The sequence below is a fragment of the Bufo gargarizans genome, chromosome 3 (genome assembly GCF_014858855.1).
Source record: "Bufo gargarizans isolate SCDJY-AF-19 chromosome 3, ASM1485885v1, whole genome shotgun sequence".
NCBI lineage: Eukaryota > Metazoa > Chordata > Amphibia > Anura > Bufonidae > Bufo > Bufo gargarizans.
In genome coordinates, this window is record NC_058082.1 from 370019873 (window position 1) to 370091961 (window position 72089).

Sequence of the window (72089 nt, forward strand, 5' to 3'; positions counted from 1 at the left end):
CAGGACAGGGGTTGGAAGAAAGGCTCGTTTTAGAGATAGGTGCAGGTCCCAGTAGTAGAACTCACATTTACCAGATATTTATAGATTATCCTGGGATTGCCACTAATGCCTGAATGTGAGAGATGAAAATACTTATTTAAAGGGGTTTTCTGAGACTTTTCTACTGATGACCTATCCTCAGAATGGGAGTCCAACACCTGGGAACTCTGCTGATCAGTTGTTTCAAAAGGCACTAGTGCTCACAGTATCACCACAGACTTCTCTCGGCTCACCATTGTATCGCATCTGTGCTTGGTATCATGCTCAGCCCCATTCACTTCTATGGGGCTGAACTGTGCCTAGGGCCATGTGGCTGATGAACATGACATCACATGGTCTAGGGAAAGCTGTGAGAAAGCCGCAGAACCACTGCCTTCTCAAACAGCTGATCAGTGGGGGTCCCAGGTGTTAGACCCCAACCATATAGATTCTGATAACCTATCTGGAGAATAGGTCATCATTAAAGAAAGTCTTGGAAAAACTCCTTTAAGGCAGTGATCCATTAGGTATAATATTACTATTCTTGAAGATATTAAAAGGGTTGTCCCTTGAAAAAAATTCTACAGTTTTCAAAACAGCACCTGCATCTGAATACATTTGTAACAGTGTACAATGAAAAATTTGGTATGGCTGCTGAGCTATTCAATTACATCTATCTGCATATCGCCACCTGCTGTTTGCTTTTTTCCTAATTTCTCTGTCCACCTTGCTGAGATGGATGCACACGCTCAGCTCCATCCTTTAACTGCCACCAGCTGCAGCAGACAGGACATGTCCCCTCAGAAAACACATTCCCTGAGCTGGCAGCTTGAAATAAATCTAGCAGAGCAATTGGAGCAATGAATGGGGCCATCTATGGATCCATGTACCGGGCTGGTTCTAGCTTTGTTAGAAAGAGACTGCCATGTATTATATGATGTCTGATTTTCATTTTCAGTAAAACTGTCATCAGATAGAATGTGGCCCAATATTTTTCTGTCGGATTCTGACAAAAAACACTTATACGGAGGAGTAAAGAGGTGTACAGTAAGCCCATAGATTTAGATTATGGGCTTTCTATTATGGCTTTGTTTACACCACTGTATGCTCTGCTACAGTATATGTGCATGAGGCCTTATAGTAACTCTTCTTTCTGTTAGACGTACCACCTTTGAATTTGATATTTCTATATTTTAAAAAGTGTTTAACCTCACTTTGTTTCCTTATACTTTGTACAATTTGCTTTTTAACATTATTAAAATGGAAGTATCTAAATTTAAAGAGGAAATTTCAAATATCAAATATTGACCAGTAGCGATAAATCAAAATAGGAATATGATTGAGATCATTTCATTTTATGCATTATTGTTATCATTTTAAAAACTCCAAAGTATAAAAATAATATATTTTCTTTGTGTTATATTTTCAGCCTTCAGCTATTCAGACCTTTTACTCAGGTTGTGCTTACAAATTATACAGGTTATCGGATCCTGCGAGTGTGCTTGGTAGGAATGTGCAAACATTTCCAATAATTTAGCTGCGGGTAAAACATAAGTAATAGCTGATAAGGTATCATACCTGTGTATTAATGGAATGTATGCAGTGCTGTACACCCTCTATTGTGGCAGGATGTAGAAATTCACAAAGCAGAAGCACATTTATCTGAAGTCCATGATTTGAAGAACACTTCAATACAGATAACAATTTTTGATGTAGTGGAAAAGCTCAAGTTGTGTTGAGGTGAAACACCCATATCTGCTTTTTAGACACAAGCAATCCATTGCTCTGTTCGAATTTTGCAGGGAAGTGTTTAAGAAAGTGCTATAATTTACAAAACATAATGTTAATTGCATTGGACAATATGGTGGGATAAGCCACAGAGAAGGATCACGATTCGGATTCAGGAGTGGTTGCCATAAGATAGCCACTTCCATACCGTCCATTTGATGCTCCACCCAAATCCAAAGGAGAAGCATTTTCTGGGCCCAAGTATGAGCGATGGGTTGGCATTGGAGATGGGGCCTCACTAGGCACTTTACTCAGGATAAAGCGAGTTTCGTCATTATCTTCCAAATTGGAGATATCTTTCATCATACGACCTTTCTTGTAGGACACTAACAATCTATTGGAGCCATCGGGTATCAGTTGAAATTGCCAGAGAATGAAGACGAGAGGCACTGGTAGGATTGCTAATATTATGAGACAAATCAATAATGACAAAGCCCATGGGGGATACAACAGATATTGTTCTTCAGCCTGGAAAGAAAAATAGTATGGTGATATTATACCCCAGAGCCAATCCATTGCAGTAGAAAAACCTACTATAATAACCAGGCAAGCAGAAATCATTGCTTAATGTGCCTCCAGCCAAAAATATGACTTGACTGAATCCTGTGCAGTAAATATATATATTATAGCATACTCGTCTGTTTTCTGCCTGTCTCATGACTTTAATGACACAAACATAGAACGCTTTTATCCAGATGACTGGTTAATTAGATTTGTGCTGAAGTCTTTTAATTAAGGCTGAGTTCACATTGCTGTTTAGCTTTCCATTCTTCTGATCCGTCAGTATCAGTTATGATCAGTTTGTGTCTGTTCCGTCAGAGATCAGTTATTTTTAAAGGGAAAAAAGGTCCTGCATGCTGATACTTTTTCCTCTGAATAAACACTAATAGAGAAGTATATGTAACCTATTGTACAAACTCCCAAAAATCAATAAATGCCAACAATAAAAGGGCAAAACGGAGATTAAACATAACTTTTACTTATGCTGGGGAAAATGATTACACTGCACCAAAAAGTCATACAAAACACAAAATCAAGCGAATCATGTACTGGATAGTCACCCAGATTGTAGCAAAACCAGGAGGTATCACAGGGCCCAATAAATACAATAGAGAGAGAAAAATTTGAATGATCTCACCAATTTCTACATAAGAAGACTAGTGTTGATCACGAATATTCAAATTGCGAATTTTAATCGCGAATATTTCGAATATCGCAAAATATATTCGTAATTGCGAATATTCAATTTTTGTGAAAATACCAGTTCATGCGAATTTTTATGCGAAAAATTTGCATGCGAATTTTCGCAATCAATAAAATAATGCCTGGAGATCATGCATTCGCGAATATATGGCAAATATTCGCCCAAATATTTGCGAAATGTCGCGAATTCAAATATTGCCCCTGCCGCTCATCACTAAAGAAGACAAGAGCCACCTGCCCGTATACCTGTTCCGTATCCAAGAGTATAAGAGCCACCCGTTTGTATGCCTGCATCGTATCCATGGAAGCACATCGGGGCCAGGGCCGTCTTTAATATTGATTGGACCCTGGGCAAGAATTTACTTGGGCCCCCTGGATCCCGCCTTCCCACACCCTAAAAAAAAGCTAAAATCTTATACTTACCTGTGTCCTTTCACTGGCGCTCACTAGCTGCTGGTACGGCGAGGGATGGTGCAACGCAGACGCGCACACCTCACCGCATCCTGGCACAGGCGGGCGTGATGACATCATCACGCCTGCCTGCACTGGGATTTCACTACCAAATAGACCTCAGGCCTGTAGCCTATGACAAGTCTTGTCGCCATCTGCAAATCTTAAGGCGCATTGACGACCATTTTGGTCGCCATCTGGAGCGCTGTTTTGCATCAGTGACATGAATACTCTCCACATGTTGGTAAGGCTGATTAGTCAGCCTGCATTTGTGGGAGGGGCGGAGGCTCTTCATATACGAGCCACACCCTCACTCACAGGTGTGTGTTTTCAGGTGCACAGCTGCCGCTGGGTGTCATTAGCACACTAGCTTCTCTGGTGGTAGGAGTCTTTCTTTGCAGCATGGAGCTTGTTATTTTGCTCTCTGCTACCGTAGCATGCACGCGTCATACTACGTAAGTAGGATGGGCCGGGGCCGTCTCTCCAGGCCGGTCGGATCCGACTTTGCTAGCGAACGGGAGGCTTCACCTCAGAATCTGCTACCTCAGGTTTGCTCGTTTGGGCCTAAATACTTCCATTTGCTTTTCATTTTTGTTTGTTGGTAATAAGAGTTGGTTCCTATAAATCTTACAAGTTTCACTTTGCTTCGTTCGTCTCGTATGAAAAGTTTCTTTACAGCAATCCGGCTGAAGTAAGAGTTACCCGGGCTGCACCTGACGTCATGTTTGGAGATCGGACGCAGCGTTTATTGTTTAGGCTTTTTGCTGTAGCTGTTCCTTGCCATGTGTCTCCCCCCGCTACCACCATCTTTAAACTTCATGTATTTCACTTTCGTAAGCCGTGTACCGGGGTGGGCTCCCCAGGATACAGCAAAGTCACAGACATGGAAGCAACACTGACACCAGCTTTATATGCAAGAATATAAACTTTACTTTGGAAACAGTATTAATACAAGTACAAACAGTATGAGTAATACCCCAGGCCCACAGTCACCGTCCCTGTCCGAGGGACAGGCCTAGCCTGCTGGCGTACACAGCAGAGCCTACAAGTCGCACTGTGCCGCTATAGAAGACACACCTAACCGGTGGCAGATGCAGCAGAGCCTGCAAGTCAATTACTGCGCTGCAGTCCTGTACAGTAAGGCCTAACAAAGCTATAACCCTATCTAACTAGCGCATACAAGGCCTAGGCTAGTCTCTGTTACTTTAGGCGCCAAACAGTAAAGTACAATTGGTAATCAGGTGTACTGACCTGCGTCCGTTCTGGGCCCTAGGATGCCGCTTACCCGGGATGGCCACCAAGCTCTCAGCAACCGTGCGGCCTTGCTTGATGCTAAGGTTTTCTGTCCATACACTGGAACTGGTCTTCCTGGGACAACCTCTCTTTCAAAGCGCTGGATCCTGACAGGGGACAGCAGATACTCTCCTTCCTTTGAGTGTCCATTCACTGCCAGACATCTGCAAGCCAGGATGGAATCGGATTCAGCCCCTCACAGCACAATCCTTCCATCATGTCAGATCAACACTTACTGGTTCACCCAGAAGCATGCTGACTGTGCTGCAAAACAGTGGCCTCTAGTGGCCGGAATGCCAAATGACAGCTCCAGTACAATTTAAACATAAATATACAGGCAGAGCTTATCCACAATCTCATACTTTCATGCTCCGCTGTTATCCTGAGCGGCATTTAAACTTTCGGCTTTTATTTCATGTCTTATGCTGCATCCGCACGTCTTCACTGTACTGCACTTTTCTACTCTTGGTTCGTATTCACTCAGATTGGTCTCACATTCAAGCTGCGCTCACCTGTTGGCTGTTACATCTCATTCCGTCCCCAGCTGACAGCCGGATCCGTATTACATGCCTGTTATTACATGTTGTATACTCGGCTTACAGCTATTGCTGCTACTGTTACTCCGTTTTCATGCTCTGGAGGCACCACCCTGGTGTTCCCACCTTGCTCCACTCACAACCAGAGCTGCGTTTATACCAATTTTCATGCTCTGCTTATACCCAAAGTTGTGTTAACACTTCTACTGCTACACCAGGTTGTATACCCCACTCACCAAAGCCGCTTTCCATGTCTGCGGTCACATCAAGTTAATATTCCGTTCACATCCAAAGCTGCGTCCGCATGTCTGCTTTTCACATCTTGTCCTATACTCCTTTCACTACTAGAGCTGCGTCCACATGTCTGCTTTCGCATCACGTCAATACTCTGATCACTTTCAGGTTGCATTTATACGTCTGCTTTATACCATGCTTTTCATGCGCTACCCATACTCAAAGCTGCGCCTATACCATGTTTTTAGGTACCACTCACATCCAAAGCTGCATTCTCCTGTTTATTGCTACATCATGGTTTTGCTCAATCTCACCGGGGCAGTCTGCACCCACCGCTCTGGTACCTCTCTCCTGACAAACATAACTGCGTTCTTTTCAGGCTTACGTTCCCTTCCTCGGTGGTCTGTCACATTCCATAGGCCTAGTTTCTGTTTAATCCTGGTTCGTAATCACTCAGACTGGTCTCCTTTTACTTCTGGTTCGTATTCACTCAGATTGGTCTCCTGCCCCAGTTCACCAAACAGCTCCTCAACGGAGGTCAGTGGGCCGATAGGAGTACGTTTCCTGCTATGTTTGCACAAGCTGTTCATTAGTTTGTCACGATAAGAGACTTCTCTTAGCGAACTTGCAATGCCCCAGGCATTTCATGTTTACGTTTATGGTTCGCGGTGGTTAGTGTTTTATGTATGCACGTGCTTCGGATTACTAATGTCTATATTTTTAACGTCTGTTGGCAGTCATGTTCCTTAGGCCACCTTCTAGCCAATCCAATCATTCAAGTCGCTTCATATGCCATCAGGTCCGGCTTACGTTTTAATTACTTATCGTCACCGCAACGTCATCCCTCTGGCTTTGGGGGCCCTATGACCGATCCGGCCTCATGGCTCCAGGGGCCCCTTGACCGCTTTTCATGTTTTGTTTGTTAAGGGTACGACATGGTTGTAGGCTGGTTAGTGTCCCAGGTTTCTGTTGGAGGTTAGGCAAGTCCATGTCTTTGTCTTTCTAGGTTATCGAGTCCCGGTTGCTTACTAAACCCGTTGGGTTTAGGCCCAATATTTTCCCCAGCCGTCCTTAATTCTAAGGTTCGCATCCCAGCGGCTGCCCGGCCCCATGGGCCCCTGGTGGTTGCTTCAGCCCCATGGCTTCAGGGGTCTGACCAATGGTTGTCTGTCCACCTGTGCAGCTATGCTTTTGAATGACTCATATCTTTACCTGCTTGCCAGCTTATGTTATTAATTTTAGTTAATGTCCGTTATTATCTCCATTTTCTGTCACGTTTCCCTTCGTCTTTTCAGGTCATGCAGTTGAACTATTGGGGTCACCTTCCACGTCGGTCAGGTCTCGTTCCTAACGATATTTCGCCTCGCATGTTATTCAGGCCACGTAGTTTATCTTGGGTATCGCCTGCCACATCGGTCAGGCTCATGGTTTAATTCACGTGCACCTCATTCATGTCACTTTTCATAGTTATAATTCTTTAAAAAAAAAAACAAAAAAAAAACTTGGCCCCATTGCTTCGGGGGCCCGACGACCTGCTTCGGCCCCATGGCTTCGGGGGCCCGACGACCTGCTTCGGCCCCATGGCTTCGGGGGCCCGACGACTGTTTTCAAACCTGCTGGGCTGATTGCCTGGTTGGTTGTCCATCTATGCATCAAGGCTGATTTGGCCCCTATGTATCGCACACATACCTGCTTCCCTAATTTCCTGATAATCCATGTTGATCGCTCCATGTTGATCCATGGCTTCGGGGGCCCGACGACTGCTTCGGCCCCATGGCTTCGGGGGCCCGACGACTGCTTCGGCCCCATGGCTTTGGGGGCCCGACGACTGCTTCGGCCCCATGGCTTCGGGGGCCCGACTGACTGCTTCGGCCCCATGGCTTCGGGGGCCCGACTACCTGCTTTGGCCCCATGGCTTCGGGGGCCCGACTACCTGCTTTGGCCCCATGGCTTCGGGGGCCCGACTACCTGCTTTGGCCCCATGGCTTCGGGGGCCCGACTACCTGCTTTGGCCCCATGGCTTCGGGGGTCCGACGACCTGCTTCGGCCCCATGGCTTCGGGGGCCCGGCGACCTGCTTCGGCCCCATGGCTTCGGGGGCCCGACGACCTGCTTCAGCCCCATGGCTTCGGGGGCCCGACGACCTGCTTCGGCCCCATGGCTTCGGGGGCCCGACGACCTGCTTCGGCCCCATGGCTTCGGGGGCCCGACGACTGTTTTCAAACCTGCTGGGCTGATTGCCTGGTTGGTTGTCCATCTGTGCATCAAGGCTGATTTGGCCCCTATGTATCGCACACATACCTGCTTCCCTAATTTCCTAATAATCCATGTTGATCGCTCCATGTTGATCCATGGCTTCGGGGGCCCGACGACCTGCTTCGGCCCCATGGCTTCGGGGGCCCGACGACCTGCTTCGGCCCCATGGCTTCGGGGGCCCGACTACCTGCTTCGGCCCCATGGCTGCGGGGGCCCGACGACCTGCTTCGGCCCCATGGCTTCGGGGGCCCGACGACCTGCTTCGGCCCCATGGCTTCGGGGGCCCGACGACCTGCTTCGGCCCCATGGCTTCGGGGGCCCGACGACCTGCTTCGGCCCCATGGCTTCGGGGGCCCGACTACCTGCTTCGGCCCCATGGCTTCGGGGGCCCGACTACCTGCTTCGGCCCCATGGCTTCGGGGGCCCGACTACCTGCTTCGGCCCCATGGCTTCGGGGGCCCGACGACTGTTTTCAAACCTGCTGGGCTCATTGCCTGGTTGGTTGTCCATCTGTGCATCTAGGCTGATTTGGCCCCTATGTATCGCATACATACCTGCTTCCCTAATTTCCTAATAATCCATGTTGATCGCTCATTTTACGTTTTGACCGCAAATTGGTCCGGTTCGCCCTACAGCATTATTGTCATGTCTTACGCAGATATTTAGTCTTTCTTTAATTGTTCATGCTTTCGTTCAGGTCCTGCCAGAGGAAGAACAAGTAGGGCAATTCGCTCTAGCATTTCAGTCTCTGATCGTAGTCGATCATATCTTGTCAACCAGGTCCCCGCGCAAAGTCTTTGCCTTTTTACCACGACCAGGAATTCATTTTCGCCAGTAGCTTCATTGCATTGCATTCCCTCACTCATGGGAGGGCATAGACAGAATCTTGTATATTATCGCTTCATAGCTTCTTGCCCCACTAACCTCCGACTCCCTACAACCACGGTGAATCGGATTTTGGACAAGGTCCAGCATTTTCTCACGGTAGAAGATTCAGATAGTAGGTCGGTCTTCACGTCTCAAGCGTTAAAACAATTCTCAGGGGCGCACAGTAGAACAAAGCGCGGATAGCTGTTGTCTGGGTAACTATTCAAGGATTCTCTTCCTATCTACATGGTTCTTTTTGGCCCTCATTCCTGCATAGTCTAGGCAGTTAGGCTTTGGTCCCACGATCTCCTGACACTAGGGCATTGCCAGTACTCGCACTAGAACCAAACTTTACAAGTTTCAGTTGGTTTTATGATCCATTTCACAACGTATTCTCGGTCCTCCATTCGGCTTTGGTGCAGTATCCGCAATATTGAGCATCATGTCTCTGGCCTTGTCATCCACAAGATGGGTTGTAGGTTTCCTACTGGTCTTGCCTCACATACCCTGAATGTTCGCTCCAGATCCCGGATGCCTTGCAGTTGGCTTGGGGATTAGTTTGTACATGCCATTCAAATTCCTTTTCTATCCTACTTGGCTTGGTTTTTGCCCACTTATAGGCCTACCCACGATCATGGCTTAGGGCACACAACAAGCCATTTAGTCAGGTCAGCTAAAACACGCCTAGCTGGGTTAGGTTGTTCCTGTTGTTTTCTCCCTAGGGTTCTTCGGATACCTCTTGGCCGTAGCCATGACCACAAGTTGGTAAGGCTGATTAGTCAGCCTGCATTTGTGGGAGGGGCGGAGGCTCTTCATATACGAGCCACACCCTCACTCACAGGTGTGTGTTTTCAGGTGCCCCACCCTCCCTCCCTTATCTTCTCATTTCCACAGGGTATGCCCACTTATAGGCCTACCCACGATCATGGCTTAGGGCACACAACAAGCCATTTAGTCAGGTCAGCTAAAACACGCCTAGCTGGGTTAGGTTGTTCCTGTTGTTTTCTCCCTAGGGTTCTTCGGATACCTCTTGGCCGTAGCCATGACCACAAATAATGATATAGTACATCAGTGACATAACTGCTCGCCACATATAATGTTATATTACATCAGTGACATCACCGCTCTCCACATATAAGTGATATATTATATCAGTGACATCACCGCTGTCCTCATATAGGCGATATATTACATCAGTGACATCACCGCTCTCTACATATATGTGGAGAGCGGTGATGTCACTAAAGTAATATATTACTTACCGGTATATGTGGACAGCAGTGATGTCACTGATGTAATATATTACTTATGTGGACAGCGGTGATGTCACTGATGTAATATATTACTTATATGTGGAGAGTGGTGATGTCACTGATGTAATATATTACTTATATGAGGACAGCAGTGATGTCACTGATGTAATATATTACTTATATGTGGAGAGTGGTGATGTCACTGATGTAATATATTACTTATATGTGGAGAGTGGTGATGTCACTGATGTAATATATTACTTATATGAGGACAGCAGTGATGTCACTGATGTAATATATTACTTATATGTGGAGAGTGGTGATGTCACTGATGTAATATATCACTAATAAGTAATATATTACATCAATAACATCACCGCTATCCACATATAGGTGATATATTACATCTGTGACATCACCGCTCTCCACATATAAGAGGCATATTACAGCACTGACATTATCCCTCTATATGATGTTACAGACTACAGTTCGCTCTATTGTATGACACGCACACACACAGGGACAGACACACACACACACAATGGGACGGACAGTCACACACACACACAAAGGATGGACAGTCACACACACACACAAAGGGACGGACAGTCACACACACAAAGGGACGGACAGTCACACACACACACAAAGGGACGGACACACACACACAGGGACGGACACACACACACACAAAGGGACGGATACACACACAGTCACACACACACGCAGGGACGGACAGTCACACACACACACAGGGACAGAGTCACACACACACACAGGGACAGACAGTCACACACACACACAGGGACGGACAGTCACACACACACAGGGACGGACAGTCACACACACACAAAGGGACGGACAGTCACACACACAAAGGGACGGACAGTCACACACACACACAAAGGGACGGACACACACACACAGGGACGGACACACACACACACAAAGGGACGGATACACACACAGTCACACACACACGCAGGGACGGACAGTCACACACACACACAGGGACAGAGTCACACACACAGGGACAGACAGTCACACACACACACAGGGACGGACAGTCACACACACACAGGGACGGACAGTCACACACACAGGGACGGACACACACACATACACACAGGGACGGACACACACACATACATGCAATAAATATGATCACCACACGGCTCCTGCCTGTCTGCTTTGCTATGCCAGGCTTTAAAAGAGTGGGCACAAGACAGTGGACACAGGGCACAATATGTATGCGAGCACAGCTGAGCGAGTGCAGGGCAAGGGCCCGCATACACATCGCCCCTCCTGCCTGTCATACCGCATACACATCGCCCCCTCCTAAAGGTAACTGATGTGCTGGGGGGAGGGAAATATGATTGGTGGCACTGGCACACCCAACATCAGCAGCAAGGAGTTAAAGTCCAACCCTTAATGGTCCCCAAAATCCCTGGGGGGGGGTTGATGTAGTAGCAGGAAAGCACACACTGTCCCCCTGTCCCCTATGAGCCCCCCCATGGCACATTTCTCCCACTCAATCATGGGCCTTTGGCAGATGGGATCCATCCAGATGTTATCTTTGTACAAAATTGTACTTTGTACTACCAAATACCTGTAAGTTGCTTGGCTGGCTCAGGCTGTGTCTGTTGTGGCTGCTGGCTGGCGCACGGGCTTGCTCCGCCTCCTTCTTCTCTCTGCCTGTGCGGCAGCTGCGTCACGCTCCAGCAGCCACTGGTCCGCTCTGTTAAAGAGACAGGCAGGCCAGGCAGCAGAGCGGAGCGCAGAGCGGCTGCGGGCCCCGCTCCCTCCTCACTCAGTCTCTTTCTATAGTCCAGATCGTGAATCCGTGCTGTTAGATGGCCGGCGGGCGGCAGCGGCAACAAAATATAGTAGTAAGCACAGCCCGCCCGCACACCCCAAAGGCCGGCCCTGTGCGCAGCGCACAGCTCCCATGCCCAGCTGCAATATTCGGCAGCTAAGGCTAAAAAGTCTTGTTGGTCACCGAGTGCTGCTTGGGCCCCCCAGGAGCAAATGGGCCCGGGGTAGTTGCCCCTTTTGCCCCGCAGTAAAGACGGCCCTGATCGGGGCACCATATGAACTTCGAGAATCTCTCCAACAGTCATTGGAATTTGTTGTTTGACCTACATCCTTTGAAGCCCACCAGGCGTCTAGATTGGTGAGATCACTCAAAATGTTCTCTTTCTCTATTGTATTTAATGGGCCCTGTGATACCTCCTGATTTTGCTACAATCTGGGTGACTATCCAGTACATGATTCACTTGATTTTGTGTTTTGTATGTCTTTTTGGTGCAGTGTAATCATTTTACCCAGCATAAGTAAAAGTTAAGTTTTATTTCCCTTTTGCCCTTTATTGGGGGTTATTGTTGGCATTTATTACTTTTTCTTCTGGCAAAAATAACATGAGCTCTAACGGAACTAACACAAACTGATCATAACTCATGCTAAAAAATAAATAAATAAAAAATAAAATAAAAAAGATGGATCAGTTATTTTTAACTACAAACGGATGCTAACTGAGCACAACTAATGCTAAAATTAAAGGACCCGTTTTTTTTTTTTCTTCTGTTCTGGCGGATCAGAAGAAGGCAAAGTTAAACAGTGAAGTGAACCTGGCTTAGGGTACTTCCACACTAGTGTTTTTGTTTTCCGGTATTGAGCTCAATACCGGAAAAAAACTGATCAGTTTTAACCTAATGCATTCTGAATGGAGAGCATTCTGTTCAGGATGCATCAGTTGCATGTGTTCTCTCCGGCCAAAAATACGGAACACTTGCCAGATTGCTGGATCCGGCATGAATTTACATTGAAGTGTATTAGTGCCAGATCCAGTATTAAGTGTTCCGCCAAAATGGATCCAGCTTTCCGGTCTGCGCATGCGCAGACCTTTAAAAATGCAAATCATTTTGATACCAGATCCGTTTTTCCGGATGACACCGGAGAGACGGATTCGGTATTTCAATGCATTTGTCAGATGGATCTGCATCCGGATCCGTCTGACAAATGCCATCAGAACTGCCTGCCGGAATCCTCTGCCGCAAGTGTGAAAGTACCCTTACATTATTACCTGGCAATCAATAAATGATTGCGTTCACTGACAGCAAGCAGGCATCTTTAGAACATTGCCCCTGTGGCCAACTATGTGTTTTATTGCACACATACAGACTAATAAGTGCAAAGCCATTTTTTTCCACTTACACACCGCTGTCTTGGGGGCTGGTTGTTAAAATCCCAAACAGACCACAACATAAGTTGCTGGCTAAATTCTGTCCTTCTGCCAGTCCTGTGTTGGGGAGAATTTTTGTTTGGGCCTGTACTAGATGAGAGAAGGCCTTGGATAGGAATAAAAAAAGGTTTTCCTCTACCAGGGGGAAAAGGTAATTCCTTGGAAAAGGGATGATGTTTTTTTTTTTTCTTTACCAGATGCCAGCTCTTTGTGGTGGGGAGCCCGTGAAGAGTCTGGGAGACTGGGACAGCCACACTATTGGTCTCACTTTTTCAAATAACTGAAAGCGGTCCTGTATGCCTTGATATTCAAGGACTCCTTGTCCTCCAGGGCAGGAATGTAAGAGTATATTTTGACAATGCGATCACAGTAGCCTACTTCAATGAACAAGGGGGTACAAGAGTTCCAGGTCTCATGTCTGTCTCCCATCAAATTTTCAAGATAGTGGAAGATTCTCCATTATCCCTTTCAGCGGTACATCTCAAAGGGACAGACAATGTAAAGACCGTTTTTCTCAGTCAACGCGGTCTTTATCAGGGAGAATGAATTCTGAGTCAGAAGGTATTTGAACAGGTGACAGCTCTCTGGGGTGTTCCGGAGGTAGATCTTTTTGCCATCAGGGCAGACAGGAGAGTAAAAATATTTTCCCTCTCCCCCAGAGATCTTCCATCTTTACCTTTGTCAAATCCTGGAGGCAGGGCCCTCTTTATGCCTTTTACCCCTTACAATTACTCAGTAAGATCAGGGTAGAAAGAGCCATAGTGATCATAATTTCCCCATTCTGGCCAAGGAGCGTTTGGTTCTTGTGGCTCCTCAGGATGTCTGTTGCGCCTCTTTGGATCCTGCCAGAGTCTCAAGATCTGCTGAGTAAGGGTCCAATTTTGCATCCGGAAGTAAAGAACCTACATCTGACTGCTTGGCCATTGAGAGGCAGTCTAAAGAATTTCCACACTGTTAGCTAGTCGTAAGAAGGTCACGTCTATTATATATCTCAGGATCTGGAGGGTCTTTTGTAAATTTGCCAATAAACCGATGGATGCATTAGCAGATGCTGATATTCCTTTTTGCAAAAAGGGTGGAATAAGCTGAAGGTCCAGGTGTCAGCCTTGAATGCTGGTTAGCAGAGCACCCATGAGTCAAAAGGTTTATTAGAGCAAATTCTAGGTTAGCACCAGTGCAAAAGAGCACTCCCTCCCAGGGATCTGAACTTGGTTCTTTCGGCTCTCCCCTCTGAGCCTTTGAGCATTGCATAAAATTTGTTTGAAGATGATTTCCATGGAAGATGATTTCCATGACTCAGGTGTTTCTAAGTGTGTCATTTCTTCTAAATGAGATTAAAAATCTCTGAACAGTTAACTACTGCAGGACTGGATCATTTTGCAATAAATGCCAATTCTTAAATATGGCATTTCGGATCACCCTAAATGCTGGACTACACTGATGAGCAAAAGGGTAAAATGTTGTAAACTTTTGAATTTCAGGCTCCATATCTCACCATCCACTCCAGCTTGGAACGCAAGACTTCTACCATTGTATAGACAATCATCTTGGCTATATCATACATAAATTGGCATTGCAGCTATTTAGCATATGATTAGTTAAGCAGATTCTTGTCTGCAACTGCATTGTTATTGTTTTGCTCCTAAAGTTCTAAATTTTTATTTTTATCTTTTGTTAATCCATCTTTGGCTTTCAACACTGCCTGAATCCTTCTGGGCCTGCTCTCGATCAGATTAAAGCATGTCTCGACCAAAATATGTTCCCAGGTCTCTGCTACACGTTCCCAATGTGCAATGTTGGTGCACACTGGCTGACCTACTTAGGAACAAATAGAGCTTTTTCTTCAACTCTACCTACAAGTGTTTGATTGCGTTGAGGTCTGGGACTGTGGGGGCCAATACAGCATCTCTACTTAATTTTCATTGAACCAATTCTTCACCAATCTCAACGTACGTATGCTTCGGGTCATTGTCCTGCTGGAACACTATGTCATCCTTTTCATGCACATAGTACTCGAGTGTACAAAAGTAATTAGTCTTGTAGGATAAAGATCAACATTGAGACCACCATCGATCCTTGTCAAGTATCCAACATCTTTAGCTGTGAAACAACCACTTATCAGACTTTTTCCAACGAACTTGACAGTTTATTCAATTTCTCCTTCTATTAGCATCCTTTTCCCTTGTTTTTTCCAGACCCATTTGCACTCATCAGAGCCCGGTCTACTGACTTTCGTCTCATCGCTCGAAATCGCCCGTTTCCAATTTTCTACTGTCCGCACTATTATGACGATATTGAATTCAAGGCTTCTTTTTCCGGCCACCATTCCAGACTTGTGTAATGCGGGTCACACGGTGCTTGCATAGACATCTGTGATCTCACTATCACAAAGAATACGGGCCACCTCCACTGCCATGTCGTGCCAGAATTGACAGACCTTGCGATGAGCTGACTTGATATTTTTTCTGGGCGTCCTCCTATTGGCTTTGGAATGGATGGACAGACTTCATTTTGTATTCTTCCAACTGTCATGGCGCTCACATAATGCAGTTAGGGAATTTTCTTGGCTGAGATACTGCTACGGATGAGCTAGATCAGGGGTGCACAACCTGTGGCCCGGGTGCCACATGCGGCCCTTGATACCATTTTGTGCAGCCCCCAACCATCTGGTAACAGACATGTATGCCTATGTCTTGTGGCTGCTCACATGCATTTTTCATGTATTCTCCCATTAGATGGGAGTCCTGGAGGTATAACTAGACATTTATGATATATAACTGTGTGTACAATACGCAATAAATACAGTATTTCACTTGTTAATACCCCTTTAACTTTTATTTTCGGCCCTTGTTATTCCTTCAGTCTGACTATGTGGTCCCCACCCAGAAAACGTTGTGCACCCCTGATCTAGATGATGCAGTTTCTTTTTTCTTGGGAAATTTTCTTCATGACTGCTCTGTGATTAGAACCAGTGACCTTTTACTTGCGAATCAACTTAATAACACACTGACAATTAGGGAATGTCAGAACAGGTTGGAACAATTAGAAACACTGTTCCACCACCAGGAGCAAAACAGTAACATTGTACTTACATAACAAGAATCTGCATAACTAATCATATGCTAAATAGCTGCAAGTCCAATTTATATATGAGATAGCCAAGATGATTGTCTATAACATGATAGGAGTCTCATGTTCCAAGATGTAGTCAAAGTCAAAAGTTCAAAACATTGTTGCCCTTTAGCTCATCAGTGTATATTTAAAGGAAAAAGCAAACCTTTTGTGTGCTTGATTTGGTTATCAATTCAGTATGGGACAAATTACATCCATTATTAAAGGGGTTATCCCATCTTAGACAATGGGGGCATATCGCAAGGAGAATACAAGGAGAACGGAGCAGAGAAAGTTGAGGAGGGCGCACTGCGCACGCGCAGCCGCCCTCCGTTCATTTCTATGGCCCCATAGAAATGAATGGGAGCGTTGGCCGCGCATGTGCAGTGCGCTCCCATTCACTTCAATGGGAGAGGCGGGGAGCTGTGCCTGGTGGTGGTCGGACCCTGGTAAACCCGGGGTCCTCCAGCCACAACTCTCCCCGGCTCCGTTCCAGAGGTGGGACCCGCACCTATCAGACAATGGGGGCATATCCTTGCGATATGCCCCCATTGTCTAAGATGGGATAACCCCTTTAATTTATCAGGGTAACCATGTTGTACCAAGTGTAACTTTAAAACAAGGGCTTGTCTATTATAATCCTCATCTCTTTTATTGATCCTCCTTAATCTTGGGACTTCTTGCACAGTTAAAGACACCCTAGTCAGGAGTAGCTATATGGAAACTAAGAATAAAGACTGGCTCTCATATGTGATTCCAAGGGTTAATTATAAGTATGGGAATTGTTCATTTTGTTCTTATAACCTGCACAGAACCAACCGAAACCCTTGGAGGGATACAGCATAGGGGGCGACGGTTTATTCACTGCCGCACCAAGTTTGTTATGGACATGATAACTTGCCCATGTGGACGTTTTTACCTAGTTAAAACAATTAGATGTCTTTTTGACCGCATATGGGAACATTTTAATTCAGTCAGGATGGGAAAAGGATCACCCAGCCTGATTGAACATATAAGACAGGCAAATGGAGCTGACCCCGCGGTGTTGTGGTTTGAAGGGTTTCTACCACCACATTTTGACCTAATTAGCTGTCAGACACTAGTGATCTGCTAGTGTCTGCTGTACTTAACCATGCTATTGTAATCCCTTTCTCTGCAGCGGTTACCCTAAAAAACGAACTTTTATTGCTATGCAAATGAGCCTCTAGGTGCTATGGGGGCGTCTTTTCAGCACCTAGAGGCTCCATCTACTCACCATGTCTGCCGCCCAGCTCGTCCCTCCAGCCCGCCCATCCCTAGATTGACAGCCTCCATCGCGGCTGAATTCTCGCGCCTGCGCCGTGTGCATCTGTATTCGGCGCAGGCTCAGTGACTGTCAGACCGCTCATTGCGCCTGCGCATCTCCACTGCACCTGCGCATCTCCACTGCTTGAGGCTGGGCGTCGTCTGTTCCTAGGAGCACTCTGACGTCATCGGCGCAGGCGCAGTGGAGATGCGGGCGCAGTGAGCAGTCCGACAGTCACTGCGCCTGCGCCGAATACAGACGCACACGGCGCAGGCACGAGAATTCGGCCGCAATGGAGGCTGTCATTCTAGAGATGGGCGGGCTGGAGGGACGAGCTGGGCGGCAGACATGGTGAGTAGACGGAGCCTCTAGGTGCTGAAAAGACGCCCCCATAGCACCTAGAGGTTCATTTGCATAGCAATAAAAGTTCGTTTTTTAGGGTAACCGCTGCAGAGAAAGGGATTACAATAGCATGGTTAAGTACAGCAGACACTAGCAGATCACTAGTGTCTGACAGCTAAATAGGTCAAAATGTGGTGGTAGAAACTCTTTAAAGGAACAGAAGTTGTTCATACTTTGTGTTGAAGGGGTGATCATCACAAAACTTTACTTCAAAGAGAAGCTGGTTGGATTATTTGTTCCAATACTTTAGGAGCACTATGGCTAAGTGTTTTTCTGTGATTATATGTTTACACATATGATGTTAATTGATGTTTGACATCAGATATGTGGGTGTATTTTAGTAATCCTCACACCTCTGAGTTCATAGGCCCATAAAGGCGCATTGTCGCAAAATGGCCGTTACCTGTATCGCATCTCTTGTACCTTTGTTTACCCAATTTTAATGGACCAGCAAAGATATGGATGTTTTACAGTAGTGAGAGCCATAGTATTTATCTACTTTTGGACTTATATGGTGGACATACTTAACTTACCAGTTGTCTGATCCAAGCACTGTATCCCGGCGGGCTGAATGCTAGTTGAATTACACTAACCAAAAGCAGAATTGCCATAAAAATTGGGGAAACATACTTCCATGTATAAAAGTAGTAGGCGTATGGACGAAATCCAAGCATCTCTGTAAGCTCCTGCATGAATCTGGAAATGCACAGAGAAATGGTGTGACCAAACAAAGTAAGTCTCACTCCTGAACAAAGCAAAATGAATACAAGGGACTGTCCAGGATTAGAGAAAAGGATGGGCTTTTTTTTTCCAAAACCAGCACCACTCGTCTATGGGTGATGTATATTTTCCAGCTTGGACTTATTCAAATAAAAATGTTACTGAAAAAAAAAGACCCTTTTTTGTAATCCTTGTCAATCCTTTTAACATGGATATGCACAAATGATAATGTTCATATTTAGATTATAAAGAACCAGTTACAGTAACAGTCTAAAGTCAGCTAAATCCACACAACACAAAACACAGCAAATAACAACCAGAATGAGAGGTCAGTGGTTTGCACACTGTGGGTGGTTCCAGAACTAGAACACAAAGCATATGAAGGTATACTTTAAAAAACTACTGCAAAGGAAAATCTGATTATTTTATTCATAGCATGTGGCCCATGATGCTCTACTGAGCAACCTCCTATTATTTAATATGACCCCTATTCCAGAAACTAGCATAAAAAAACTCACAGACCCGTGGGTCTGCAACTTTTTGAACCTCATTGCTCCTAAATTCAGGTTCATGTGATGTTTGTACGCCGACCCTTACCACTTTTGGAAAAAGTAAAGTGGTGGCGGGCAGTTTACTGCTGTAAATGGTGACTAAAAACTACTCTAGCTAGGAGGTGGAGTAGATCTCAGGCTAAGTGCTCAGACTGCCAGAGGATACACCTAATTTATGACAAGATTTATGCCTCATGATAAATTAAGCAGGCCCAGTCACATACTGTACCCTGCAACTGTAATCAATATGTCCCTGACCATAAAAGTATCACAGAATGATATACTCATTTATATGGGTTATCCAAGAATAAGACAGACCTCCCAGAGTGGCCCAACCCGCGGTGGAGATTATACTTATAAGGTCCCTGGGGCTGGGTTTGGTGTCTGACGCTCCGAGAGACTGTTCCTCTCCCTGGCGCGCTGAAATCAACATCCATCAACAAAGGGACATTTGATTGCTGCAGACAATCAAAGGCCGCAGCTGTGACCTGTGACTGGATACAGCTGTCACATATCCCCCCCATCAACGGATGTTGATTTTAGCGTTGAAGGGAGAGGAAGAGCTGGTCTGGGACTTTCAGATACCGAACCCAGTGGCAGGAATCAGGTAAGTATGATCTCCATCACAGGTCGGCCACTCTGGGAGGTCTTTCTAACTCTTGGATAACCCCTTTAAAATTTAATTGCAGTTCTTAAAAATGCTACAACCGGTCAATGTGGTCCTTGGACCAAATAACACTGTGCACCCATGCTCTTAATGAACTAGAATGCGATCCAGATTCTAGATTGCCACAGGCAATGCACCTATTTTCCTTTCCACTAGTTTTCAAAAATACACCCCAGTGTGTGCAATCCATACAGCCAACTACAGGTTGTAAAACTGAAATAAGAATACATTTTTAGCACAAGATTAACAGGTATTTGGAGACAGACAGGGGTATAACACATTGTTGAATTGGTCTTCAAGACAGTTCTCTTTTTTCACTAATTGCTTTCCACGTAAGATAGTATTGACACAAGTCCTTTAGTCTAAAAATGTATTCATGAAGCAGAATTGAGCACTGTTACGGTTTTCACATTTTATAGTGAGGCCAGATTATATAAACAGTATTGACAGTGCTAAGAACAAAGCATTTTTGCATTCGTTGCTTTTTGTATACATACAATAGGTCCTGCAAAAGGAAGACAGGTCATAAAGAACCTACTTGAAGAGAGAAGGTTTGGGTTAGAGGTGTTTGACAGACAGGGAGTGGGAGGATTCTTACTTCTTTGTGCCATACACCCAAGCTACTGCAATGTTTTCCAGGATAACCACAATGGTGAGTGGTAGTGTGGCAGAGTAATCATCAAACATGTTGACGAAATAATTTCCAGAACGCTGAACAAAGATCAAGCCCAGCAGGAAGGCAAGGATGCAACAGCTGACTACAATTATTAGCAGAAAGAAAAAATATACAGTGAAATGATGTGCATGGAACATGAATGTAACAGTATCAACATGCAAGTCACACATGCAACCCACAGTGGATCGGGACAGTTCAGCTGTCAGCAGAACTTCCTCATTCTGGATCCACATGGTTTTTCTGTAAAAGTAAATCAATTGAGTCTGACATTCGTAAACATGCTAAGCCAAAGGTCTGCACTCCACAGACTGAAGCATATACATAGTCCTCTAGATAGCGGAGAAGCTATGCCATGACTAAATACACCAGCAGATGAACTGAAATTCGGGATCATATGACTGTAATATCTATTATTAAAAATGTGCATCAAGGAACTCTGTATTGGCAGTCAATGATTCTGTCCCTCCTCGTATACAGAAATATATTTTATGGTCTGGTTGGTGAACATGCTAATATGGCAGTCACACAGGCATTGTTCAAAGAGGGAAACTTGGTACACACGTCTGTTTGAAATAAGGTACAGTAGGTGGTCATCACCTCCCATTAGTTCATCTCTACTGGTTGTTTAGTGTTTCAGTGTTAATACGAGTCTGCTTAGCTGTAATTCTACCACACAGGAAAGGAATAAAAAATCGAGAAAATAATAGATTGATATAATAATATATTGTAAAATTAACAATAACTGCCCTATGAGAAAAACATTAGCACTTACAATGATAGCAAACAAGCAGATATGCCTATTTTAATACAATTTCTATACATATTTATTATTTCTATACAAGATTAACTAAATTATACATTTATATACCTGAAGGACCTCAAAAATGTAAGACATCTAGTACTGCATTTTAAGTCAATGTTAAAAAGGTCCTCCAAGGCTGGGTACCTGAAGGGATCGGCGACAGTGCAAAGGTAATAAAAAATAAATAAAAAAAATAACATCACACAGCTTTTAGAAATACAGCTTTCTAGCTGGATAAAAATCTGGACTGTTCAGGGAACCCTGCATTTTGTTCACCATAAGGAACCAGTCATAATGTACAAATTCCAGGAAGGATATCACACATAGGGGTTCTAGATACAGTGGACACATACCCTGTATAGGTTGCTGCCACTCTTTTATTTAAAGTACATTTCTTAATAATATATTCCTCCTGTTCATGTTCTGAGGAATATTACATATTTTAAATTATTCGTTAACACCATTTTATTATTGGTCATCTGTGTTTCAATGTCACATTAAATGGCATCCAAGAAGAGCCTGGCTGACTTTCTTAAAAGAAATACAGTAATATCGACAATTTATTTGTACTACACCTCTGTGATGGGACATTGATCCAGGGAATTATTTGGATTCCCATATTTAGAGCTGGGAAGAATTTTCTTTAATATGGGTAATTGGCAACTACTTATGGGTGTTTTTGCCTTCTTCTGGATCAACAAAGTAGGATTATAGGTCAGACTTGATAGATCAACTATGTAACTGCTTGCTATGTCCTGGTCATTGCCATTTGTGTATGAGACCATTCACTTAAAAACATGTAGGCAACTTCTGCTGGTTGGAACCATAAAATACTGAACATTCTACCACAGCAGTTCACTCTGGAAATAAATGTAATTTGTCCACTTTCCTGGGGTAAATTTAGAGGATGTTGTTATTTTATCAGAAATGGACTAGGTTATCTGCTATGCATACAGCACGATTTAACAATAAAAGATGATCCACTGAGAATGGTGGATTGTGAGAGATCTTTCTGTCTTTGAATCCATACTACAACCACACTCTTCAGCCAATGCTATGCATTACTTCGCAAGCTGTAGCTTCAAGATAAACCATTAAGGTACAGCCACTCCTTCAGGTTTTTTTGTACAGTTTTTGAAGCCAAACTAGGATTAGAGACGCAGTATTTGTAGTATCTGTCTTTAAAACTTTCTCTCCATAAATGATTGATTTTGGCTCTGAAAACTGCATCACAAAATATGAGAATATTGCAGTGCCCTTATGTCAAGGAGGCAGTCTCTGTATGTACAGTAAGAGAGGAAAGGCTGTCAATCACTGATAGGACCACCTCGTTGACTTCAAAGCCCAGAATGAGCAGAAATATAAATCTATAAATTACAGATTTTACTGAATCTGTTCCCACAAAACTATGTATCAATCTACCCAGCTCCTCCTGCTCTATAACATGCTGCCTGTAGCTCAAACACCATGTTCAGAATGACAGGTTCCTTTTAAAGCAGGGATGCTCAACCTGCGGCCCTCCAGCTGTTGAAAAACTACAACTCCCACCTTGCCCTTCTGTAGGCTGTTGGCTGTAGGCTGTCCGGGAATGATGGGAGTTGTAGTTTTGCAACAGCTGGAGGGCCGCAGGTTGAGCATGCCTGCTTTAAAGGGTTTCTATGACCAGAATTAACCCTATTAAACTAGCTGACATTAGCGATGTGCTAATGTCAGCTGAACCTAACTAGCCTATTCCTACTTTTAACTATGCGCCCGTTACTCAAGAAATAACAAGATTTTTGTGAACTCACCTGTAAAATCTCTTTCTCGTTGAGTTCATTGGGGGACACAGGATCATGGTATAGCTTGCTGCTGCCACTAGGAGCTGACATTAGGCTAAAAAGTGTTACCTCCTCTACCGGCTATACCCTCTCCAGCCAGGAGAGAGCATATCAGTTTGTGCCCAAGTAGTAGGAGAGGAGAACAAAACATAACGAAAAAACACTAGAAACAATTAATGCCGGATGGGCCGAACCAAACTTAGGAAACACCCCCCCCCCCCCCCCGGCAAACCAACCGCTATCACTGGCAGCTATAACATGTGGGTGGGTGCTGTGTCCCCCAATGAACTCAGCGAGAAAGAGATTTTACAGGTGAGCCTTGCCCCGGGCGCGGTAAGCCTCAGCAATTGGCAACTGGATCCACCTGTCAATCGTAACCTTGGAGGCCGCCAGACTTTGACGAGGACATTCCGGATTAACGAACAGAGAGTCCGTCCGGCGGAAAGTCCTCGAGACAGATAAGTAAATCCTTAGGGCTCTAACCACGTGGAGAGGCGCTCCCTCGGATGCGAAGCAGATGGACCGAATGACGGAAGAACGATTAATTCGTTGTCGTGGAAGGCAAAGACTACCTTCGGTTGAAAAGAGGGCATGTGACGGAGCACTGCCTTGTCTTGATGCAGAATAAGTAAGGGTTCTTTAGAGGACAGTGCTGCCAACTCTGAAACACGCCTGATGGAAGTGATGGCCACCAGGAAAGCCACCTTCCAGGAGAGAATACAGAGTGGCACTGTGTCCAAAGGCTCAAACGGAGCCGACTGGAGGCAGCCAAGCACCAAGTTCAAGTCCCATGTGGGCAAGGAGGGATGGTGTGGGTCACCCCCTGTAGGAATGTCTTAACCGGAGCCTTTAGAGCTGAAACCTGACCCTTCAGGCAACTGAGGGCAAGGCCCAAATCCAGCCGCGATTGCAGAAAGGAGAGAAAGACAAGAAGCTCAAAAAGGACTTCCAGGTCCGGTAGTAGATCCTGGACGACATCAGCTTCCTGGCCTTAATCATGGTGCGGATTACTCTGTCAGAGAAAACATGTTGCTTCAGAATGCTGGCTTCAACAGCCACACCATCAAATGTAGCGACTCTAAATGCTGGTGGAAGACAGGACCCTGAGAGAGAAGATCGGGTCTGAGCCAAAGACGCCACGAAGTGTCTCCCATGAGACAAACGACGTCTGTGTACTACGCATGACGTGGGGCAGTCCAGAGCGATGAGGACCATCTGGATGCCCTCCATCTTGATAAGACTCGAGGCAGGAGGGGGAGAGGCGGAAACACGTACACCAGAGAGAACCCGTCCCATGGTGCCACAAGTGCGTCTACCGCGTGTGCCCTTGGATCTCTTGTTCGAGAGAAGAAGACGGGGAGCTTGTGGTTGAGTCCGGAAGCCATCAAGTCCACCTCTGGTTGACCCCACCTGAGGCAGATCTCTTGAAACACCTCTGGGTGTAGAGACCATTCCCCCGAGTCCACAGTCGTCCGGCTGACTAAATCCGCTGTCCAGTTTTCCACTCCCCGAATGTAGACTGCCGACAGAGCTGACTCCGCCATAACTGCTTGACTGTGAGTTCCTCCTTGATGATTGATATAGGCCACTGCCGTGGCATTGTCGAACTGTACCCTGATCAGCCGGCCCAGGAGTAGAGGGGTCCAATGGAGAAGGGACAGATGAATGTCCCGGAGGTCCAATATGTTGATGGGAAGTTTGGACTCCGACCGAGACCACATCCCTTGGACCGTCCTGGGTGGGAAGACTCCGCCCCAGCCTTGGAGGCTGGCATCGGATGTGATAACCGTCCATGAGATCGGAAGAAAGGATTTTCCTGACTCCAGGGTTGGGGTTGAAAGCCACCACCTGTGTGCCGACTGCACCTTTGGGGGTAAAACTATGCGACGGTCCAGGGACTCCGGCGACTTGTCCCAAAGGGACAAGATTGCCCGCTGAAGTGACCGAGTGTGAAATTGGGCAAACAGAACCGCTTTGAAAAAAGCAACCATTGCCCCCAGGACCTTCATGCAGAACCGGATTGACGGGGTCTTGCGCTGAAGTAGAAGACGGATAGACCAATGAAGAGCCAGCTTCTTGTCCCGAGGCAGGCGCACCACTGCCGTGTCGAGGACCATACCTAAAAAGGTGATCCGTCTGGCAGGACTAAATGAAGACTTTTGGAAGTTCACCAACCACCCAAACCACACCATGGTATCCAGGGTGATACGCAGGTTGTCCTCGTTTAGCCCAAAGGACGCCGCTTTGACCAGGATGTCATCCAGATACTGTATCAGGGCGATTCCCCATGGTCCGAAGAAGTGCCAGGAGAGGATCGAGAACCTTTGTAAAGACTCGCAGCGCCGTCGCCAGGCCAAAGGGAAGGGCGACAAACTGATAGTGGTGGGGGCCCACTGCAAAGCAGAGGTACCGGAAATGTGCCAGGGCAATTGGGACGTGCAAGTACGCGTCCCGAATGTCTATGGAAGAGAGGAATTCGCCCCGTTCCAGAGAAGCAATCACGGAGCGAAGGGACTCCATTTTGAAGTGTTGCACCCGGAGAAACTCGTTCAGAAACTTGAGGTCCAGAACCGGGTGAACTAACCACTCTTTTTTGGGGATGACAAACATGTTGGAATAGAAACCTGTGAATTGTTCCGGGAAAAGAACCAGGGCAATCACACCTCGCGTGAGGAGAGATTTAATCGCCTCGAAAAAGGCTGCCACCCAAACTGGATCCCTGGGAAGAAACCATGTGGAGGAGGGGATGTGAACTCGATTTTGTAACCCAAGGTTACGATCTCCAGCACCCATACGTCGGAGATGTGGGCCCGCCACACTTCCTGAAAAAGGAGTAGGCGACTCCTGGGTGGGGGGCGCCTCTTCATGCGGAGGGCTGCTTGCCGGACGAAGGACTGGCGGGCTGCGTTCATGGGCGCCTGGATGGTCGAGGCCTGAAGAATGGCTTTTTGCACTGGTCCTGCGTGGAGGATCTGGGAGGAGCTGCAGCTGCCGCCTGGCGCGTGTTAGTGAAGCGACAAAAGGACTGAGTCCAGGCATTAGTCTGCCTAACGGGAAAAACGTGTCTGAATTTGCCCTGTGGGAGGTGGGTACTTTTACCACCCATGGCCTCGGAGATGATTTTATCCAACCGGGCCTCAAACAACTAGGAGCCAGCAAACGGAAGGCTTGTAAGGGACCGCTTTGATGAGGAGTCCGCTGCCAAAACTTACAGCCAGAGCTTGCGTCTCAAGGTATTCGCCAGAGCCGATGAGCGGGCAACCAGAGACCCTGTGTCTAAGGATGCTTCGCAGAGGTACTTCCCTGCTTGTGAGATCTGTAGAGCCAAGGACTGGAGTTCAGGGAGTGGAACATCCGCCGCCATGTCCTGTTAGACGGAGTGCCCACTCTGAAACCGCCTTAGCCACCCAAGCGGAGGCCGGCCGGTAGTCACTTTCAGAGCTCGAAACAAGACCGAGGGTTAAAGTTTGGGGCGCCGGCCGGAACGGTAAGGCGGGCCCCAGAAAGCCAGGAGGGTGCCCTACCAGGGGATCAGTATTACCCATGTCCCCCATTGAACACCAAAAGAGGGTCTGAAATCTCGGCCAAAGGAAAGGAAATGGATGGGGGAGAGGGGGGATGGAGGATGCAGATAATACTCACCTAATCCCGAGTACTCACCCCATCTTTATCCTCTTCTCTTCACCCCTCCTCCGAGTTCCAGCAGGGTCACCTCTTCAGCAGCTGGCCCCCGAAGTGGCAGGAGACTGGTATGGCGTGGGGTCTTGCCGGATCTAGATGACCCTTAGGCTGGCAGGCTGGGAGGTCTGCCTCCTACGACACTAAGCTAAAAACTGATATGCTCTCTCCTGGCTGGAGGGGGTAGAGCCGGTGGAGGAGGAGCTAACACTTTTTAGCCTAGTGTCTCCTCCTAGTGGCAGCAGCAAGCTATACCAACGGTCCTGTGTCTGCCAATAATACGAGCGAGAAACTTGTATTATATGCTAATTACGTTGCCCCTGCTCCTAGAGGCTCCTTTCTCCCACCTCTGGCCACACCCTGCTACACCAGATTGACAGGGCCAGGCAGCGTTGACCTCCAACTGCCGGCCCTGTGCGCTGGGGAAAACTTACACTGTTCAGTATTCAGCGCAGGCACAGTGAGGAGTAGTAGCAGTAGGAGACCAACGCTGCCTGGCACTGTCAATATAGTGTAGCAAGGTGTGGCCAGAAGTGGGAGAACAGAGCCTCTAGGAGCAGGGGCAATGCCCTGCCTGCTCTTAGAGACTAATTAGCATATTATAAAAGTTATATTTCTGGAGTAAGGGGGGGAGGGGAGGCATAGATAAAAGTAGGAATAGACTAGTTAGGTTCAGCTGACATTAGCACATCGCTAATGTCAGCTAGCTTAATAGGGGTCATTCTGGTGACAGAAACCGTTTAAAGGACACTCTTACATCTTTAATGAGTTAGTTAATTCTCTATCAGTTCCTTTAGATATTTTATACACACTTGTTTTTCAGTAAGTCTTTTCTATGCACAGATAGAGAAAATGAGCTGACTCAATATCACTTACCTGTCAAAACTTCTTTTCGGACTTTAAAAGTGTCAATAAGAGGAGTAGTAATACCAGACATAGTGCCAATCATACTTCCTAGACCAAGGTTAATTAGCATTAAGAAAAACATGACGGACCAAAAAGGAGAAGCTGGAAAGTGAGTCATTGCCTCTGTGAATGCAATGAAAGCCAATCCGGTTCCTTGTACTGCCTGCAAACGCATAAAATCACAATTTAGGTTGCTCAGGGTGCACATTCTTTACTAATTTGACAAAACACATTTCTATCTTAATGTCCCATATGCCCTTTTAGGTTGTATAATTGTCATGGAGTGAAGACCACAGTGTGGTCGCCTCCTCTACAGATGCAGCAAACTCTAACTTGACATTCTCAATTCCACATAAAAATTTTGACTGTATGGTCCAAACATATGAAAAAAATGCCATGTCGTCTCACCATTCCATAAAACATCATTGAGTCACATGTAATATATAAATACCTGATCTAGTTCATCCTCTAGTAAACAGGCGTCCAGATGGAGATCTTGAAAACCATCTTCTTTTACCTTTTTAATGACTTCATACATGTCTGCATAATCTGCAGTTGTCAAGTGAGAAAAGTTCACATGCTGTGGTATAAGGAAATGGCTCAGAATGCCAGAATTCAAGTAGCCAAGAATCTTTTCTGCATTTCTAAGAAGCAAAAAAATATCGCATGAAACCGACCAATGACACATTATCGAAGGTTTCTAGTTTTATGTAAATTAAGCTTAAAGGGGTTGTCTCAAGAAGGCAACCCCTATGCATATGACCTATTAGGGTATAAGGACATCAAAGAGCAAAGTCCCTTACCGGGGATCCTCCTCTATGAGCCGGAATGGTGAGCAACTCCATAGAAGTGGCTCCCATTCTGGTGGACTCAAGACATCCTTGTATGTCCATTCATGTGGCTGAACCCAACCAGTAAATACTTATCCCCTATACTGTGGATACAAGATACATTTATATCTTGGGACAACCCTTTAAGCTTTATTTACTTCAAAATGAAAAACATCTGTTAATATGCAGTCCTGTTTTTCCAATTGTGAAAAACTAGTGAACTATCTGGGACCTTTGCTCAACCAAAACAAGGCAAACAGTTTCAGTTAGTGTCAGTTTTTTCAACTACCATGGAAGTTTTTAAATATGGTGCCATGAGGTGGCACATGATGGCAGCCTGACATAAGGAGCAGGCTTGTGGTATGCCTTTCTCTTCATTCCATTATCTCCTCAATCAGGTGATACACGATGAATATTTCACTAGCTTGCTCCTTTTACATTCCTAAGCCAGAACTGCTGCAATGGACGTGGTAAAAGGAAAATTCCTGGCTGCACAGATCAAACTGGGCCATAAATGTGTTCTTTTTTCACTCATGAAACACAAGTAATGTCTATGGGGTCAAGAAAAATATGGGGACTGAAAAAACATTAGCAGCCCCAAATAGTGTTTGGGCATAAAATATGTCATAAATCGCTCATGTATCACTAAGGCCCAGTGCTTAGCACTGTTGTCCTGCATCACTATGGCTATGGGTACAAATCCATCTAGGGCAACATCTTCATACAGCTTGCACCTTTTATTCATGTTTGTGTTGGAACTATAATTCTCCAGTGTGTATATATTTATCTTGCGAATATATTTCCCTTTATAATTTCTTCCACTTTACAAAGTTATTTCAACAGCTCTCAAGGCCCCCATACACATTAGACAATTGTCAGATGAACTTGTCAGTTTCGGCTGGGCCATTGAACTCTCTAATGTTTATGGGGGGCCTCCTGACAGATAATGTTCAGGGAGGGAGTGTCGGGAAAGCCTTTCTTGCCAATGAAAACACATACCCGTATTTTTCGCACCATAAGACGCATCCCACCCCAAAAGTGTGGGGGGGGGGGGGGGGGAATCTCCCTGCGTCTTATGATGTGAATACTAATGAGTGCTTCCATTATGGAAGCACTCAATAGTACCAGAGGACCAGGAAGCAGTGAAGGCTCAGTACTCACCTCTTCCTGGTCCTCGGCTGTGAAGGCTGCGCACAGCGCGAGGGCACTCTGTGACCTCACACTGTGCGCACCAGTTCACAGCACATCCGGCAGCAGGAGAAAGAAGATTGCGGGTGGGTAGGAGCGGCGGCGTCCAGGAGCAGGAGAGGTAAGTGTTTTTTTTTGTTTTGTGTTCTGCAACTGAAGAGAGGCATGGGGGCTGAAATATGGCAAACATGGCAATGGAGGCTGATATGAGGGCTGATATAATGGCTGAAATATGGCAAACATGGCAATGGAGGCTGATATAGGGGCTTAAATATGGCCATGGGGGTTGATATAATGGCTGAAATATGGCAAACATGGCAATGGAGGCTGATATGGGGCCTTATATATGGCCATGGGTGCTGATATAAGGGCTGAAATATGGAAATGGAGGCTGAAATATGGCAATGGGGGTTGAAATATGGTAATGGGGGCTGAAATATGGCAATGTTGGCTGATATGGGGGCTGATGAGAGGAATGTGGGCTCATGAGAGGCATTGGGCTTTTATCTGATGTCTGATTGGGGGTCATTCACATTGGGGTCTGAGCTGAGGTCTGATTGGGAGTCTAATCTGAGGTCTTATTAACATTGGTGGTCTGATTGAGGCTGTCATCTGAGGTCTGATTAACATTAGGGGTCTGACTGGTGGTCTGACCTGAGGTCTCATGAAAAATATATTTTTTCTTATTGTCCCCCTCTAAAACCTATGTGCATCTTATAAGGCAAAAAATATGGTACATGCTAGTTGAGAGCAATAGCAGTTGGCCAAAAGAACATTATGCAGACAGCTACTGAAGGTCTATGGGCACCTTGAGACTCCAATGAACCACAGTGAAAACCATTAGCAAATAGTTAAAATTAAAACAGTGGTGAATCTTCACAGTAGTGGTCAGCCTGCCAAAATCTTTGATCCTTGTGAATGAGTTGAAAGGCAAAAACCGCTGCTAACCAAGAGGAACAGAAAAGGCTTGTCTGACATTTGTCAGAAACCCTTTAGTTGTAAGGTTCTGTGGAATGATGAGCTGAAAACAGAACTTTCAGAAAGTAGTAAAATATTATGCTGCTAATCAATGAGGATGGTCTGATGGTGTGGGTCTGTTTGCTGTTTCAAGTCCTGGACTTAATTGAAATATCCTTTATTTCTGCTTACTGCCAAAAATCCTGAGGGAAGATCTGGTTGAAATTTTAAAGTTACATTATAAAATTAATTGGGGCTACGCTGCAGAACCAGACACAGTTCCTGGATGAGACCAGTGTTGTATCCGTAAAACATGTGACGGAACTATGGGTTTCGCATGTTAGTTTTATATACAACAGAAGGAATGATGTAGATGTGAGACTGCAAAAAATGCCAAGCTACCCATTAGCTTGTCTTGTTATAAAGCGGTCACTTGTGTTGAGTGATACAAGGGTAAATGCTGAGATGTGGCACACAATTCTTTTCACACCATTTTTATGTAAAAGAAAGTGTAAAGTCCAACATTATCAAGCCTTATACTGCCATGAATAAAAACATGCATAACATGAAAATGTATTTACTTAGACAGATAAAAAAGGTAATTTTGTAAATTACTGTCAGATGAACCTGAGGTTTGGAGTTCTACATGTTCATAACAACCTTTCACAAAGTGCGTTATATAGTCTGAGTACTTACTGTACTACACATTTCTCATTCATCATATTGGCTTTGAAGCCAAGGACAGCAAATACAACCAAAGTAGCCAGTACAGAAGTGAAGAAGTTGATAAAAGAGACGAGCGCTGCATCAAACTGGCAGTTATTATCTTGCTTATTGTAACTTGAAAAAGCAATGACACCACCAAACCCAAGACCTAGAGCAAAAAAAACTTGAGTTGCTGCCTCCCTCCACACTTGTGGATCCAGCATCTTCTCAACCTAGAATAGATAGCAAATAAACAATTAGACTCCTTGTCCAACAACTAAATCATGGTAGTTGTGTTACTGGAAACAATGAAGAACATTACCTTTGGAGTTAACATATGAAGGATACCATCAACAGATCCTCTGAGCAATAATCCCCGGACGAGGAAGCATATCAGAACCACATAAGGAAAGAGGGAGCTGAAGTACATTACCTGCGATGAGAGAACAGATGGGTTGAGTAACCTGTTAGAGCATGGGGAGTCACATTTAAGGGGAACCCATCAGCCCCTTTATACTTCCCCTTTCTGAGAAAGGAGTCCGATGTAATCATGACATGCAGGCTCCCCCAACATGTACCTTCCACCAACTGACAGATGCACATTAATAGGGAGTAAACTTTCACTCAGCAGCTGGAGGATAGGGAAAGCTTGAACAATTTAATACATCATCCTCACTGACAAAGCTGGCCACGTGGTTGTCAAAAAGTAGTGCACATTAGCATGTATCGTAGGTGACAAAAGCGCTGAAATCAGGGAGGGCAGCATAATAAGGTGGTAGCGATAGGTGCTTAGGTGATGTTTATCTGCAATTCATTTTCTTTTTATCTTGCTGCTCGGCTGCCTTTTAGTTCAGCGCGTTATGGAAGTGACTAAAACCCACAGTGCTTACGGGAAGTCTAAGACACACCACTGCCTCAACATGGGTTCAGGTGGCTGATCTCTCTCTCTGCCGCCTCCTCCAGGTCTGTCTCTCCAGACTGCTGGGCTTAAAGGGGTTGTCCCATCTTGGTCATTGGCGGCATATCGCTAGGATATGCCACCATTGTCTGATAGGAGTGGGTCCCACCTTTGGGACCTGCACCTAGTCTTAGAACAGACCCCAAAAAGTTCAGGAAAACACACTGCGCATGTGCGGCCACTCTCCATTGATTTACATGGGACTGCTGAAAATAGGCAAACGGCGTAGTCATCTATTTTCGGAAGTTAAAATCATTGAAATTAATGAGAAGAGCACCACGCAAGAGTGGCCACCACTCCATACACTTCTATAGGGCTTATGGAAATAGCCAGTGCTCAGCTATTTTTGGCAGTCCCTAATAAATGACAGGAGGGCAGCCGCTCATGCATGGTGCCCCCTCCTGCACTTTGCACTCTGTTCTAATGACAGGTGTACCTATCAGAGATATAGGGCATATCCAACAATATGACACCAATGTCCAAAATAAGACAACCCCTTTAAACACAAGTCTATTACAGGCTTACCAGGAAGCCAGTGCATAAAGAGATGATTTCCTTCACAGCAGGGGCAGATCAATTACCGTATTTTTTTGCTTTGCATGATTAACTTTTCCCCCCAAAAGTGTGTGGGGAGGAGGGGGGGAGTAAGTGTGCGTGTGCTTGTTTTTACTACTATGTGCCTTAGTTTTATACAATTTCACAGCTGCAATGTTATGCAGTGATTACATGGCTGGCTTGGCTTAAATAATTTGCAGATTACTACTGTTTGATCTGTACGTCTGCACTGAAAGAAAGAAAAGCAGCTGACTATTTGGCATCTGGACCTAAGAACATTTATTGAGGTATATTTATGCTAGTGGAGAAGATGGATCTCTTTAATCTATATTTGGAACAGTAAGCTAGCCTCCTTTTCCATATGTATTTACTAATTGTCTATGTACGGAGACTTATTGGGACTTGTCAATGGAGCAGTAGTGTGTATGTGTGTTCCCTGCTCCATTCATTACTTATAGGACACTACTCGTCTTTGTCTGGCAGTGAATAGAAGAGATCTTAGGGGCCACTGTTCTCTTGATTGCTCAGGGTCCCAGTGGTTGGACCCCCAGCAAACCGATTTTTAGCACCTATCTTGGGGATGGCTCTTAAATGTTGGTCATGGGCCAACCACTTTAAGGGGACTCATCAACAGGATTAGTGTTGATCTGCCAGTTCTTTGAGACGTCAAGTAAGCCAGAAGGGGGGGGGGGGGGTCAACCAGCCCAACTCTCCTTGGGAGAGGGGCTCCAAAAAAAAACATGACTCCTTGCTAGCATAAGAATGTATCTGTCAAAGTTATTTTTCTCTATTATGCAGAAACTGACCAAATTAATAATATCATGGTAAACCTGGCACCATAATGGATATCAGGTTGGTGACAGTGGGGTTCTAAACCCTGGTGAAAGGTCCCTTTTATGTAATAACTAATCTACTGACTAATATACACTAGATAAATAATAGCAAGACATGGTCTCTCTTTTCCTGTGCCTGCATTACCTCACCTTGCCTGATGACTGTATGCCTTTTATCATAGCCAATCCCACAATACACCAAGCACTGAACAGACATATGGTCATCTTCCAGTTAAGACCTCCTCCTTCTGATATAGAGTTTGAGATATCCAAAGTTTCCCGATACCAGAAGTACGTTGTAGCTGAACTTTTGTCACATTCCGCTTCCACTACTGGAAAACATAACAATAGTTGGTTACAGCATTATATTGATTTACAACTAAAATTAGTAATACGAACAGTTCTCATTTTCTAGACACCTTTTTTCAGAAGCCACACAACAGTATTATGGTTTAGTCAATGAGTCCTGGTTAGAAATGTATTTTCTAAGCTCACAGGATGGGATCCAATCCTAAATATATGGCTCATACATGGAGCCATAATACGACCACGTGCTTGAGACCTTAGTGTCAGCTATCTTCATATGTTGCTGTTCTTTTAAGCATAGCTAAAATATTTATTGCACCTAATAAGCTTCCTAACGTAAGCTTGTTTAAAGAGAACCTGTCACACTGAAAATGCAGTTTAATCAGTAGGCCGCATGTTATACAAAATGAGGACTTGAGCAGAGTAATATGTACTTTTATGAGGAAAGATCCAGTGGAACATTCTAGGCTTAGGAGTCCTGTAGGCGGTACTATTCAGTGACATGCAGTCTTCCCTGTTTGTGCATACAGAAATAGCTGTCAATCACTGCTTAGAACATCCCACTGGACTCCTAAGCCTAGTAAGAGCAGAGTTACAGCAGATCAATAAATGACTGGTAATACTCGTTATTTTCCTAGTAACTATATTTGGGGAATGCAATATCTCCTTATTAAGAGAGCCTTGAATGGCGTGAGGAGTCTTTTGAATTCTGAGAAGAAGGCATGTAAATGAGCTCTTAACAAGCTCTGCCTCTAATGCTACCAGATGTAAGGTAGCTATCCTAAAAAGTCAACTTTTGACCTTTTAAGAAGCTTTGAGACAAGACTTGGATGAAAATTAAGATGACATCTCATCTGCAGACAGCAGTTTTGGGGTAACTGCCCCTTATCAGTGTAGAGCAGAGAGTACTGGATTAACTGGGTAAAAGGCCTAGGTCAGGATTTGGGGAATATAGTATTTCCTTATGGAGAACACCTTAAATGGTTCCAGGAGCCTTATAGGCCAGGCAATGCTCCTCTGGAATTCTGGGAAGAAGGTCCTATTTGATCAGCAGGGGTCCAACTGTTAAAGACTCACTACCATTGTGCAGTGGACAGAGCTGTTTACTTCAGCGATGTTCCTACTGAAGTGAATGGGAGCAACACTGCAGTTGCAAGCTCCATCCACTGCACAATAGAAGAATATAACAGATGTTTCATACTGAACATTATCATAAATAACAATGCAATATCAGTCTTCTAGTTAATAACAACTTACAGATAACTGAACCATTTTTCACACTTGGACATTCACTCCATGGCAAAGGATACTGGAAGGACTGGAAGAAGTAGAATATGCTCCAACCAATGATAACATTATAGTAGAGCCCGACAAAGAAGCAGACCTAAGAAAAAATTTGAAAATAATCCATATTACATTCATATCATTGAAACATCTGTGAAATGTAATTACATTTACTCCCAACTCATATTGTGCAATTACCCTAATGAATGCATGTTATTACTCACCAATCCCAAAAATCCAAATTCATAAAAGGCCTCATATGGATATCTCCCCATTTAGTAGTTTCAGACAGCAGTCACTCTTTTTAACTATTTGATTAAGTTATCTACATTTTTAACAGTTTCAAACAAGTACATTAACACAAAAATTGTATAAGAGGAATATACTAATTAACCCAGTAATGTCCACAGCGTGTTTGGTCTTAAATAAAAATACACTTTTGCACGCAATTTTGCACATGTGGTGTTTTAACAGCCCCAACTTTTTATTTGTAGAGCTATCAATATAATTCTTTGTTGTTGTTTTTTCTAAAAAAATGAAGGAAAAGCTGCCTTTATTCCCTAAGATAGCCAATACAGCATATCTTTCAATTTTCGAAAGCACCATTAGACAGTTTTCATACATTTTAAACAATAATACAAAAAACTGCAATTGCAACTGCCAATAGTTCTCTTGAGTTTATAAGGCTGGTGTACTTAAAAAATACTAAAATTAGCATTTTTAACTAAAGCTGCACTAATAAAATGCTCACTTTAATCAGACTTTCTAAATGGAAAATACAGTCATTATGTCATGGATTTGTAGTAAGCAGCCTGATCAGATCTAACATCTAAGAATTTATGAAATCTGGTGATAGACCGCCTTTAAGCTGCAGTTATTTTTGAAATTTGCAATTTTACTAAAAAAAATAAGGTAAACGGTTTCCCTATTTTGTTCATTTTAATATATGTGTATAGTCTTAAGTGATGGTGTGGCTGTGGAAGCGGTTAGGGTTGGTGTGAGTGGTGTATTTTGTTTTCTTGTTACTTGGTACTTAATTTACCTATATACATGTATTTTGTAACATGGTGTTTGGAAAAGTACTGGAGGGCGTGTATATCTCACACAAAATGAGTGATGAGTGATGTAAAAGAATCCAGGAAAGCTTCATAGTTTCAGCAAAGTGTAGTTTGCTGAAGCACGTTTCTTTACATTTTATCGCCCTGAATTCTTATGGAATGGTGGGTAAGTTGGTAGAGGTACCAGTCATTCTTTCCTGACTCCAATACAACACTTTCCCCCTAGGCCTGGAAGCTGTTTGCCCTGGTGGATGTGTAGAGCCTGAACTTCCTGAGTTTGGTGAAATTACCTAGGTGAGGTGGTGACTATGTTTAGTTAGTATCAAGGCAAAGTATTTTTCTTTTGTATTTTATATGCAATGTCTGTGCAGTACTCACAATGACTGCTGAACTTTGTGCCACTATGTCAGTTTAGACTAAGGTAAAGCATTGTTTGGACTTTTAATCTGCTGAATCCAGTGAAATCTGTTATCACTGCCCCCGCCCCCCACCGACCCGTGAAAATTATATTATGTTCCCAATAGATCACAAAAGACCTCTGGGGGAGATACACATATATACTTGTCTTTTTGTAATACAGAAGTACAAGAAATCAAAAATTTACAAAAAAAGTTTATGACATTTGAATTTCTCTGCTTTTAAGACAGGCTTATAAGTTTAGCAGCAACTTTTTGCTTTAAAGGGGTCTATATTCTAGAAATGCCACATAGGAAACTGAACCCCTGAAAGCATTCAAAAAAGCATTTAGGAAGTTTGATAACCATTTAGGTTTTTCACAGGAATTAACACAACATGGAGGGGACATTTAAAAATTCAACTTTTTTTAGACTTTCCATTTTAATCAAGTTTTTTGGAATACAGTAGATGTTAAAAGAGAAAAAAAACTTAATCTCTAAACTCCTTGAACATCTTGCCTACTCTTGCTTAATAAGCTAATCTTTGCAAACTCTCTTCTTGACCCCTTACAATCTGCTTTTCGCCCTCTCCACTATACATAAAATGCCTTTACTAAAGTGTCTAACGATCTCCTGACAGCAAAAATAAATGGCAATTAATCTCTATTGATTCTTCTGGATCTCTCTGCAGCGTTTGATACCGTAGACCATAAACTCCTCCTCAACATGCTCCACTGGACATTGCTCTGTCCTGGTTCCCTTCCTGTCTTTCTGGCCGCTCCTTTAGTGTATCATTCACTGGTTTTACTTCTTCTCCTATTCCTCTGGATGTTGGGATTCCTCAGGGTTCAGTACTAGGTCCTCTACTCTTCTCCCTCTACACAGCCCCCATCGAACAGACTATCAGTAGATTCGACTTTCGGTACCATCTCTATGCTGACGACACCTAACTATACACTTCATCCCCTGACATCAGCCCTGCTTTACTCCAAAACACCAGTAATTGTCTGGCAGCTGTCTCTAACATCATGTCCTCTCTGTATCTAAAACGGAATCTCTCAAAAACTGAACTTCTTGTCTCTCCCCCCATCTACTAACCCACCTAAACTTGATATTTAAATTTCAGTCTACGGCACTATAATAACTCCTGTGCAACACACCCACTGTCTTGGGGCCACATTTGACTTAGATCTTTCCTTTGTTCCCCATATCCAAATCACTTGCACGCTCTTGTCATCTGCACCTCAAGAATATCACCGGATTCCGCCCTTTTCTTACAATGGAAACGACAAAAACTATTGTTGTTGCCTTGAATCATTCTCATCTTGACTACTGCAACTCATCACTAATCGTCTCCTTCTCACTAAAGTCTCCCCCCTTCAGTCTGTCCTAAATACTGCAGCCAGACTCATCCATCTGTTCACCTGCTATACTGATGCTACTAGCATGTGCCAATCACATCACGGGTTGCCCATCCACCACAGAATACAGTTCAAACTTCTCACCCTTACCCTCAAAGCTCTCCACAGTGCTGCACCTCCATACATCTCCCCCCTCATTTACGTCTACCACCCTACTCATGCTCTCTTTTCTGTTAGTGACCTAAGACTAAAATCCACCATAATTTGTACCTCTCACTCCTATCTTCAAGACTTTTCTTGAGCTGCATCTACTCTCTGGAATGCTCTGCCCCGGAATATCACGTCAATTCACAACTTTCCTACCTTAAAACAAGCCTTAAAATTTTCAGGCAGGCTTATCAAGCGTCCTAAAATGACTGTTCCCTGAGTAAACTCCTCCCCCACCAACTCCTCAAACCTGAACTTCGATCTTCTAACAGTCCCACGCGCAAAGCAGATCGGCCTACACCACTGCTTTCAGTACATATCACAACTACATCAACTATGTCTCACCCCCAATTCCTCATAGATTGTAAGCTCTTGCGAGCAGGGTCCTGGACTCCTAGTGTTTCAGTTGTATATTAGCCAGTTACGTTGTGATCTCTTGTTTTGTACATGAACCCTTTAAAAATTCAAAGTGCTGCAGAATATGATGGTGCTATATAAATAAATATTATTATTAGTTAGTAATTAGATTCTTCAGTTTTTAGAAGTATCTCATATGTGGTCCTAGTGTCCTTACTGAATCAAATACTGGTGGATTTTTTGGCACCTTTTCAGGTCTACAGATGCCTTGAGGTGCCAAAAATATACACACCCAAAAGACTCAGTTTTGGAAATTACACCTTTAAGGATCTTTAATCTTCACAAGGATCAATAGGAGAAAAAACACCAAGCAAATTGTAAAAAAAAATCTCCTTATGGCAGTACACCATAAGTGCTCATAAACAGCTTTTTGAGCACACAGCAGGGCTCAGAAGGGAAATACACCCATTTGGCTTTTGGTAAATGGTCTTTGCTGAAATGATTTTCAAAGAAGCATACTCAGGAAAAGGTCCTAGGAAAGAAGAGCCCACTTTATACATCTTCCTTTATGCTAGTTTTCTACTGTTAAAGACTGAAATCTACGGCAGCTCCGAGCTGCCAAACGATACGCCTAATTTATGCAGAGACCGGCGTCTTGTCATAAATTAAATGAATCCTCTGGCAGAGCAGGGGATATCATAGACCAGAGTAAAATGTCTATGATAAATGTCCCCCATAGTGCACTACTACTATAGGCAATACTTACAAGACAGCTCGCATAGCCAATTCCTCCAAGCCGAGGACATATGTAATTCCATACTCCGATGCTACCTCTACGGATTCTCTGCCCCACAGCCAGTTCAAGGAAGAAGAGAGGGATGCCAATCAAAACGAGCAAAATCAGGTAGGGAACCATGTATGCTCCTGTGGTAATGAACAGAAATATTATTAGGGTCAGATTAAAGAAGACCTGACGTGTTCCAACTAATGCAGCTGCATCTTACCTCAGTGGCCACTGCCAGTGCTCCCTGTAAGCTGCAGGGGCGCACGGCTTCCTTTAATGCCTCCACTCAGGACCTCTGCAGGCCCCCTCACCGCCGCAGCCCGGACTTCATGTAATGGTGTATGCCTGTTCTGTACTCTGGGGAAGCCCACCATGGCAATGCACACAATTTTCACTGTGTGCATTGCTGTAGTGGGTGACCCTAGAACTCGGAACAGGCACCCACCATACTGCCCACAGTTCCCTTAACCATTATCCAGTGTCAGGAAGTTCCTGTGCGGCGCTCCAAGCTGGCCTTGTCTTCTTCCTCATGCCCTGCTGCTACAGGAAGAGGAGAACATGTGAGCGGGGCAAATAAGGGGAAAAGAGGAGGGGACGGCATGTTCTTAGACCTAGCCCCCCAGCCAAAGTGTTGAAATGGCGTCCGAGATCCCCAAGGGCTAAGCCAAGTAATTGTAAGTTTTCATGTGGAACATGTTTATGTTATATACATATAGCATACACTGTGCCACACAATATACAGTATACCTCTACACTGTGTAGGGGTTATACCGTTTATTGTACAGCATGGCAGCATGGCAGCATTTCAGACAGTATAGTTCATACACCATGCCGTACAATATACAGTATAGTTCACACACTATGCTGTACAATATACAGTATAGTTCAGACACCATGCCGTACAATATACAGTATAACACCTACACTTTGGTGTTATTGTGTATAATGTACAGCATAGTGTATGGATTATACTGCATATTGTACGGCATGGTGTATGAAATATACAGTATATTGTACGGCATGATGCACGGATTATAATGTATACTGTACAGCATGGTGTATGAATTATACTGTACATTTTATGGTATGGTGTATGGATTATACTGTATATTATACAGCATGCTGCAGGGATTATAATGTATACTGTACAGCATGGTGTATGAACTATACCTATATATTATACAACATGGTGCAGGGATTTATAATGTATACAGTACAGCATGGTGTATGAACTATACTGTATATTATACAGCATGGTGCAGGGATTATGCTGTATACTGTAAATCATGGTGTATGAACTATACTGTATATTGTATGGCATGATGTATGGATTATAATGTACATAGTATTGCATGATGTAGAGGTTATATTGTACAGCATGGTGTATGAACTATACTGTATATTACACAGCATGATGCAGGGAATTATGCTGTATACTGTAAAGCATGGTGTATGAACTATACTGTATATTGTATGGCATGATGTATGGATTATAATGTACATAGTATTGCATGGTGTAGGGGTTATATTGTACAGCATGGTGTATGAACTATACTGTACGGCATGGGGTAGGGATTATAATGAATTCTGTACTGCATGGTGTAGGGATTATACTGTATATTACACAGCAAGGTGCAGGGATTATACTGTATTGTACAGGATGGTGCAGGGGTTACACTGTATGCTCTCTGATGTGACAATTATCTTAGGTGTTCCTATCACCCACCTTTGATGGCGCTGTGTCCAGCTCTGAGCCGACCCCGCTCAGCAGCTGCCAAGGCTTAGAGGGAACACTGGCCACTGCTCTACAGAATTATTTTTTTGTGAAGCAGCGGATACTGAGGAATGAAGGCAGCTGCATGTGTTGGAACATATATCAGGTACTTTTAAAAGTCAAAAAAGTAATACAAAGGAAAATAAGGGTGTTAAAGGGTGGAAGAGCTTTGGTCATTATGGCAACTGGTAACTGCACCTTTAATTACACAGGTAAGATATTTTGTTCTTACTGTGCATTCCCACTTACTGTGCATTCCCACCATTGTTCAGGTATTGTCCTTTTGTTGAATCTGGAGATTCAAAGGACACCCTTGTCTATGGAGCAATGTATGAACGGGTTGTTTGAAACCTAGGTGTAATGTGATTCTTCTGTGGTAAATGAGACTGATAAGTGTGAAGGTGGGGGCTGTAAAAGAACAAGATACTGTGTACCGCGTGGTGTTCATTACATTACAAAGAACTGGAAGTTAAAGAGTAGTCAATGTTTGTGTGTTCAAAGATACTGCATAAGTTGGAAAAGAGTAGACCGTACGGGAAGTAGGATATCAAGGGTCCAGGATTTAGTGGTAGGAACTAGGAAGTGGGAGAAAACCAAGAGAGTGCCTGCACGTAGTCAGTGAACTATTAAAGTGCCCACCCACCTCTCCTGTGATAGCCATAGGTTCCCAAGGTACTCAACCTGTGGAAGCTGTGTATGAGCAGGTTGGAGCCTGGTCTGTGGACTCAGGAAGCGAGCGACTGGGGCCCAGTCTGTGGAAGCTGTGTATGAGCAGGTTGGAGCCTGGTCTGTGGACTCGGGAAGCAAGCGACTTAGGCCCAGTCTGTGGACGCTGTGTGCGAGCAGGTTGGAGCCTAGTCTGTGGACTCAGGAAGCGAGCGACTTAGGCCCAGTCTGTGGATGCTGTGTGCGAGCAGGTTAGAGCCTGGTCTGCGGACTCGGGAAGCGAGCGACTGGGGCCCAGTCTGTGGATGCTGTGTGCGAGCAGGTTGGAGCCTGGTCTGTGGACTCGGGAAGCAAGCGACTTAGGCCCAGTCTGTGGACGCTGTGTGCGAGCAGGTTGGAGCCTAGTCTGTGGACTCGGGAAGTGAGCGACTGGGGCCCAGTCTGTGGACGCTGTGTGCGAGCAGCTTGGAGCCTAGTCTGTGGACTCGGGAAGCGAGCGACTGGGGCCCAGTCTGTGGACACTGTGTGCGAGCAACTTGGAGCCTAGTCTGTGGACTCGGGAAGAGAGCGACTGGGGCCCAGTCTGTGGACGCTATGTGCGAGTGACTGGGGCTGGTTAGTGTACACTGTGTGCGAGCAGCCAGCGAGGCGTGAATCCTTGTGTTCGCGTGTGGTGGAAGAAGGGTTGGATCCACTCTTCTTCAATGGGAACCAGACAGTCAAAGGCTCTGAAAGAGGGAGGGCGATGACTGCAGTGGATATCATAGAGAGATGGTGTGGAGGAGGGGCATTGAGAGATATAAACAGAATTTTTATGAGAGCAGGTATGCCAAAATATGGTTGTTTAAATCTGGAAAGATGGAAAGAGTTCCAAAGGTAGACTAGAAGCAGTGGATTTAAACCTGTGAAAAAAAAAAACTGACACCATGAAGTAGAAAAAGTGGAAGAACATGGTGCAGCCTCAATGAAATTCGGTCCCCAGTGTCTCAAGTCATAGATGTACCAAAAGAGAGAGAGTTTCAATGTCGCTTAGTGGATTGCCTAATCCTCCTCCGTATGTTAGTGCACCCCCAGCACCCTCTGCTTCGGTGAAGGGACAGAAGCAAGCTCCTCTAGAGAGACCCATGACAATGCAGGGTAACATTATAAATACTTCAGAATGTGTAAAGTGCTTTGTGTAACCCGCCCTGGAGGCTATTAAAGGCATTTGATTAGCTTGTCAAGCAAACCCCTAATATATATATAGATCATCCAGTGAGGGATCTTCACATTTGACACTTACGGTATAAAGGAATATAGTCTAATGTAGAGTTGCAGTGATCCCTGTCCCAGATATTGCTTTGGCAGCCATGTGGTTTAATCCCTGATGTTAGAAGAGCATGGCAGCTTGCCCCTGTATTTAATGCTGTCTCCCCCAAGAACATACTGCAGCTACAATGCAGTATCAAGATCGATCTCCGTCTGACATCTACCCTAGTGGCTATAGTCCTAGATATGTCAGTGCGTACTGTGGCTATTGGCGATTTATCAGTGCATCCAGTGATTGGTTTTAACCAGAAACATCTTTCAAGTTATAGACAGTGATAAAGTGAAGTTTAGACTTCTGATCATATAAATTACCATGCTTGTCTTCTGTCCCAGGAACTCTGATGTTGATGTCCTTAGGGTTGTTTCCATACCCAATTTTTTTATTCGGTTTCCATAACATAAAAAAGTATTGCGATACTCGATACTACGTGAAAAAAATAAAATGCCCAAAAAAGCCACGTGCATTCCGCATTTTATGGAACGTCCAGCCCATAATAGAACAGTCCTATTCTACTTTTTGGGGGGACAAGGTGACAAAAAAAAAAAAAAGGCGAATCTTGCAGTTTTTATTATATTTTTTATCTTTCACAGCGTTTACCGTATAGCAGATGTTTTTTAATGTTTTAATAGTTTGGACTTTTTGGACGTGGCGATGTGTAATATTTTAATTATTTATTGTTTATAAATTTAATATGTAAAATTGGGAAAGGGGGTGATTTACACTTAATATTTTGGTGTCTTTTTTTTTTTTTTAGTTTATTTAACAGCTATTTGCCGTCGTAGGGGCTAGAACCTAGGATCTTTTAATCCCTTGTCCTATTTACCCTAATAGAGCTCTATCAGGGTGAATAGGACTTCACACTCTCCCTGTTGCCCTGTGCATAGTACACAAAGCTGCAGGGAGCGGACTATGGCAGATCAGAAGCTGCCACTGCCACCAATGAGAGGAGGTGAGGGGACTCCAATGCCACCAATGTTTTTAATACATTGAGAGCACGGAGGAGGGGAGGGGCTGTGGCCATTGCGCCACTAATGATAATTAATGTCGCCACCAATGATAATTAATGTTTAATATACAAATACAGCTGGCGGCAAAAACACATTGCCGGCACCCGACCTCTGACCGGGCACTGCTATCAGCGGCAGTTAACCCCTCAGGTGCGGCACATGAGGGGTTAATTGCCGCGGATCGCAGCACCCTGTCAGAGGCAGGGTGCCGGCAATGTGTTTCTGCCACCGCCTGCATTTGTAATGCATTAAACATTAATTATCATTGGTGGCGCAGTGGCCACAGCCCCTCCCCTCCCCCGCACTATCATTGGAGGCAGCAGCACAGGGGGAGGGAGAGACTGCTTCCTTCTCCGCTGTGCTGCTGAGGGAACATGGCGCACACTGAGAGCAGCGCGATCCATATTCTCTGATACTGGGCTGTGCAGTAGCACAGCCTAGTATCAATAAAAGACAAATCCCGGTATCGTATTGATACCGGGCTAAAAGTATCGATTGGGTATCGAAAGTTCAATACTCGAAATAACCCTAGATGTTCTGAAGTTATAGATGTGTGTTGTAAATGATGACTGAATAGAATATGTGCTGTGTATAATTCGTTGGTGAAGGAGAATGTAAGTACTTAAAGTTCAAAGTTTTTGATACATGCAGCATGTTGGTAATGATATTCTTTAGAATTGGGTTAAAGAATATCCACATGGCAAAAGAGGATTGTCACATTTGGTATTGTGTGCACATTTTTTTTCATTTTTGCAAACTAAAGGTTTTATGAGTTCTATTTTTACAGCTCTACTTAGTGGACAAAAGCCTGGATGATCTTGTTAATATGCTTTCTCCAAAATGATTTGGTGGGGATTAGGGCTGCAGTAAACGATTATTTAAGTAATTGAGTATTCTATCGATTATTTTTTACAATTAATCAATTAATCTAATAAGAAAACCCTTCTAAGGCTACTTTTACACTTGCGGCAGTGATCCGGCAAGCAGTTCGGTCGACGCAACTGCCTGCCGGATCAGGTAATCTGCTTGCAAATGGACAGCATTTGTAGACGGATCCGGATGTGGATCCGTCTCACAAATGCATTGCAAGAATGGATCCGTCTGTCCGTTTGTAATACAGACAAACAGATCAGTTTCTCTCTTTATTTTTTTTTATTTTTACCAGTCTGTGCATGGACAGATCCAGCATTGCGGTATTTTGAATGTCGGATCCAGGCACTAATACATTCCTATGGAAAAAAATGCAAGTGTTCCGGATTTTTGGCCAGATATAAAACCGTAGCATGCTGCGGTATTATCTCCGTCCTGAACAGTCAAAAAGACTGAACTGAAGACATCCTGATGCATCCTGAACGAATTGGTCTCCATTCAGAATGCATGGGGATAAAACTGATCAGTTATTTTCCGGTATTGAGCCCCTATGACGAACTATGCCGGAAAAGAAAAACGCTAGTGTGAAAGTACCCTTAAAATAACATATTGCTTTATAAAAATGTCCCCCTTTCCCAGGGCCTCCTATGCCATCCACCATGTCCCCCACTCCCCCAGTGCCATCAGATCAGCAGCCCCTCCATGCCATGTCCCCCAGTGCCCCTATGATGGCGCTGCCATCAGCCCCTCCATGCCATCCAGATTGCCATGATGTCCCGCTTCCCCAGTGCCTCCATGCCATCCACCATGTCCCCTAGATCAGCCCCTCCATGTGCCAAATCACAGGTGCCCCCATTAACCCCTCTCCCCCAGCCAATAATGTTATACATGCTAAATCAAAGGTGCCCCCATTTTCCCATATCAAATCACAGGTGCCACCATTTACTCCCCCCTCTGCCACTGCTGCCTCTGCTAACTTTATACTTACCTTTCAGTGCAGAGTGCACCGACACATGGAGTCCATAGGAGACGCGTCTTTAGCCCAGCATGCACTAGGGACCTGACGTCACACAGAGTCAGCCAGCGTGCTGACGATGTGTGAGCGCTAGGTCCTGCAGCGCGGTGCCGACGGGAGGCTACGGAGGGGTGAGTTAGAAGCTTAATTTCACTCACGCTCCGTGGTCATGCGATTTAAACAAATCCTGGGGGCAATTTTTTTGTGTCCGTCGGAATTGCTCCTCCTTTTCGGATTTTAGGGAGAAAGCTACCGATTTGGAGTTGAGATTTCTCCGGTGTGGTTATCCCCAGAGGCTGGTGTCCTCGGTGTACCAGCATGCTGCATCTTGTACGCGGGAATTCCTTCTTAATCCTAGGACGGGAGATGATGCTGAAGGACAGACTCGCTTAATTGCGACATTTGATGCTGCTAATGGCCCGGTGATGGACATTCTACATAAACATTGGGGCATTCTCCAGATGGACAAGGATGTAGGACACCTTTTCGGAGATGCCCCAGCTGTTACGTTTCGTAGAGGCCGCAATTTGAAGGACCGACTTGTCCATAGCTTTTTTCAAACCCCACGTTCAGGCAGCTGGCTGGAGGGCTCAATAGAAGGCACAGTCCGTTGCGGCAGTTGTATTGCATGCAACTCCATTAAAACAAGGAAAGTATTTGTCAGCACCAAGTCCTACAGTATCAGATCCTTTGTGAACTGTAGGTCGTCTGGATTAGTGTATCTGGCCACCTGTAAATGCGGGTTGCAATACGTGTTTAAAACCATCCGCAAATTCCAAACGCAGGATTGGGGAACACCTTAATGACATTAGAAAGGAGGCGGACACCCCAATTGCACGTCATGTCTATGTACTACATGCAGGTGATGTCCGTGCGGTTACCTTCCATGGGGTGGTTAGACCATCAACCAAAGGAGTTAATCTCGACCAGAGGGTTCTCCAAAAGGAAGCCCAGTGGACGTTCAGGCTGGGCACTGTCTGACCACAGGGATTGAATGATCACATTTCATTCACCTGCTTTATTGAATAGCCATTATGCAGCTCTCTCTTTGAATAGAGTGAATCTCTTGGATGAAGGGGTCTGCCTGGTCATTTTCATATAGCTATGTTGTACCGTGTTCCTTTTTAACATTTGTCCCGTTGGCATACTTTTTGTCAGCTTCTGTTTGCACTTTGCTAATGTTTTCAGCAGTTGACCCCGGTTTTGAAATTTTCTTGGGGTTGCTCCTGCTGTTGTACAAGTATACACTCGGTTTGTCATTTTGATTAATTGTGCAGTGCCCTGCACTTTCTATATCATTTATGAGTGTTACTTTCTTCTTTTCATTCTGATTGTCACATTGTTGCGCTTAGCACCTGCAGGTTTCATATACGGTAGCTGTTTTGCAGCTTTCCTGACAGGTTCAGTGTCTAGAGCACATACAATGTTACATTGATTAGGGTTTCTGTCATCAGGGCACATTTGATTATAGCCACAGGGCATTGGGTGGCTTTTTATGTATTTATCCCCTACTCATTGGTCCCTTCCTTGCAGGTACCTGTATTAATGCCATCCCTTTCTATTTATATGGGGCAGGTGACTCTTCTAGGCATAGGAGCAGCGCTGCTGGGCGGGCTCTTTGCTGTTATGCCGCCTCTTGAGCAGCGCTGCTGGCTCGCGCGTCACCGTTGGCCCCCTCCCCTTTGGGGGGCAGAGCTTAGTGCTGCTTGCTCACGTGTCATCATTGGCCCCTCCCCTTGGGGCAGAGCTTATCCTTAAAAAACAAAACATTGCGGCAAGCGGCCGCTTCACAGCCGGAGGGGTCACACACCTTCAATGTGGCAGATGCACCTACTAGCTACCTAACCTACCAGCGCATTCTTTGTACTCCTGATGATTTGCTACCAATGAAACGCGTTGAGTATGACGCTTTAGATGTAGGTTATTAGTTCCTAATAGGCAGCTCAGGGTGTTTTTACTAGTGTTATGCTGTGTTGCACTGCACCGGGCATTTATGGTGTATGTACGCCACACATGCATTACTGGCTCACATTAGGCAACCTGGGACTTTGGTTGCCCCCTAACTAGTGTGCCATGTACACCCTGCTCTTGGGGTGATATTCAGCAGTCTGGCAGTGACACCCGGTTATGAATGTTCGGATTGAACATCCAGATGTCACGCTTTTTGCCTTCTGCACTGCTGAGATATCCCCTTCAGTTTCTAACTAATTGCCCAAGTTGGGATATTTGCACCTGATCTGATTAGCCAAGACCTCTGTGTTTACAGTCCTCTGGATATCTCAGATCTAGGTACTCAATCCTGGTGCTTGTGTGTAGGTACTCAGGCTTTTTGTGTTACACACTGTTTTAATAATTAATAAAGGTTCATTTTTAGTATAGTGTTCCTCCACTGTCAGTGAATCACTTTATGTAGGTACGTAAACACCCCCCAAAAAATTCAGCCCGTGATTTTTTTTTATGTCTCTTGGCTGCTATTTTGTATATGATTTCTTAAGGGATGGCTGAAATTCTTGCTGGCGGAATTGATAAGGAAGAATGGGACAGTGAGGCAAAGCTTGTCTTTTCAAAAGCTCAGTTACCCAGCACTAGTACCTCCGTTACGGGGGCTTTCAAAGAAAATGAAGGGGGCTGGTAGGAAAACCAGACCCTTGAGACCTATCTGAGCAACAAAATCATTCCAAGAGGTCTTAGGATCCCACTAACCCCTGTTGCACGCTTGAGATCGCCTGAATTCATCAAAAAGTGGGAAGCTGAATCCATAGAGTCTTCCCTCAGGCTGATGGTTCTCATGTTGGAGGGTGAAAAGTCCCTCTTTGAGAAGAACATGACCATTTTGCAGGAGCAGATTCAAGCTGCCAAAAAGTTTTCCACACAAGCCGATTTTCCTAAAAAGGCACAAGCACTAGAGCAGGCCATTCAAAAGGTATACTGCACAGCTGAAGGACAGAAAACACTCCCAATATCTGCGTGATACTGCTGATTTTAGAGAAGGGCGTTTGTTCGATTATAAAACAAAACAAATCAGAGTCCTTGAAGGCGAGGAAGGAACAGTAGCAATGTGCCCCCCCCCCCCCCATTCCTGACCTAGATGGTCCTTCAGATGAACTACAAATCATTAATTTATCTGACAGGGTTCTTACGAGTGCAGAATTGAATGTCCTTAAAGGGAGCCTTTCACCTTAAATGACTTTTATACACCACAAACATCATGATATCCATTACATTCCCCATATTATAATCTTACATTTCATATTGCTGTCCATCGCCTATTTTCTCTTAAAAATGCTTTTATTCCATATTCTAATTAGGTTCTGCAGGTGCCGAGGGCCAGCGTTTATGCGGCCGGTGCCCATTCCCCACAGCACTGTTCAAATCAAACCCGTCCTGTTTCACCCCTCTGGCATGCCCTAGGTACTTCAGATTCCATCCTCCCGTCATTGACAAATCCGGCGCCTGCGCGGTTCAACATAATCCCTGTGCCTGCGCACTCCATTACCCACTAGGCTAGGGCAGAGGCAGCAGAGCGTTTAATGCGCATGCACCGTGGTACAGGCCGTACCTCCCAATCTAGCCAGCGGAAGTAAACTGCTGCATGTGCATTAAACACTCTGCTGCCTCTGCCCATAGTGGGTTATGGAGTGTGCAGGGGCGAGGATTATGTTGAACGGCGCAGGCGCCGAATTTGTCAATGTCGGGAGGATGGAATCTGAAGAACCTAGGGCGGACCAGAGGGGTGAAAGGGAAGGGGTTTTATTTGAACAGCCCCAAGGCATAAACGCCGCCCCTGGGCACCTTCAGAACCTAATTACTATATGGAATAATAGCAATTTTAAGAGAAAATAGGCGATGGACAGCAATATGAAAGGTAAGATTATAATATGGGGAATGTAATGGATATCATGCTAGTTGTGGTGTATAATGGTCATTTTAGGTGAAAGACTCCCTTTAAGAAAGGCTTGTCTTTTGTTCCTACCCATTCCTTTGACCTGTTCGGATGGGTCAAGGATTTGAAACTATTCGTCAGAAAATTAAAATGGAAAAAGTTCTTCTCCAACCACGATAAGCGTCAATGTGCTGAGCTGGGTTTGGAAGTGTCAGATTTGGCGGACATGAGAAACATAGAATGGTGTCGGCAGATAAGAACCATTTGGCCCATCTAGTCTGCCCAATATACAAACTGGATTCCCAAAAAGTTGGGACACTAAACAAATTGTGAATAAAAACTGAATGCAATGATGTGGAGATGGCAAATGTCAATATTTTATTTGTAATAGAACGTAGATGACAGATCAAACGTTTAATCCGAGTAAATGTATCATTTTAAAGGAAAAATACGTTGATTCAAAATTTCACGGTGTCAACAAATCCCCAAAAAGTTGGGACAAGTAGCAATAAGAGGCTGAAAAAAGTAAATTTGAGCATAACGAAGAGCTGGAAGACCAATTAACACTAATTAGGTCAATTGGCAACATGATTGGATATAAAAAGGGCTTCTCAGAGTGGCAGTGTCTCTCAGAAGCCAAGATGGGTAGAGGATCACCAATTCCCACAATGTTGCGCAGAAAGATAGTGGAGCAATATCAGAAAGGTGTTACCCAGCGAAAAATTGCAAAGACTTTGCATCTATCATCACTGTGCATAACATCATCCGAAGATTCAGAGAATCTGGAACAATCTCTGTGCGTAAAGGTCAAGGCCGTAAAACCATACTGGATGCCCGTGATCTCCGGGCCCTTAAACGACACTGCACCACAAACAGGAATGTGTAAAGGAAATCACAGAATGGGCTCAGGAATACTTCCAGAAACCATTGTCAGTGAACACAATCCATCGTGCCATCTGCCGTTGCCAGCTGAAACTCTACAGTGCAAAGAAGAAGCCATTTCTAAGCAAGATCCACAAGCTCAGGCGTTTTCACTGGGCCAGGGATCATTTAAAATGGAGTGTGGCAAAATGGAAGACTGTTCTGTGGTCAGACGAGTCACAATTCAAAGTTCTTTTTGGAAATCTGGGACGCCATGTCATCCGGACCAAAGAGGAGAAGGACAACCCAAGTTGTTATCAACGCTCAGTTCAGAAGCCTGCATCTCTGATGGTATGGGGTTGCATGAGTGCGTGTGGCATGGGCAGCTTGCATGTCTGGAAAGGCACCATCAATGCAGAAAAATATATTCAGGTTCTAGAACAACATATGCTCCCATCCAGACGTCATCTCTTTCAGGGAAGACCCTGCATTTTTCAACAAGATAATGCCAGACCACATTCTGCATCAATCACAACATCATGGCTGCGTAGGAGAAGGATCCGGGTACTGAAATGGCCAGTCTGCAGTCCAGATCTTTCATCTATATAGAACATTTGGCGCATCATAAAGAGGAAGGTGCAACAAAGAAGGCCCAAGACGATTGAACAGTTAGAGGCCTGTATTAGACAAGAATGGGAGAGCATTCCTATTTCTAAACTTGAGAAACTGGTCTCCTCGGTACCCAGACGTCTGTTGAGTGTTGTAAGAAGAAGGGGAGATGCCACACAGTGGTGAAAATGGCCTTGTCCCAACTTTTTGGGGATTTGTTGACACCATGAAATTCTGACTCAACATATTTTTTCCTTAAAATGGTACATTTTCTCAGTTTAAACTTTTGTTCCGTGATTTATGTTCTATTCTGAATGAAATATTAGAAGTTGGCACCTCCACATCATTGCATTCAGTTTTTATTCACGATTTGTATAGTGTCCCAACTTTTTGGGAATCCGGTTTGTACTGAATACTATGAATACCCCCTGGCCCTATCTTATATGAAGGATGGCCTTATGCCTATCCCATGCATTCTTAAACTCCTCCACTGTATTTGCAGCTACCACTTCTGCAGGAAGGCTATTCCATGCATCCACTACTCTCTCAGTAAAGTAATACTTCCTGATATTACTTTTAAACCTTTGCCCCTCTAATTTAAAACTATGTCCTCCTGTAGCAGTTTTTCTTTTTTAAAATATTCTCTCCTCTTTTACCTTGTAGATTCCCTTTATGTATTTAAAAGTTTCTATCATATTCCCTCTGTCTCGTCTTTCTTCCAAGCTATACATGTTAAGGTCCTTTAATCTTTCCTGGCAAGTTTTATCCTGCAATCCATGTACCAGTTTAGTAGCTCCTCTCTGAACTCTCTCCAAAGTATCAATATCCTTCTGGAGATATGGTCTCCAGTACTGCGCACATTACTCCAAATGAGGTCTCACTAGTGCTCTGTAGAGCGGCATGAGCACCTCCCTCTTTCTACTGGTAATACCTCTCCCTATACACCCAAGCATTCTGCTAGCATTTCCAGCTGCTCTATGACATTGTTTGCCTACCTTTAAGTCTTCTGAAATAATGATCCCTAAATCCCTTTCCTCAGATACTGAGGTTAGGACTGTATCACTGATTTTATATTCTGCTCTTGGGTTTTTACGCCCCAGGTGCATTATCTTGCACTTCTCAACATTACATTTTAGTTGCCAGATTTTTGACCATTCCTCTAGTTTCCCTAAATCTTTTTTTATTTGGTGCATCCCTCCAGGAACATCAACCCTGTTACAAATCTTTGTGTCATCAGCAAAAATACACACCTTACCATCAAGGGCTTCTGCAATTTCAATGATAAAGATATCAAACAATATGGGTCCCAGAACAGATCCCTGAGGTACCCCACTGGTAACAAGACCATGGTCTGACTATACTCTATTGACTACAACCCACTGTTGTCTGTCCCTCAGCCACTGCCTAATCCATTCAACAATATGGGAGTCCAAGCTCAAAGACTGCGATTTATTGATAAGCCTTCTATGTGGGACAGTATCAAAAGCCTTACTAAAGTCTACATAAGCAATGTCTACTGCACCTCCGCCATCTATTATTTTAGTCACCCAATCAAAAAAATCGATAAGATTAGTTTGACATGATCTCCCTGAAGTAAACCCATGCTGTTTTTCATCTTTCAATCCATGGGATTTTAGATGTTCCACAATCTTCTCCTTAAGTATGGTTCCAATTAATTTCCCCACTATTGATGTCAGGCCTACAGTTGACCGATTCCTCCCTACTACCTTTCTTGTGAATGGGCACAACATTTGCTAATTTCCAATCTTCTAGGACGACTTCCTGTTACCAGTGATTGGTTAAATAAATCTGTGAGGAATTTGAGTGAGCGTAGTGCAGGGTCCCTTTACCACTCTCAAAAAACAATCTAACCTCAATCTGCCGATTAGTGACACCACACCCATGGACGTCTTTTTAAAAGTGGTTGTAGATTAACTAAAATCGTTGGAGGGTAGGCGATACAGGAATAATAATCTCACGAGGGATGAGCTAAATGGTCTGCTGTCACTTGAGAAGGACACGTCTATTGTTATAAAGGCAGCTGACAAAGGGGGCAATATAGTGGTCCTGGGGTGTGATCAGTACCTCAGGATGTGCCTGGATATTCTGAAAGATCAGGATTGTTATGGCATTCTGCAAGCTAATCCTAAAGGGGAATATCTTAAGGAATTGAGGGACATTTTATCATCAGTATTGTCCTCAAATCTAATTAATAAAACTGAGTTCCAGGTGCTGTTACCCACTCACCCCCAGCTGGCTTGCTTTTATAGCCTGCCCAAAGTCCATAAGGGGCTACATCCCCTAAAGGGTAGGCCAATCGTGTCCGGCACCAATAGTCTCACCCAGCAGATCAGCAATTATGTAGATATCATCCTCAGACCTATTGTCCTGTCCCTGCCCTCCTACGTTAGGGACTCTATGGAGATTGTGAACAAGTTGGATGGCCTCTACGTAGACGAAAATACCTTGCTGGCCAGTCTTGACGTGGAGGCCCTCTATAGTTCCATTCCCCATAGTGAAGTGTTTGAGGCTGTCTATTTATTTTTAAAAGAACGAGGCAATTCATTTGATAACCACAACCGTTTTGTTCTTCATCTCCTTGAATTCATTTTGCACCATAATGTTTTCCTATTTGATCGACGTTTTTACAACCAGCTCAGGGGTGTTGCCATGGGGAGTCCATGTTCTCCGTCTTTCACCAATCTGTACATGGGCTGGTGGGAGAGAACGGTGGTGTTTGGGGATGTTTGCGGTGTGGTCCCCTTTCATCATATTGTGGCTCAGATATATAGATGATGTAATCATATTTTGGAATGGCACCAAGGACCATTTCAGTAAGGGCTCGTTCACACAACCGTGCCGTTTCCTGCGGAATGCAAAAATGGATGCCACCCGTGTGCCTTCCGCAATTTGTGGAATGGAACAGGAGGTTCATTATAGAAATGCCTATTCTTGTCTGCAAAATGGACAAGAATAGGACATGCCTCATAATTTTTGCGGGGCCACAGAGCGGAGCAATGGATTAGCGGACCCATTGAAATTAATGGTTCCGTATACGGACCATATGCAGAACACAGAAAACGGCCTGTATACAGAACGCAAAATACGTGAAGAAGCCCTAAGTTTGTGAAGGCCTTTAATGTTAACAATTACGACCTGTTTTTCACTTCTGAGATTGATCTGGTGCAGATCGCATTTGTCACAGGAAGTGTCTGTGTATAAATAGGTGAATAACTATGCCGACTATAACGCGGATTTAAAAAATGAAGGTAAAAATCTACTTCTGTCAGCTGCAGGGGTGGAGGGAGGGTGACTCTCTCTGCAGATAAAACTCAGATAGTACAGTGCTGCTCTCTTAGAGTGAGGTGTTCAAAGGGACACACCCCTGATCCAATAAAGGCCACTGTTAAGGGGACTGGCCCCTGTGGAGGTCACTGTCAAGGGGGTGGTATGCTGTGAAAGTCACTGTTAAAGGGGAAGGCTGCTGTAATGTTGTAAAGGTCAAAGTTAAGGTGGTGGGCTGTTGTGGAGGTCCAATTTTAAGGGACAGGGCACTGTGGGGGGGGGGGTCACTGTTTTGGGAGCGGGGTGCTGTCGATGTCACTGTTATAGTGGATAGTGTTGATATCTTTTAACGAGACACACAAACGTTAAATGAAATAGATTAAATATACCCAAGCGAGGTCGGGTCCTTCAGCTAGTATTAGAGATATATATATATATAATTACCGATACCAATTATTGTGTGGTAATGTTTTTACTTCAAATTTCATTTAGTCTTAAGGGAGAGTTATCAAACTTTGTACAAAGAAATAGCGGCGCAGTTGCTGATAGCAATGAAAAAAATTAAAGCAGGAATTTGGTTGCTATGGACAACTGCTTTACTTTTCCTTTGTACAAGGGTTAATAAATTAATAAATGGGCATATAACAGTGCTTCCCAACCAATGTGCCTCCAGCTGTTGCAAAACTACAACTCCCAGCATGCCCGCTCAGCTTTTGGATGTGCAGGCATGCTGGGGAGGTGTAGTTTTGCAACAGCTGGAGGCACACTGGTTGGGGATCACTATTTTATGCCCATCTCAGCGGTATTGACAGGTGTCGGACCCCCGCTGATCTGATATGTCCTGGGTCAAATATCTCAGAAAAACCTTTATAATCCACTACTTTGCCACTATATTTCATGTTAAACTTTGTTTATGCCACCTTGTAGTGCAGTATATGTTCAGAGCATATGGTAAAAACATATAGGCTAGATATAATGTATAGGCCTAATGAACACAAGTGTATGCCATAATATATACATACATTACATATGTTAAAACAACATATAACTGACTATACTTGACAATAAAATAAAAAAAGGACACTCTTTTGGCTTACATCGGGTCCACAGACGTGCACCGATAAACCTGGCATATATGTCATTCCCAATGTATCTAAGTGCAAAAAAAATGCTGCATAGTAAAAATGCTTTCAAAAATAGAAGCGTTAATAGTTTATTTTTATTATTTAACAAAATGCTAAGTGAATGAACAAAAGCGAAATTTAAATCCAATCAATATTTGGTGTGACCACTCTTTGCAAAACAGCTTTTATTATTCTCGGCAGAACAGTTTTTGCAGGGAGGATTTTCCAAACATCTTGGAGAACTAAACACAGATCTTCTATGGATGTAGGCTTTCTAAAGTCCTTCTATCTCTTCATGTAATCCCAGGCAGACTTGACAATGTTGAGATGAATGCACTGTGGGGCCACTGTGGAGTCCTGGAAGTCATGATATGGTCCTCATAAAGCCCTGATCTCTACATTATTGGGTCTATCTGGGATTAAGTGAAAAGACAGAAGTATTTGAGCAAGCCTACAACCACATAAGATCTGTTGTTAGTTCTCCAAGAGGTATGGAAACGTTCTCTGCAGAGTTCCTTCAAAAACTGCACACGGGTACCTAGAATTGTTGAAGGCAAGGGATGATCATGCCAAATATTGATTTGATTTGAATTTCTCTTTTGTTTATTAACTTTGCATTTCATTGATAAAAAAAACAACTAATATTAATATATATATATATATAATTATTATTTTTTTTTCTTTTTTTTTTTTCTTTGTGTGTGTTACAACAACAGTAAATTGACACACACTGCATATTGTCCAATATATTCTTCTAAATGTAAATGCACCATACTGGCTTTTAATCTCTGAACCTACCTCCACCATTTTTCTGGCACAGATATGGAAATCGCCAAACGTTCCCCAGACCCACAGAGTATCCAATTTGTGCTAATATGTATTGTAGCTTGTTGTTCCATGCTGGTCTGTCTTCTAATTCTGAAGTATCTTCCAGCTCTTTTGCTCTACTCTCCTCGCCAGACACATTAAGAGCGCTCGCCTTGTGATCAATTGGTTCCTCATGGGCCAATAGGTCAGCGACAGATTCTGTGACAGGTTGGTTGCTATGCTCTCGCTGAGACACTTTACTGCTTTTAGGCATTTGGAAAAATGTAGGTTCCAGAAGACCAAGGGAGATGCTGGAGCACGAACGTAATCCAGCCCAAGGAGTTATTTAATACTGGTTTCCATGCAATATTGACCTGAAATAAAGACACATTTAATGGCTTTACAAATTCTGTAGATAATAAACTTTGTGGAAAAAGCTGTGATACTGTCCGACATAACTAATGAGTTCTTTGACCTTAAAACAAACAGGGGGGCTTTCCTATACGCCAGTCTTGATCCCCGATGCACTGGACAAAGATGCATCAAATTTATTAAGAGGAAGATGCCTCTTAATAAATTAGACGCATTTCGGGCACTCCGTGTGCCAAAAACTCTAAGTTTTGCCAGCCAGGAGATGGCACAGACTTGAACTACAACGAACACTAGTTTCCAGCCTAAATAATAGCAAATCCTGCCTCCTCTCCCACTAAGCACTGCCCCTTTTCTCACCAATTTAGAAAAGTGTCGAGATGCTAAAAAAGTCCCAAATTATGGTGCAAATATGTGCCATAATTTGCAACTTTTTACAGTCACAATAATAGTGTAAACACATTAATAAATGCCTGTCAGTGTCCAAATAAGTGATAATCTAATAGTTACCCAGAATGCTGTGTATTGCATGCTTAAAATGCCAATTATCAAAACCTACATAAGTTTATTCTTCTGCTAAATCTCAAGAGTTGTAGAAGGGAAATGACATTACTGCAGCTCAGATGTAGGATTTACAGATTGCTGTAGAGGGCAGCCTGTAACCTGTGGGCAGAAATGCATTCTACTGAATTCCATTTCGTTCAGTTCGGTTTTGTCCCCATTGACAATAAATGGGGACAAATCTGAAGCGTTTTCATCCGCTATTGAGATCCTATGACAGATATCAATAGTGGAATTGAAAACGCTGGTGTGAAAGTAGCCTAACCCACTTATGGCCCTCTAAATTCCTACCCCAAATGCTTGGTAACAAAGAAAGAAACTACTATCGTTATTACTATTATAATATTACATTAGAGAATTGTGATTTAAGCAAAACTTATATAATTCTGTAAAGTTGCTCCAAAGTTAATAGCTACAAACCTGCTGACAGATGCCCAGAAATGGTTGCTTATACATTAAATGGAATGGGATAAGAGGGAGGAAACTTGGGAATACTGGTAGACTGCAAATAATGCCAAGGAGCAGCTGCTAAAGTAAGTATAATGTTAGGGTGTATACAGGAGAAAAATCTGTGACTCAAATATGGTAAAGCAGTCCAATACAGTGACATAGGTATAAAGGTCACACGGACTGCAATTGCAATTCATCCTTGCCCCAAGTAGAGGGGAGCCCACAGGCCTCCCGCACCACATTGGGACTCTCCACTTAGTAATAAAGCAGACCATATGTAAATCGCTCTGCTCCATCATAGACAGAACTGTACAGCTGCACTGTCCTCTGAATGCCCGCCCTGCACTGACTTCTATGGTCAATGCTGGGAGGAAAGAGGGAGTTACAGCCAGTACCCGCTGGAACCCAAGTATGCAACATTAACCCCTTTACTGCCCAAGAGCAGCATTGAATTAATTCCCTCCAAGTACACTGACATTAAACCAGGCATGTCCAAAGTGCGGCCCTCCAGCTGTTGCAAAACTACAACTCCCAGCATGCCTGGATAGCTTACATCTATTAGGGCATGCTGGGAGTTGTAGTTTTGCAACAGCTGGAGGGCCGCAGTTTGGACATGCCTGCATTAAACCCTTCACTTCCCTAGACCACTAGTGATTCTAATATTAACTCCTCCACTGCCTTATTCACCAACGACACAGAGGCTCAAAAAAAGCAATGCAGCTGAAAGTTACGGCCAGTTTCTATGAAGAGAAATTGTCAGGGGTACCTGGCGGGAGGGGGCTAAGCTGTACTTATGCACCAGGGCATTTGAGCTTTTAGCCACACTCCTGCTTCCATAAATGACTTCTAAAGCCACATCTTAAAGGGAACCTGTCACATTAAATATGATATTTGAGCTTCAGTCAGCATGTTATTCAGCAGGAGGAGCTGAGCAGACTGATATGTAGATTCAGCTTTAAAGTCTAGGAGGCGGTCCTATCAGTCATTGACAGTCTTCTCTCTCTGGCTGTGTATAGGACCGCTTCCTTGACTTCAAAGCCCAGAATGAGCAGGGATTTAAGGAAATGAAATACAAGTTGTGTCAATCTTTTGCCCAAAAAGTATATATCAATCAATCTACTCAGCTCCTCCTGCTTTATAACATGCTGCCTGTAGCTTTCATTGCATTTCCATATAGGTCCCACTACCCACCTGCCCATCATTCCATAAAAATCCAGGCCCAAAAGGGGACTTACAAAACCCCTTAGCAAATTACTCTTTGCTAGGGATACTCAGCTTTACTGAGTTTCTTATATCTCATCCAGCTTCTCCTGGAGGAGATATATACTTTCTGGAGCCTAGTACACAGAGATGAATCTTGGGGAAATACGTGTGCTGTCACTGGACATGTTCATCTTGGAAAGAAGACTCCTTAGAGATTATCTTATTAACATACTCCACTAAGGAGATATTAATTTCAGCAACATAGAAATAAATGTAGTAAAGCCGGCACTCTTCACTTGATTAACCACACTGAGGAGCGATATAGGTGTAGTATATTTATTTGTTTGTTTAGACTATGGTTATAGAGGTATGTTGTAAAAGTGATAGTAAAAAAAAATATATATATATATATTCCAGGAAAAAAAAAAAAGTAAAAAAGGGGTAAATTAGTTTAAGAAAAAAAAAAAAAGTTGATTAATTAAGAAATAGAAAAAATATACATGCATGAGGTGCATGAGATGTGTATCTTGTTTTCACCCTTTTAGGGGAAGGGGAGATTCATTGTATTTGCATCTAGATATCTTCACGGTTCGTCTGTCAGACGTATAGTTAATATGGGTGATTGCAGGTATGGGGATATATAGATGTATAGGTGTCAGATTGATCAGCCGGTGATCACTTTTACCATATAATTCTATACACTAATTGCCCAATGGCGAAATATTGTTCTGGGATCTCTAGTTCAATAATCTCTAAATATATCCATGTAGTGTTCAGTCCATATAATACATACAGTAGGAGGATGACAGTTAGTGATATATTTAGCTTCTCTCCTTGTTCGTATGCCAATCACTGTGGACCATGGGATGTATAGAGCAAAAAAATGAATGAAAAAATGGATGCATCAGTCAGTTTGTTATGCCTAGTGCGGCATCCTGCACGTTGTTAGGCTCACACCCGACTGAAGGTACCTTTCTCCGTTGATGCCGCTCGCTACAGCCACCGATGCGCCTTCCAGGATTGTCTCCTTTGGCGTCCCACGTGTCTCGGGTCTGTTCGGCGTTCGCTGAGTTCAAGGTGTTTGGGGAAGGTCTTAGAATGTGTGTCCGGTTAGAGCTTTTTTTGCGAGTCTGTCTTTTTTTTCTACCATACGTGTTTCGGGGGTCTTAACTGCCTCCTGACTGATACATCCATTTTTTCATTCATTTTATTGCACCTCAATACATCCCATGGTCCACAGTGATTGGCATAGACGACTGTTCAGGCCATTTTACTCCCTGGAAAAAGTCTAAGGCGTACCGATACGCCTTAGACTTTTCCTTGCTTTTCATCAGCGTATGGCGCGCTGTGAACGGCACAGGCAGCGCAGCGATGCTCCCTGTGCCCGCAGTAACCCATAGCAAAGCTCCAGACAGCAAGGAACTTTGCTATTGGTTAGTTTAGGCGGGCGCAGGGGCGATACTGGTCCTGCATCAGGGGAAGGCGGCGGGCGCTGGAAGAAGGAGGGGCCTGCTCCTGGGAAATGTTTGAATATGGAGTGCCGGGCGTGCTGCACAAGTACCCTGGTGGCGGTGCAGCTAAAGACTGGGGCCGGACATGAAGATAGACGCAGAACAAAGTGACAGCAGCATGTAACGTAACAATGTGTGTGATGTATGTAGTGCAGTGTGTGATCATCACACGCTGGACTACATACATCACACACATGTAGGACTACATACATAACACACATGTATACATCAATCACACGTTGGACTACATACATCACACACATGTATACATCACACGCTGCACTACATGCATCACATGCTGCACTACATACATCACACACTGCACTACATACATCACACACACATGTATACATCACACGCTGCACTACATACATTACACACATGTATACATCACACACTGCACTACATACATCACACACATGTATACATCACGCGCTGCACTACATACATCACACACATGTATACATCACGCGCTGCACTACATACATCACACACATGTATACATCACGCGCTGCACTACATACATCACACACATGTATACATCACGCGCTGCACTACATACATCACACACATGTATACATCACGCGCTGCACTACATACATCACACACATGTATACATCAATCACATGCTGCACTACATACATCACACACATGTATACATCAATCACATGCTGCACTACATACATCACACACATGTATACATCACACGCTGCACTACATACATCACACACATGTATACATCACACGCTGGACTACATACATCACACACATGTATACATCACGTGCTGCACTACATACATCACATACATGTATATAATCACACGCTGCACTACATACATCACACACATGTATATAATCACACGCTGCACTACATACATCACACATGTATATAATCACACGCTGCACTACATACATCACATACATGTATACAATCACATGCTGCACTACATACATCACACACATGTATACAATCACATGCTGCACTACATACATCACACACATGTATATAATCACACGCTGCACTACATACATCACATACATGTATACACTCACATGCTGCACTACATACATCACACACATGTATACAATCACATGCTGCACTACATACATCACACACATGTATACAATCACATGCTGCACTACATACATCACACACATGTATATAATCACATGCTGCACTACATACATCACACACATGTATACAATCACATGCTGCACTACATACATCACACACATGTATACATGACACGCTGCACTACATACATCACACGCATGTATATGGTGCAGTATGTAGTGAATGCAGACAGGCTATTATAGCCAAGTGGTAAAGTACAGGGAAGATCCGCCATATTGGACTGGACTTTATAACTTTGCTATAACAGCTTGATGTTATTTAGACTAGTAATGGTCCCCTGCATAAATCCCCACCTTTTGGGCCCCGTTCACATCACCACTATTTATTTCTGTTGTTCTGCTCATCTAATGGAAGTGCTGGATCGGGCACATAAGGCTGGGTTTTTGTCATACGATCAACATACACAACAGATGCCATACTGTGACATGGAGTTCCATAGTAAAAAGTAAGTTGTTTTTTTAGGATTCTGCAGGATGGGAAAGTGTAGTGTACAGTGTTTTTACATCCTACAAAGTCCATAAAAAACATGTAGGCTAACATATCTATTTTTTTAATTATATATATTTTTTTACAATGGAATTCTATGGTGACAGATGGCACAGTATGGCGTCTGTCTGAGGTGCCTGTTAATGTATATAATTTTTTGTGTGTACAATTAATATATGGCAAAAATGTCATGAGAACCCGGCCTAACTGACAGGGAAGAAGCTGAACAGACCCCGCTTACTATGATGGAGTTTTTACCAGACCAAAAAAGTGCTGAATACAAGTCTTTTTTTGTCCGGTCTTTAGACAGAATCTGCAACAGAGGCTCCAGACGCAGATGTGAGCAAGTGTAGGCCGGTATATTATGTATTTGAATTACTGCAAATTTCATACTCCTCCTCGGGTAAAAATATGGTCGGAGTATTTTTACTCTTCTGGAATAAATGTAGTGCAACCTCTGAAAGGGAGTCAATTGTGTGTTGAAAAAGGCAGTTTTTCATCAATAAAGAGTGGTTAGAGGGGTTTACCTATAAATCAGAAAGACAATTAGAAATGAGAAGGGATAAAAGACAAAAGTTTGCATATGGGTACTACAGAAGAGCTCAGTGACTTTAAATGGGACACTGTCATAGCAGACAGGCTTTACCACAAATTAGTTTCTGCTAGATGTGCCCTGTAAGTGCTATTATTGTGAAGAGGGGGGTGTCTAGAAGTAACAGCTCAGTAATAAAATGACAGGCTACGCAAACAAAATCTGCCATCTCTGCTGTAGCAAAAGGCCTTTAGAAGTGACATCAGCACGAGAAATGTGCATCAGGATCTTCTGGAAATAGGTTTCCATGGTCGAACAGCTGTTCACAAGCCTAACACCAGCATGTGAAATGCCAAGCACTGGCTTAGTGGTGTACAGCACACCATCCCAAGGGTGTGGAGCAGTGGGGGTGATGGCTAACTACAACTCCCAGCATGCTCCATTTATTTCTATAGAGTTCTGAGAGCAGCCAAGCAAGAGGGGCATCTTGGGAGTTGTAGTTTTACCACAGCTGGAGTGCCAAGGTTAGCCATCACTGGTTAGGGTCTCTGAAGTGATGAATCACATTTTCCTATCAGGCAATCTGGGTTCTTCAGATTGGTATGATAATTGGTTACCGAGCTCTGAAAGCCCCATGATCCCACAATCAGGCTGAGGCCACCTGCACACACACGTATCTGTTCTGTAGTCCGCAAATCGCAGGTCCACAAAATACGGATGCAGTCTGAGCAACTAAATATTATTTTTGTTTGTCTATAAGTTGGTATCTTATTGATTGAAATCCCTGCTTATCCTAAGCTGAGGGTTCCTGTGGGCTGTCCTACTCTGCGATTGACAATTATATATGTACGGACATAGAGGGAAGGCTGTCATTGACAGACCACTGAACTCCTAAGAACAGAAAAAACAAGATTTCCATTTTACAAACTACATGTTATAGTGTATCCTTTTAAACAAAACTAAATATAATGTAATTTTCGCCTATAAGACGCACCGACCAAAGTGGGTGAAAAATGTCTGTGCGTCATGTGGGACAAATACTAATGAACGCTTCCATTATGGAAGCGCTCATTAGTACAGCCGGACCGCAGAGCTTTGAATGCAGCACAGTGTGAGGTCACACAGCGCGCCGATGTCCTCACGCTGTGCGAAGGTCACAGCACAACGCAGCAGGAAGCTGGATCTCAGGAGCGGCAGCGGCCAGAGCAGAATAGTTAAGTTGATTTATTTTTTTTATCTCTGATCTGAGGTCTGATTGGGAGTCTTATTAACATGGAGGTCTGATCTGAGGTCTGATTGGGAGTCTTATTAACATGGAGGTCTGATCTGAGGTCTGATTGGGAGTCTTATTAACATGGAGGTCTGATCTGAGGCCTGATTGGGAGTCTTATTAACATGGAGGTCTGATTGGGAGTCTTATTAACATGGAGGTCTGATCTGAGGCCTGATTGGGAGTCTTATTAACATGGAGGTCTGATCTGAGGTCTGATTGGGAGTCTTATTAACATGGAGGTCTGATTGGAAGTCTTATTAACATGAAGGTCTGATCTGAGGCCTGATTGGGAGTCTTATTAACATGGAGATCTGATCTGAGGTCTGATTGGGAGTCTTATTAACATGGAGGTCTGATCTGAGGTCTGATTGGGAGTCTTATTAACATGGAGGTCTGATCTGAGGCCTGATTGGGAGTCTTATTAACATGGAGGTCTGATTGGGAGTCTTATTAACATGGAGGTCTGATCTGAGGCCTGATTGGGAGTCTTATTAACATGGAGGTCTGATCTGAGGTCTGATTGGGAGTCTTATTAACATGGAGGTCTGATTGGAAGTCTTATTAACATGAAGGTCTGATCTGAGGCCTGATTGGGAGTCTTATTAACATGGAGGTCTGATCTGAGGTCTGATTGGGAGTCTTATTAACATGGAGGTCTGATCTGAGGTCTGATTGGGAGTCTTATTAACATGGAGGTCTGATCTGAGGTCTGATTGGGAGTCTTATTAACATGGAGGTCTGATCTGAGGTCTGATTGAGGCTCTAAGCTAGGACCGATGAAAAATATTTGTTCTTATTTTCCTCCTCTTAAACCTGGGTGCGCTGTATTTGGGGGAGATAATAAAGTACGTATGTATATTTTTCTGTTCACATAGACTTGTGATAGATTTTTTGTGAGACAAGTTGTACTTCATAAGGGTAGTATCAGACTTGCGACAGAGGATTCCGGCAGGCAATCCGGACGCAGACTGATGGCATTTGTCAGACGGATCCGGATCCGTCTGACAAATGCATTGAAATACTGGATCCGTCTCCGGTGTAATTTTTTGCATTTTTAAAGGTCTGCGCCGGATCTGTTTTGCCAGAATACTTAATGCCGGATCCGGCACTAATACACTTCAATGTAAATTAATGCCGGCAAGTGTTCAGTATTTTTGGCTGGATAGAAAACTGCAGCATGCGTCAATTCCCGGTATTGTATCGATCCAGGTACAAAAGTATCAATTGTGTATCAAAAAATTTGATACCCGGTGCATCCCTACTTCATAATATCACCATTTAATAATGCATACTATGTAGTGGTAACTGGAAAAAAATTCCAACTGGGATGGAATTGGAAAAAAAAAGCAATTCAGCCATACTTTTATGGGTTTTATTTTTACGGCGATGCGTATGCAGTAAAACTTCAATCTCCAAGTCAGTGCGAATAGAGCAATACCACATTTATACAGTTTTTCTTATGTTTTAATATAAAAAAAAAAATGCATCGGCATACTGTATTTTGACCTTCATAACTTTCTATATTTATGTTTATAGAGCTGTGTGAGGGCTCATTTTTTGTGATTTTCACGCATGGTTGCTAGGTGACAGTCTATTCACTGTATTATTTTCACTTATAACATGGTTATAAGGGAAAATAATAGCATTCTGACTACAGAATGCATAGTATAATAGTGCTGGAGGGGTTAAACAAAAATAAAAAAAGTTAACTCACCTTCTCCTCTTGATCGCGTAGTTCCCGGTCTCTTTACTTCTTGAATCATGAGCTGTGGGCTAAAGGACCTGTGGTGACGTCAGATCACATGCTCCATCACCACGGAACATCAATCCCAAGCCAGAACTTCTGTGAAGAAGTTCGGGTTTGGGTACCAAACATGCGCGATTTTTCTCACGCGAGTGCAAAACGCATTACAATGTTTTGCACCCGCGTGGAAAAATCGTGCATTTTCCCGCAACGCCCGCCTCTTATCCGGGCCAAAAATAAGACGCCCAGATTTCACTCCATTTTTTCTCAGTATTTCTCTGCTTATACAAAATATATTCGTATCTCTTATTGCTATTCACCAGATTTAACCATGTATTAATAGCGGGACTATTTCGCGAGAACCGAGAACCAGAAGTCTTGATAAAAACATTTATCTTAAACAAAATATATTTTTCTACATTGCTGACAGCGCACCTTGGCAAGCTCGCCCAATACCCAGCATTCTGCAGTAAAGGGGATCCGCACATTCAGTTTTCCCTCAATATATTTATGGATAGCCCCCCAAAATTGTTTCAGCTCTACATAGCACCAAAACATATGTAAATAGTCTGCTTCAAGAGCATCACACCTAGGACAATTGGAATCATTCCTGATACCACATCTATTGAGCCAAAGAGGTGTGACATAAAGTCTATGTAAAATATTAAACTGCACCAAAATGTGATTAAAATTATGTGAAACCAATTTTAAATTCAGAGTTACTTTCTTCTGGTCGTGCAGGTTAATCATTGGACATTCATTTTGCCAAGCTTTCTGATCAAAGGAGGAGGAATCTCCAAATCATGCTACAAGTAAATTTTTATAAAGTTGAGAAATCTTCATCTTTTGACCCAAATTCCCTATCCAATCATTAAATTGTATAGAAGTGTGTATTTCAAGTCAAATATTTTTTTTACAACTCATAAGTGCCGATCTTAACTGAAAGCACCGAAACCATAATAATTTCTGTGACTTTTCACTTTGTGATAATTCTATAAATGAAACAATATCTCCATTACCTACTACCTGTGTCACATACAAAATATTGCTTTTTTGCCAGTATTGATCCTTACCTAATTCATCTAAAGTTTGTAAGTGCCGATTATGCCACAGAGGAGTGCATTACAGTGAACCCTTCACTCCACACCAGACAGAGTACCATGACTTCGTAAAAAGATTGCTGGCAGATCTAAATTCCTTATCGGAGTCGGTCAATTGATCAGACTCCAATAAAGTAAAACAATGATCATATGGAGATCTATTGACTAAGTACCTGCAGAGTGGACTATCCTTCCACTCACGTGGATCTCTCATAGTGTGCCCAAAGATGTATTCATATCTTCTTTCTGCATTGTGCTGTCTCATAAAATCGACTTATAAAACTGTGTTTGGCACCTTTTTGAAGTTGTGCTGAAGTCACGGGGGCCCGCCCCTATGTCGCTCCTCCGCATATTGATGGACATTTTTCCCTGTAGCCGTGACCGCGTTCTTCTCGCGCATGCGTCATGCATGTCCTGCCGCAGCGCGATCCCAGCTATGGCTCCCTCCCTCCCGGGCATCTGCATGTTCATTGCGCCTGCGCTGCAGTGCAAGCAGACAGTGATCGTGCTCATGCCGCAAAGAAGAAGCGATGGGCGCGAGCGCGCTGTATAGGAACGGCGCAGGCGCAGTGAACAAGAAGATGTCAGGGAGGGAGTCGTAGCCGGGATCATGCTGTGGCAGGACAAGCACAACGCATGCGCAAGAAAAGCGCGGTCCCAGCTACAGGGAAAAATGTCCATCAATATGCGGAGGAGCGGCATAGGGGCGGGCTTATCCGACGGTTGAGTCAAGGAGGCCGCTGCCCCCGTGACTTCAGCACGACTTCAAAAAGGTGCCAAACACAGTTTTATAAGTCGATTTTATGAGACAGCACAACGCAGAAAGAAGATATGAATACATCTTTGGGCACACTATGAAAGATACTTTAAGGTACTGTGATTAGTGTAAATTGTCTTTTCCAGGTGACAGGTTCCCTTTAAGTCCTCCCCTCTCCAACGGTTTATACCAATGCTCTAACTTAAGTCTTACGCCTTTCCTCCCCCAAAGTAAATCATTAATAATTATTTCAATTAATTTAAAGAACCTAGCCACAATCCAAACTGGGGAGTTCCAAAATACATAGAGTAACTGGGGAAGGATCACCATCTTAACTAGAGATATTCTATCAGCCTTCGACAAAGGTAGGTGAAGCCATGTTGTTATTTTTGATCTTAAAGGGAACCTGTCACAAGGATTTTATGTACAGAGCCAAGGACATGGGTTGCTAGATGGCGGCTAGCACATCCGTAATACCCAGTCCCCATAGCTCTGTGTGCTTTTATTGTGTAAAAAAACAACAAAAAACTATTTGATACATATGCAAATTAACCTGAGATGAGTCCTGTCCCTGGCTCATCTCACATACAGGACTCATCTCAGGTTAATTTGCATATGTATCAAATAGTTTTTGGTTTTTTTACACAATAAAAGCACACAAAGCTATGGGGACTGGGTATTGCGGATGTGCTAACACAAAATTCCAGTGGCTTCGGAGCGGATGCCATCTTTAAAGATCGACATCTGGGTTGCAAACTGTCCACAAATTGCTGGGCAGTCCATAAAAATAGGGGGATTTTTTCCAGTGTCCTTTAAAAAAATTAGATGTGTCCATGATTTTATTTGAGGCTGGTGGTAATTAAGCAAGTCACTTTGCTGGCAATTCTCAGCATTTTTGAGCTCACAGTAACTGCTGTTAATGTGCTCAGTATTAATATCTCACCTATAGATATGTATTACTTATAATTCATTATAGTTTTCCAGTGTGTCCCTAAAAAAATATTAGCTGCCTGTGACTTTTTGGATAAATTGTCCATAAAAAAATAAAAATGTTGGTTGCCAACCCTTCCTGACATGCACCATACATGTGGAGAAGGAGTTAATAAAATCTCACATTTCCATTCTATCTGGTCTGGCCCTTTCCACTGGTGACATCAAAGGTCCTTAAACTGCAGTTAGTTGTAGTGTTCTTCACCATCCCTGCAGCTTGGGGAGCTCCAGGATGTAGACAGCTCTATTTCTTAACCCAAAATGCTGTGCATGTACAGCGGGGGATGCATTGCCAGAATGCATTCCGCCGTACATGCACGGCGGGATGATCGGGCAGGTACCGGAGCGGTGCACGCCCGATCGCTACAGGGGTCAGGCAGTGCCTGGTAGCCGGGCCCCTGTTGTATCCGCCGGCATCGCTGTTTACAGCAATGCCGGCAGATTAACCCCTTCTATGCCGCGGTCCGTGCTGACCGCGACATAAAAGTGGTTTGCGGTAGGTTAAGCAATCCATCGAGTACCTGCTCTGCTGTTACGGGGACCCGATGCGTGACAAGGCACCCTGATTCCGTGCAGAGGCTGCCCAATGCCCTGCACGGCATCGGGATCTACCTTCTACGGGTGCCCAGGAGATCCTCACTGTAGTACACAAACAGGCAATGCATTACAATACAGATGTATTGTAATGCATTGCAGAGGGGATCAGACCCCCAAAAGTTGAAGTCCCAGAGTGGGACAGAAATAAAGTTTAAAAAAAAAAATATGTGTTTTGAATAAAAAAAAAAATTCAAGTAAAAAAAATTATTAAACGCCCCTTTCCCTTGATTTTATGATTAAAAAAATAGAAGAAAAAAAAAGAAAAAACGCACATATTAGGTACTGCCGCTTCTGTAACAACCGGCTCCATCTACAAATATATCACATGATCCACCCCGTCCGATAGACACCATAAAAAATGTAAAATAAAAACTGTGTAAAAAAAAATTATAATTTTGTCACCTTACATCACTAAAAGTGCAACATCAAGCGATCGAAAGGGCATATGCCCCCAAAAATAGTACCAATCTAACCGTCACCTCATCCCGCAAAAAAATGAGCCCCTACATAGGACAATCGCCCCAAAAAAACTATGGCTCTCAGACTATGGTGACACTAAAACATGATTTTTGTTTAAAATGATATTAGTGTATAAAAAAATAAATAAAAAAATACACGTATACATATTAGGTATCGCCACGTCCGTAACAACCTTCTTTATAAATATATCACATGATTTAACCCCTCAGGTGTACATCGTAAAAAATTTAAAACTGTGTCAAAAAGCCATTTTGTCACCTTACATCACAAAAAGTATAATAGCAAGTGATCAAAAAGTCATATGCATTCAAAAATTGTACCAAACAAACCGTCATCTCATACTGAAAAAATGAGCCCCTACATAAGACATTCGCCCAAAAATTTAAAAAAAAAATATTCTTTCAAAATATGGAGACTCTAAAACGTAATTTTTTTCAATTATGGCTAATTATGTAAAACAGAAACAAACAACCAAAAGTCATAGTTGGTAATGTCGCGTCCATAACAACCTGCTCAATAAAAATGGTTCATGATCTAACCTGTCAGATTAACATTGTAAATAACAAATAATAAAAACAGTGGCAAAACAGCTATTTTTTGGTTACCTTGCCTCACAAAAAGTGTAATATAGAGCAACCAAAAATCATCTGTACCCTAAAATAGTACCTACAAAACTGCCACCCTTATCCCATAGTTTCCAAAATGGGGTCACATTTTTGGATTGTTTACTCATGGGGTGCATCAAAGGGGCTTCAAATGGGACATGGTGTCAAAAAAACAGTTCAGCAAAATCTGCCTTCCAAAAACCATATGGCGTTCCTTTCCTTCTGCACCCTGCCGTGTGGCCATACAGCACTTTCTGACCACATATGTGGTGTTTCTGTAAACTACTGAATCAGGTCAATAAATATTGAGTTTAATTTGGCTGTTAATCCTCGCTTTATTAGCGAAAAAAATGATTAAACTTGAAAATCTGCCCAAAAAGTGAAATTCTAAAATTTCAGCTCCATTTTCCATTAATTCCTGTGGAACACCTAAAGGGTTAACAACATTAGTAAAAATCAGTTTTTAATACCTTGAGGGCTGTAGTTTCTAAAATGGGGTCATTTAAGTGTGGTTTCTATTATGTAAGCCTCACAAAATGACTTCAGACCTGAACTGGTCCTTAAAAAGTGGGTTTTGGAAATTTTCGTCCCCATAAAAATAAAATGGCATTCACAAAATGATCCAAACATGAAGTAGACATATGAGGATTTTAAAGTAATAACAATTTTAGGAGGCATCGCTGTTTTTTTTTTTTTTTTTTTTTTTTTTTTTTTTTTTTTTTAAACAGTTTTATTATTTTTCCTACAAATAACATTTGGGTACGCAGACCCGAACATCAGACATTACAATAATATGTATATATGGTATGTAATACAATAAATCTATATTTTCTCCAAGAAGCACACAAAACTAGGGTGTCACCTAGCATATCAGTTGAGCTTTATTAAGTTTCGATATTATAACGTACTGACTATATATTCCTGTTACATATCAACAATCTACCCAATCTCCCTCTCATCTGCTCAATTATGTACCATTCTGTGTATGAAAAAGGTTGCATTATGTTTTGTCTCACTATCTGAAATAGAAATTTGGAAAGTTGCTAATTTTTCACAATTTTGGGTAAATTTAGTATTTTTTTTATAAATAAAAATTAAATATTTTGATTCAAATTTACCACTGTCATGAAGTACAATATGTGACGAGAAAACAATCTCAAAATTGCTTGGATAAGTAAAAGCGTTTTAAAGTTATCACCACATAAATTGACATGTCAGATTCACAAAAAATGGCTTGGTCCTTAAGGGGTTAAAGTCTTCATCATGAATGCCTAGCCTCTTCTCCTGCACTGATAGGAGAGACAGAAATGTGCACACCTCTCTCGCTGACCCAGCTTAGGCTACTTTCACACTAGCGTTCGGCTGTCCGCTTGTGAGCTCCGTTTGAAGGGGCTCACAAGCGGCCCCGAACGCTTCCGTCCAGCCCTAATGCATTCTGAGTGGACGCGGATCCGCTCAGAATGCATCGGTCTGGCGGCGTTCAGCCTCCGCTCCGCTCAGCTCAGCAGGCGGACACCTGAACGCTGCTTGCAGCATTTGGGTGTCCGCCTGG

General features: G+C 43.6%; 1 protein-coding gene across 1 annotated transcript; it reads right to left on the minus strand.

The window, feature by feature from the left end:
• Positions 1 to 1905: 1905 nt before the first annotated feature.
• Positions 1906 to 57018, minus strand: SLC6A17 (solute carrier family 6 member 17). Its single transcript, XM_044285674.1, has 11 exons — positions 56736 to 57018; positions 39517 to 39674; positions 35346 to 35472; positions 33933 to 34114; positions 31759 to 31869; positions 31428 to 31669; positions 28208 to 28400; positions 27727 to 27919; positions 20473 to 20632; positions 18470 to 18632; positions 1906 to 2274 (listed from the first exon to the last, which is right to left on the minus strand). The coding sequence occupies exons 1-11, from the start codon at positions 57016 to 57018 to the stop codon at positions 1906 to 1908; spliced, it is 2181 nt and encodes a 726-aa protein (XP_044141609.1).
• Positions 57019 to 72089: the final 15071 nt, after the last annotated feature.

Bases quoted from the DNA above. Each gene is read 5' to 3' on its own strand.
- SLC6A17 (XM_044285674.1), bottom strand. From the start codon at position 57,018: ATGCCTAAAAGCAGTAAAGTGTCTCAGCGAGAGCATAGCAACCAACCT. The intron at 34,115-35,345 runs GTAAGTTGTTAT...TATGTTTTCCAG, and splicing joins GAAAAATGGTTCAGTTATCT to TAGTGGAAGCGGAATGTGAC. The intron at 20,633-27,726 runs GTAAGTGATATT...TAATAATTGTAG, and splicing joins CCGAAAAGAAGTTTTGACAG to TCAGCTGTTGCATCCTTGCC.